This window comes from Lissotriton helveticus, chromosome 3_1, assembly GCF_964261635.1.
Source record: "Lissotriton helveticus chromosome 3_1, aLisHel1.1, whole genome shotgun sequence".
Taxonomy (NCBI): domain Eukaryota; kingdom Metazoa; phylum Chordata; class Amphibia; order Caudata; family Salamandridae; genus Lissotriton; species Lissotriton helveticus.
Window position 1 is genome coordinate 1294395025 of NC_136061.1, and position 60948 is coordinate 1294455972.

General features: G+C 42.9%; 1 protein-coding gene across 1 annotated transcript; it reads left to right on the forward strand.

Annotated features, from left to right (window-relative positions):
- Positions 1 to 11667: 11667 nt before the first annotated feature.
- On the forward strand, positions 11668 to 60443 carry LOC144824242 (uncharacterized). The gene is made up of 5 exons (XM_078683384.1): positions 11668 to 11764; positions 15443 to 15471; positions 17035 to 17189; positions 41963 to 42072; positions 60313 to 60443. Exons 1-5 carry the CDS (start codon positions 11695 to 11697, stop codon positions 60441 to 60443), a joined length of 495 nt encoding a protein of 164 aa, XP_078539510.1. The 5' UTR covers positions 11668 to 11694.
- Positions 60444 to 60948: the final 505 nt, after the last annotated feature.

The window sequence follows — 60948 nt, forward strand, 5'->3', positions numbered from 1 at the left end:
CTGGAATATAAATGCAATAGCTAGATCCGATCAATTTACAGACACCTCCTCTGTCTGCGAGGATCACATCTAACGCAATTCGATTTTGTAACGTCATAAGACGATCAGCCTGAAGCTCTGCTGTAATGTTACCTATCGCACCTGCAGTAACATTAATAGTGGTCTCAACCACACAAACCAATTTCCTGATGTTTCTGCTGTTGATCATTGGGCCCCAAAAGGGGAGGAATCCTTTTAGGAAATCCCCTCCCTCTTGTGCTGCCGTGTCCTTGGCAACGAATATGCCTCAGCTATATCTAATTCTGTGGTGGTCTGACGGAGCCAAATATGTAGGGGGAAGAAGGAAGACTATATAACAGGTTCCAGAAAAGTTGGAAGGGAGCCAGGTGTAAGCTCTATCTTTACAAACAAAATAAGTTCCTTGCGACGGAACCAATGGAGGGAAATCAGGGGATGAGAAAATGTAGTTGTGTAAACAACCCTGTTTATTGTCAGTTTTCTTATTGTTGACTTGGAGACAGAGATTACCTTAATGGGGTACAGTCCATACTGGAGAAGACTCACCCTTCTTAGTTTTGTCACCAAGACTAGAAACATAGTGGGTTACATTCCATCCTTCATAAGCTCTCTTCTCATCTAACGGAAGTTTTCCCTTTTCTACAATCTTAGCCATCACCACTATACCTTTGATCAAAGAGCTGTGACTGAAATCCAATCCAGTCCCGGAAGTCTTTACAGGATTTCTAAGTCTGTTGTGGTATGCGGCCGAAAACATAGTCAGGTAGGCCTAAGCTGAACCTTCATGTGAAAAAGGGAGAACCAAATACGGCATCCCCTTTTGTGTATTGTGTGGCATAAGACCGCACACCCAACAGTCAGTCATATTAATGGCCAACTGGTGTTGGTGTAACAACTGGATAAACGTATTATTCATATATTCAGCTCTCCTTATCTGTTCATGAGGGGGTAGAGTATGCATTTTATGTGAAAAGACAGAGACGAGAGGGCAAAGAAGTTGTAAAGTTAGCAACATTTCTCGGATGTAGAACATGGACAATCCAAACTATGCAGGCAAATAAAATACACAAAAACATGAAAATACACAAAGTCACGCCAAATCGACTACGCAATGATTTACAATATTTCAATATCATTTCCTGCTTCCTATTTTCCCTACCTATGGTTCTTGTACCATCCATCTTTATCTAAAAAAAAATGTCGCTGACGGCAGTCTTCCTCGATCACTCAGCTATATACTTCTGTATATCCTGTGGCGCTAGCCGCTTACTAAAAGAACAGAAAATCAGGTTACAGTCTGAGTCTCCTACCGTGACCCTGCGACAGAGACGGATGGCACTTCTAATACTAAATATTACACAAAGCAACCCAAAAAAAAATGTCTTTAAGTAGCTTTAAGTTCTTCTGGTCAACTCTCGACCTCAGGTTATAGCATGTTTTGCTCGGCACGGTCTGGTCTTGAAATAGGGTTTTTGGATTCGTAGTGTCTATTCGAAGGTGCGCAGGCACAGCGGCTTGAAGAATATCGTCATCTGCTTTCTCAGACTGAGTTCCATAAATTTGGGCATCACTGAAAGGCACAAAACAAGGAACCGCTGCAGTATCCGATTCTCTTACACCACTGCGAATCCACTGGTCAAAGGGTAATGGCAATGGCACTTTTTTGCAGTGCACGCCATGCACCCAGTTTTGCTTGCCGACCACTTTCACAGCCGTGCGGGTGACAACCAAAACTTGCGTAGGCGTAGACCAACGAGGCTCCAGATTCTTGGTCCGTTGAAAATTTTTGATGCAGACCCAGTCACCGGGCACAATGGTGTGACCTGGGCCCGTGGAGGCCTCTGGCAAAGCACTTTGTACCTGTTGACAAATAATACTTAATTTAGTAGTGAAATCATGCAAATAGTCATTTAACAAAGGATATGGTATGTCAGAATATCTCTTGGGGCGAGGGACACCCCAAACATTAGCTGGGCGTCCAAATACCACTTCATATGGGCTAAGTCCCATACGAGAGTGTCAAGTAGTTCTGGTTGACAAAAGAGCTAGGGGCAAGGCATCTGGCCAAGCAAACCCCGTACTGGCTTGAATCTTAGCTAGTTTAAGTTTGAGTGTACCATTATAACACTCAACCAAACCTGCTGACTGTGGATGGTTTGCCGCATGGAATTTTTGTCTGATCCCAAGACCAGAACATACTTTCTGCATAATTTGACCCACGAATTCACTTCCATTGTCACTCCAGACAATTCGCGGCAAACCAAATCTGGGGAAGAACTCTTTAAGTAACACTTTAGCAGTTGACAGAGCAGTGTTATCTTTCAAGGGGTAGGCCTCTATCCAACGGGAAAAGGCACATACCACCACCAGAACAAACTTTAGGTTGTTGCATCGATCCATATGAATGTAATCGATCTGCAACACTTCAAAAGAATACGACGGGGGAGAAAAATGACTTGCCGGAGTTGGGGTACCCTTTCCTGGGTTATGCATTAGACAAACAATACAATGCTTAACCACGTTTTCTACACATTTTGGAATTCCTTCATTCTGCCACACAGGAGCCAAGAGTTTACAAATGCCTTTCGCACTAATGTGGGCTGGACCATAAGCCATAGTTACAACCGGCAATACATAAGCGTCCGGTAATAACCATCGCTGATGTTCCGACAATTCCGTCCAACAACCCGCGAGTCTAACATTCCCGTACTTTCTTTCCACGTTCTTAATTCTTTCTCAGTCGCTTCTCCCTGAATCGTTATCACACTCTCAATCGTATCTTCACACATTCCAATTTCCCTAACCCAGTTTGCAGGACCTGCCACATACATTCGACTAGCTGTGTTTCTAGCTGTAGTTTTTGCTACTTTGTCTGCAAACGCATTTCCACGACCCACATCATCTGACTTTCCTATGTGCGCTGCACTTTATGATTGCTATCTGTGCAGGTAAGGTAAGTGACTCGAGAAGATCAATCACTAACTGGCCATGCTGGATCTTTGTCCCGTGAGAGGTAAAGAATCCTCTCTCCCTCCATAACCTACCAAAGCTATGTGCGACGCCAAAAGCATACTGGCTATCTGTGTACACACTCACTCTCTTTCCTTTTGACAACACACACGCTCTAGTCAAGGCTATCAATTCAGCTGCTTTGGCTGAATTATGTCCGATACGTGCCGTCTCAACAATTGTACATAAGGTGGTAACAGCATAGGCAGAAGAAGTCTCCCCATTTGGAAGCTTGAAACAAGAGCTGTCTACCCATAGGATCCCATCCGGGTCCTTGAGCGGAGTGTCCTTCAAATCAATTCTACCCTTCGTTTCTTCTTCCGTTCAAAGAAAACAATCATGTTTCTCCTGAACATCTTTCTCATCTGGCAGTGGCAACAGTGTAGCTGGATTTAACGTGTTACATCTTTTGATGTGCACATGACTCGCCAGAAGTGTCAGCTCGTATCCAGACAAACGAGCACTCGTAAGATGCTGTGTTCTGGTTCTATTCAACAAAGTATCCACTGCATGCGGAACCATAACAATGAGTGTGTTATCCAATACTTATCCAGCAGATTGTCTGATAGAAATCGCTGCAGCTGCTGTGGCTCTGAGACAACTGGGCAAAGCTTTAGCTACTGGATCTAATGTAGCGGAGAAATAGGCACATGGTCTCTGCTTATCTCCAAATAACTGTGTCAAAACTGACAATGCGCAACCCTCTCTCTCGTGAACGTACAGTGTAAAAGACTTGCTATAATCTTGGGTACCCAACACCGGAGCAGAACACAAAGCAGCACGTAGGTCAACAAAGCTTTTCTGACATTCATCCGTCCAAGGGAGCGGATGTGGCGTATCTTTCAACGTTAGGTCCAACAGTGGTTTAGCCAAAAGTGAAAAATTGGGAATCCATTGTCTACACTAGGAAGTGATACCCAAAAAGGCACGCACTTCTCTCTGCGTGGTGGGTACAGACATCTGCAAAATAGCGTGAATACGTTCTGGGGTCAATCGCCTTCCCTCCTTCGACAAGAGATGACCTAGATAGGTAACCTCTTGGCGGGCATATTGCAACTTAGAGGGAGACACCTTCTGATGTAGAGCAGACAAATGGTGCAACAACGCAACAGTCACTATCTTAAACACATCATCCGTATCAGCAGCCACCAACAAATCATCCAGATACTGAATAAGTGTAGCGCCAGGAGGCAAAGAAAAGGCATCAAGTTGTGACTTAAGAGCTTTGCTATAGATAGAGGGACTTTCACAATAGCCTTGAGGAGCTCTCTTAAATCTAAAACTTCGGCCACCAAGAGAGAAACCAAAGATATTTCTACTTTCTTCAGCAATAGGAATACTAAAGAAAGCATTCTTGAGGTCTATAACTGAAAACCAAGCTGCCGAAGCAGGAATCATCGTCAACAAAGCTGTAATGTCCGGAACAACAGGAAACGGTGGCACCACAATTTTATTGACCTCTCTAAGGTCAATAACAAATCGGTAAACAGGAGGTTGTGAAGGATCAGTTCTCTAAAGGATCGGAAGAACGGGACTGCTACAAACATTGCCTCTTGTTTCTTCAACCACGCCTTTCTGAATGAAATCATCGACAATAGCCAAAAGTGCTCTCTCTCCATCAGTAGAGGTACGATACTGGGGAATGCGTGGCATTCTCACATTCTCTTTAACTGTGACAACATATGGTGGAATCGCAAGACAACCCACGTCATTTGGGCCCGTAGCCCAAAGACTTTCAGGAAGAGAAAGGAATTCAGGTGGAAACTTGTCCCGAGACAGATACAAGGAAGATGTCATTTTCTTTCCCAACGTAAGATGCACACCCGAAGGGGAACAATACAATGTTGCATGTAATCTTTTCAACAAATACAGACCCAGCAAGTTCTCGCCGCAACCAGTTGTCAGAATAAGCGGAGCATTCAAGTCATAGGGACCAATCGAAACAGGCAAGGGACAAGAAACCGGATTACAAACTGGGGCGCCAGAAAATCCTACAGAAGTATTTATTAAGCCAGACAAAGGTGCCCCAGGGAGTTTAGTATGCATAATAGAACTTCTCATCGCACCAGTATCCAAAAGAAACGGTTCTGAAACACCCATAGTATTGATCGTGACATATGGCCCATTTTGATCTACTGGAATCGACACAACTCCCTCACTTCGTCCATGGCTGTCCTATTCGATCTGAAAATCGTCAGCCCTTTCTTCACAATAATCGTCATTATAATACTGTGTGGACTGAACTCTCTGTTGATCAAAATAATTCGTAGTAGATGGAGGAGTAGGACGCTGCTCCTGAGAGGACACACCTCATCCTCTACCTCTTGATCCTGACTTTGAATTACCACGACCTCGTGGAGCAGACATCCCATTATTACGCTGTAATAGAACAGGACAATTATTCTTAAAATGTCCCTCTTCTCTACAATACTCGCATTGATTAGGACCCAACGGAAGATGCGGCGTGAAGTACTCAGGTTTCTGAAACACTTTCTGAAACTGTGGGGGTTGAGAAAACTGAGGCTGCGCAGATCGCGGAGGATAAGCTTGCTGTAAAAGAACCTTCGTTTTCAAATCTTTATTTTTCTTCTCTTGTTTCTCATTCTCCTCCTTATCTCTATTCTCATAATACTGTGCAGTAGCCAGTATTTTGTATTTTGGTAGGGGAAGAGACAGCCCATGCACTTTCAGAACTCTTTAGTTCATTCGACCATCCAGGAAGCAAGTTGTATACAAACTTGTCCACAAATAACCACTGGCCACCCTCTACACTCAAATCCTGACCACTGTGATCAATAAACGTCTCTTCAAAACGGGTGAAGAAATCCAAAACGCTTTCGTCTTTCTTTTGCTTGCATGCGGCCAGCTTATCCCAATTAACTCGCACTGCGGGCATCATAATTTTCATCAATTCGATTATTCTGCCTGGTAGGGCCGTAATCAGATCATCGGGTTTCGCACCACCCACTTGACCTGCATCAGCGGCTCTAATAGCAGCCCAATCCCCACCTAATTCAGCATTATGATTTTCCCTACGAATCCGTGCCCACAAGGCTTGTGGAACAACATTCCCAAACAACATATCGATATCGGCCAAATTCATAATACAAGCGTCAACTGTTTGAGACAATTCCTTATAATATCCAGCCGGATTTTAACGAGGGTCCATAAGAGTTTGTTTAAGCGCCAATACTTCAGACCTTTTCCAGGGTTCGTGGACCCATATACGCTGGAAATGAGCAGGGACAGGAGGCGGACCAACTACTGCGTCCCTCCATACGGGAGGAACTTCACGCATCGGATAATTCTTAATGCCTTTGTTTTTGGCAGGATCAGTCTCGGAAAAGGACAAGGACAAAAACATTGTTCGAAACGCAATGAGTTTATTTACTGCGTCTTCAACTCGTGGCCCTACAATAAAACCTTTATCGAAGTCGGCTTGTAACTTCAATAGCTCTGAAGGAACTGTATCTAACTCCATATCTTCCCAACCTTTAATAAGAGTCTGACACATGACATTAAAAACATATCTCTGCGTGGGCTCTACCCATTGGTGAAAAGAACTCATAATATCTTCTGTACTATAGTCTAGTCCTCTCTCAATCCATTTACGAGCGAGGGAACCCAAAACTACCTTCTCGTCCGTAAGAGGAAGCTGACAACGGGATTGTTGCCTAGAGAAAGCTGGAGACAGATTCAAAGACCCGAGAAGAGGAGAAAAGTAATTCGAGACAGCCTCAGCTAGTCTCCTGTGTGATGTAGGGGAATCCCTCGAGAGAATGGGAGGCAATACAGATGCAGAAGGTAACGGAGACTGAAATGTAGCTGACTGAGGAACGAGAGTGGGAATTTGTAGAGGTGGGGGCTGAATTGTAGGCTGCAAAGACGGAGCAAAAACAGGCAGGGAAGCATTAATGGGCTGAGCCGGTTGCTGAATAATCGGCAATTGAGCAACCAGTGGTTGAGCGATAGGAGGGGGTAACAAAGGTGCATTAGGATTTTGGGCTTTGGGCGGAGGTGAATTCAATAAAGAAGACATTAGGGAATCTTCTTCTAATTCCTTACTTTTATCTGAAGAGGAAGTAGGCAACATCGGATAGCATCTATCTATCGCCATGCGATGTTGTCTCTCTAATATCTCATTTGCACCATCTGCTTCATTATTTTTAAACTGTTGAGCAGCCTCTATAATTGACATATTTTGTGCTTTCTTATCTTTTTTCGCTTGCTTAATTTCTTTCTGTTTGGCTTCCTTACGCCAGAGGCGAAAAGAGTCAAACATTGCCGGCCGGGCTTTTCTTCTAAACAGAATTGTTTCCAAATTATCTAGTATGGCGGAATCAAAACTACCATTTTGGGGCCAACTCAAAACTCCACTATTTTTCGTGTATCGGACCCATGTCTCGTTAAAGGTAATGGGACCAATACCATGTTTAGAATAGAGCTCATAAGTGGGAGTTCCAACTGGAGGAATCAGACATGAATCTTCCAACTGGGAATCCCTTGTACAACCTAAACAACAAATTGTTTTGAATTTACTCAGCCCAGGCATCGTTACTTCTCTAGACTGTTTACAAACAACAAGGGGTATAAATCACTGAAACAGTACAAACGTACTTACCCCTTGGCTTTGGGTATTGCAATACCTGAATAAAACCCAAAAACAAAACAAAGGATTGTGGGAGCGACCCACCAAATACTTAACTAAGAATCGTCCTACACCAGCGAAGGTCCGTCTACCATCTCGCTTTACCAAACATCATCGGAAGGCTCCACGGCAGGGCGACAGTCAGGGCAGTAGTCTTCAGTAGCCGCCGGAAAGGAGTAGCCACGCTGTCAAAGACCTTCGGTCCACTTACGACATACAGGGGTCGATCACGTGGTGCGCGTCCTCCAGAATTTTCTTGCGGGGCTTCTCACGACCCTCGGGCTTAACCGCTACCTCTGAAGTCGCCCCACATTGGGCGCCAGTTGGAGAACCGAGCCTTAAGGCCCGGCGGCGCAGGGTACGCCTAAGATCCCCGGGATTCACCTGCCTTGCCAAATACAGAGACACGGACTCTTCGTCTGGCGTAGAAGATGGTATTTATTAGCTGCAGCTAGTACAGTGGTCTTAGAAGTCGTCAGTATAACGAGGTTCAAAAGAGACTGACACTTAACGCCGTGGCGCACAGGTTTATATACGGTACAATACAATGCAAAATACAATTACACAAGAGCATGAGACATAGAAAAACGTTATAGACAATGCTTTAAGTCTAAAAGCAACTCAAGTTTCCCGGTATGTTTGTTATTCGACCCCTCGAGTAAATTACAAGTGAATCCACACAATTCGATTTACAAGTAGAGAAAACACAGCTGCATGTTGCAGAAGGACAATAGTGAAACAGGAGAATACATGAGACATGTAGCGAAGGACAGCAGATAAGATAGCCTGGAGGAAAGAATGGTGTGAGCCAACAAATAGTCCGGACGGGGATTAATCAGCTCAGACAGGAATTAGTGTACTCGGCCAGGCCCTGACACTCGTTAGTAAACATAAGCAAAGAAGCCACCCGACACGTGAATGCAGAAATGACAAAAACATCGCGCTCGTCGCGCTGTCTGACTGAGGGCAACACAAAATGGCGACGATTTACAAAATGGAGGCTGAGCACGAACCAAGTCGTAATTTACAGAACCTCGGAGCCAAGCCCTCCATCTGCACCAAGGTAGGAGTAGGGTCCCCTTGATCCTGTAAACAGCCAAACAATTTCTCAAAATCCTTGAGAAGGACCTGCGAAGCATAGGCCAAATAAGTACTAGCCCGCACCCCAAAATGAGAAGCAGCATAAGAATGCTTGAGAGCAGGTTCCACCTTCCGCTCATCTCGGTCCACTAGGGAAACCTCCTCCGAAGACAAAGAGGAAGAAGAAGCCATGGAGGACAAAAGAGCATTGACTATAGGAGCCGGAGGGTACTGGGTGTCAAAGTCCGCCAGGCGATACCGCTTTCCCAGAAAGCGAGAAATTCCGTGCTTGTCCACTTCAAGCCATTCCTTAGCCAGAATATCCCTTAGGACAGCATGAAAGGGCAAGTCATCCACCACAGAGTAACTATACTGGGAAAAAAACCTTCATCAGATAAGAACTTAGGGTCCAAACCCAGTACCTCCTGAATATGGACCAACATGTCCGAAAAAACCTTGTCTGAACATATTTTCCCTTAGGGGAATTGTCCATGTCATTATCATCCTCCTTAGACTTTTTAGCCGCCAAAGTTTGAGCAGCGCAGTCTGGACAGCAAAATTGATTAAATCCTGCAAATCAGCTCTAAAAATCTGCAAAAGGTCATCCTCCTGCAACTCCTGGACATTATTCTGCTTGAATAAGGATTGTGCAGGCACTGGAGAGGAAGCCCCATCACTCATGGCTACAAGCACGAAGAGCAAACCACACAGGAAGCCCAACACACAACAGGAAGTGCCCGGCTACTCCCATAATTACTGCCCCCAATCAACCAAGTCCTTTGAAACATGAGAATTGTACAGCTCAAAGGACAGCGTGCAGTCTACCCCTCCCCCCCTCCCATCCCCAGTTACAGAACAAAACACCATGGCAGCAGGAGCTGGACACTGCTGGAAGACCCCAGCGCCATAACAACCCGAGACCAGAACACAAGGGAAAACTCCACGTCCCCAGCGCGTTCTGGCCAAAGAGCAGGAGTGCAGCTGAACGGAACCCCGGTGTGGCCACATGCAGAAAATGCAGCAAAGTAAACATTTTACACAAAAAAGTAAGTAAAAACTCACAGCACCGCTTACACAGTCCGCACTACTCAGAACCGGCAACAGAAGACACAGAGCACATCAGCGTTCCGACCGCCGCCGGACAGCAAAAGAAAACCAGGCATGTCGGTGGGTGGGAGGGCCTTATGTGACCCTTGACTTAAAGTTTAAAGCATTTTGATTGGATGTTGGAGGCAGAACTGCCTCACTTTTAGGACTGGGACGAGGAGGACCCATGAGGTTGAATGAATGTATGAATGATATTTATTGTTGGTTATTGAAAACCATTACATAAAACCAGAAATACAAAAGTCATCACATTACAAAAGTTAAAATCAAGGAAATTTCAAAAATCAAGTTATATAGTTACTCCAAGAATGCAGAGAGGCCAGGAAAAAGGTTCATGGGCCGGCAAAAGACTCTGTGATCCGACCAGTAGAAGTCATCAGCATTGCCCGTGCTTGGAAGATGAACTTCCCAAAGGCGGCCATGTGCATTACCCTGGACAGGGTGTAAAGGTGAAAAATCCCATCCTTTGCAGAGCGTAACCCAGAATGTCTAAGTAGTGGCCTAAGATAAAGACTGCGGGGCAACCGCAGGGCAGGGCACCACAAGAGAAGATGTGCCAATGACTCCCGTTTATAGCTGCAGAGCCTGCATTCCTGTGCTCCTGGGCTGGCCTTACCACACGGGTATAGATCTTTAAGGGGCAATGGGTGTAATCTGTAAGCCAAGATCTTATGAAGGGCTGCACTTCCCACTGCCTGCGTGAGATGCTGTTTAGGGGTGTTCAGGGTGTGCGGGAAGCACAGGGTCTCATGCAGGTCTTTTCTTCTCCTCAGGGACTCTAGATCCAGTTCCCGTGACCGCACACGCACTTGTTTTTTAATCGCGTTTTTTATGGCAGAGTATGTGACATATTCAGGATTCCAGGAGTCCATGGCAAGGTTGAGATGGGCCTTAGCCACTTCGAGGGTGGCCGACCAAGGATTCCCTAGCTCTCTGAAAATGTTTTTCAGGACTGCTTTCAGTGTGTTCTCTTGTGCCGCCGTTGTTAGAAAATAATATTTGCTTAAGGCGGCCAGCTCTTCCAGGTTTTGCTGGTTGAGTGAGAACTCCAGGCGAACAAGGGTGTTTCTGGTGCAGCTTGGGAGGTGGAAAAGTCTCTTATATGCCCTGCAATTAATTTTTTCTAATTCATGGCTCAGTTTACCCGGGAATGCCTGGAGGGCGTAGTTGAGTGCCGGCATGAGCTTGGCTTTAAGCACTCTGTTAATGGCCGTAGTAGACGGACTCTATAGGGAGGCTTGCAGCTTGCAGATGGCGTAGGTGATGGATTTACCTTTGGCCTGGATTGACTTAAGATGGGCACTAGGGAGCCCCGACTCCTGAGGACCCATGAGGGGTAATGCAGACATAGTCAGTGGCATCTAAGGTGTTTGTTATACGGAAATTAGGCCTGTACGGTAAATTCCGTTCTGCTCGTGGAATTTGCTGAATTTGGGTAATTTTGCGTTCCGTGGAGAACGCGGAATTGCCAAAAATTCCTTGATCCGCGGCTTCGCTGAATTTATTGCTTGTTTGCGCTTTCATAATGCGTGTTCATAAGATTTCCCCCCCCCAAGCACACACACAGTTTTCGCAAACAGGAAAAAAAGCATTGTGAAGGGGCGAAACAAGCAATTCCACGTGTTCGCTGAACTCTGCGTGTTCGCAGAGATTTTTTACCGTTTCACGGAGCTTTGCGTAGCGCGACTACGCAAATTCCGCCCACCCCTAATGGAAATGAGAGAAAATCTACAAGAAGCAGGTCACTGGAGTGAAAAATCAAGACTTGACTGATGCTAGACAATGCCATTTTGTATTCTCACTTGCAGACACCCCTCTGAGAAGAAGGCGCCATGGGAAGAGCCGGTAAAATCGTCATTCTTGCTGGCCTGCTCTGCTGTTGTTGGGTGTACTCCACAGAAGGTAAGAGATTAACCAATAACCCAGATTTACTGCCCTTTGCCTAGTCTTAGTAGCCCTTTACATTGTATTGCCCAAGGTTTTTAGACACCCACTTCATCTTACTGGTGCTGATAACTCGTCCTCTTTACACTTCAGTGCCGTTAATAATGCCTCGACGCACTCCACCTGGGTTCAGGTATTCATCTTCACTTTACTCTGCACAAAACAGTTGCCATGCTGCTTGACGCAGTAGCCCTTCCTCACTCCAGTGTTCAGTAACCATTCCTCAATCCCATGCCTGCTTACAACTGTTCCTCAAGTGCAGGCCATGAATGCCTTCCAAAAGTCCTTCCTTTCTAGACTGTAATACTCTATCCTGATTTTCCTCTTCGAAATACTTACCTCGCTGCTTCTTCCAGGGCAGGTGCTTATAGTTGTTCATCCCTGCACGTGCCCGAAAACCCTGCTCACTTTTGTGTGATTGCACAAACCCTCTTTACTGCACGGTGTCGATGGGGCTCTGAGACACCCACTTACTGCGCTCTCCTTGGTCCTGATACACCTCTGCGCTGCATTTAGCTACTATTGCCCGTAACCGGATGTATGTTAGTACAACGCGATCATTTTGATTGCGGTATTTTACAACGCGGTTTTCACAACGCAAGTCGTTACAACGACTTGCGTTGGAGGGCGCTGGATTGTGGATTATTTTAATTTTCTATTCCAACTCCAGCCCACGTAACAGTAGGGAAGGTGTTGGAATAGAAAATTAAACTATTCCTTAAGCAAGAGCGCCATCCAGTACAAGTCGTAGTAATGACTTGCGTTGTGATGGCTGCGTCGTAAAGGCCCCGTGGTGTAAACACTGCGTTGTAAAGGATGTTTCCCCCGTAATCATCCCCCACTGAACTCTTTCAGAAAACGAGCAAACTCTGCCCCACTGCACTCTGCCTGCGTCATTGTTATGTCATCACTGCACCGTCAAGCTCTAGTAAAGCTTGTGCGCAGCACTGGGCATGGGGCCTTGGTAAACCTCCCTCACTGTACTCAGGTTCACACTTCGTGTGCAAGGCTCGGTACCAAGATCCTTACCTCATTGCACTCTCCCTGGTGCTGATAACCTTTGCGTGCTTGCACTGCCTTGATTCTCATAACCCTTCTCCACTGCACTCTCCGTGCTTCCAGTAACGCATGTTACATGAAGTTAGTCACCTTTTCTCACAGCTCCTGAGAGATGATCACTACTCCTCACTGCATTACCTGACTCCAGTAGACTCTCCGCCCTGCTTTCTGCCTGAGTCCTGTGACCTCCCCTGAGTCCTCGTAAGTGTCCCTCACTGCACTTTTTATGTGCCTCATTGAACACAGGTGCTCCGTAACGCAATGCTTAGGAGCTCTTCTGGGGTCTGGAACCCGGTTCTCTCTGCAACCCCCTTGGTCCAGTACCTTTCCCGTGTTCACTCCCCCATTGGTCCAGTGCCCTTCTTCTGTGCCGTTTTCCATAGGCCCAGTGCCCTTACCACTACACTCTCAGTGTTTCCAGTACTCTGCCATTCTACACTGTCTGAGCCGAGTGCCTTCCTCACTGCGCTCTCCATGGTTTCAGTATCCTCTTAACCTCCGTGCTCTCCGGTGAACCCTCTCGGCCTAGTAGTAATGTATTTCCACTCTCCAAGGCTCCAGTACCCATTTTCTGGGTACTGTCCATGGTCCCATTAGCTCTTGCACTCTGCAGGGTCTCAGGGAGTAGATACATTCTAGTGCCTATCACCCTCTGGCACTTAACTGTAAATTGGGTGATTCAGCGGTAAAATATGTATTCAGGGCATTATAAATGTGTAAGAAATGTAATGAAATTGTAAATATGTGAAATCTTGTGTGATCGTGAAATGCACGAGTAAATCTGCAAATTGATGTATTGTGCACCATTGTTACCCTTCTTCAATGTTTATGTTATATCAATTCAGCAGCACTCTCATTTGACTCAGTAATCTTGTCACTCTGCACTTCCCTCATTTTAGCCACTTATCCTCATTGCACTCACTATGGGAACAGTAGCTTTCCCCTCTCCACTCCCCATAGGTAGAGTTAGTGTTTCATTTATAAAAAAAGAAATATATATATATTGATAAGTGCAGAGGCCCAAAGTTTTGTTTTGTCCGGAAGCCCGCAGCCGCCCCTTCTTGTCGTGTGCTCTGTACCAAGGTTTCCTAGTCTTGATTCCACCTCATGCCTCTTTCAACCACCCATAAACACTCTCTGCCCCTTCATCTCAGTCTTCCAGGTTCACTTCACATCCCTGCTTGCTCCCTTTGTCATTGTTTTCCGTCTTTCTCTTCCTCCTTTTTTGCCCCTCCTATCATTTACCTCTCGCTCCGATCAAAGTTTGTCAAGGAAAAATAGGTTCCAGTCCCCACAAATGAGTGTTGGTGGGCCCCCACTTGCAACTACCAGCTCAAATTAAGCACTGACACAGCAACCCCAAATGTCTGAACTTTGCAAAGCCCAAGTACCCTCCATCTCTGCACGTTCGATAAACCTCATAACCATTCATCTCCGCACCCTATAGGTCCAGTAATATTTAATCTCTGCGCTCTCTCTAGGCCCGGTACATATAATCTATGTGTCTCCCTACATCCTAGAACCCTTACTTTCTGTCTATTCTTCGGTCCACTGATTGTTAATCCCTACTCTTTCTGGGCCCAGAAACTTTTAATTGTTGACCCCTCCCTAGGCACTGTAACCATTAATTTCGTTCTCTCCCTCCACACAGTAACCATTAATCTCTTTGCCCTCCATGGGGTCAAAGGCCTTTCCTGAGCTCCTATAACCCTCAATCACTGTTCTGTCATTGTCTTGGTCATCGACTCTGGTACACTAACTCTTCCCCATTTGTGATCTTTCTGACTTATTACAACCACTCCTCTTCAATGCCCAAAACTCAATCAATGACCTCCATCTGTGCCCTGATCTAATGAAGTTTGTCTCAGATGCCCTGCTTTCACCCCCTGAGATTGTATCACTCTTTTAAAGAGTGGTATGAGCCACACAGAGAGAAACTGGACTGTAAGAGTATACACGTTTTGTGTGACTTCCATATATGTTATTTCAAGTTTTGTTAAGTTATTGGCATGTGTAGTGCTCTTTCTATCATTAATGCAGCACTATGCACATTGTCTTAATCTGGACACTTTTTCAGACAGGTCTTCGATTTCATTATTGCTCACCATATATGGTTAGTGGGCTTTGGGTTCGCCCCTTTCAAACATTGGGTTCCTTCAACCGGACCTTTTTTTAGCTTCTGGGTTGTAATTTTGTCAACCATATCTTTGGTCAGCCCAGTAGAGTATTTACCTTTTACCTAATACTATTGTCTGACTGGGTGTCTCCTTCTGCCTCCACTCCAAGTGTTTGCATTCAACTGCATGAGGGATTACTTTACAACTATGGCCCTCTCTATACACTCCCTCCGACGTGTATCCCTCTTGTGCTAACACCGCATGCTTTAGCACATTAAATCTAGACTTGTTTGGTTTGCCAATGTTGTATTTCTTAGCGTTCGGCTGTGTTGCCAAAGAGAGAGTTTGTTGAATCCTTAGTGAATGTGAAAGTCATATGTTGTCACTCTTGGTAAACGCCTTGTAGGGCCTTATGTGTTTCACTGCTACCTAATGACAAACTCTTGTTCTCACCCTGCAGGTCAGAAGGCAGAAAATACCAAAGCGAAGGTACTGCAAGTTTATTGTTATCGTTTGTTATTTACTTTCATTTCTAAAGGACTACCAGGGTACAGCCTTTCTAACGTCCCTTGCAGGAAGGCACAATATTTGTTTTGATCTCACTGACCGTGCGTCAGCTTTTTGTGTGTATTCTGGGAGCGCGCCATTTAAAACGGTGAGATTATCAGTGAGAGCTCCAAGAGTTGATGACTCTCCTCGTGCATTGATTGTCACTGTAACTAGGACCAGAGAGTCACAAAGCCAAATGTGGAGCTTTTCGAACCAATGACTGTTATTCCTACGCTTGCCTGACCGACCAATCCAGTAAAAGGAATTATTCAGACATTTATCATAAGTTAATTCCTTCAGGTCATAATAAGTAAAGCTCCCAAAAAATTAAGAAAACAGAAAAGCACCGCCTCAAAAGACACGTATGACTCTTCAGTCTAAAGAAATTAAATACACATAAAAAATGTTTAGGCAATTGCAGAGGAAGAATAAAACAAAGTGTTAAAACAGACTTTAAACAATAACAGGCAAATTAAGTATTTTCCTAAAACGTCATCAAAACTTCCCCAGAAAGAACAGTGCCTTAACAGATATGGAAATTAAAAGAGATACATTTAATTTTACATTTTCAAATATCTATATATATAAAAACGAAAATATGTCTGTCTCTCTGTCTGTTTGTCCTTTATGCATTACTACACCATTCATCCGATCGCCATGAAACTTTGGAAAGTTGTTGAGTACACTCCCGCAAAGGTTTCTGGCATAATTCTTTTTTAAATATCGGCCCCCCAGGGCCCTCATAATCTTTTGAATACTGATGTACGCACCAGACGGAAAAACAACAAATCGCGTATCCACAAGCACTCAAATAAATAAATAAAATGAAAACATCATTTATCCGATCGCTATGAAACTTTGGGAAATTGTTGAGTACACTCCTGCGAAGGTTTCTGGCATATTTATTTTTTAAATATCGGCCCCCCAGGGCCCTCATAATCTTTGAATACTGATGTACGCACCAGACGGTAAAACAGAAAATCGTGTATCCACAAGGACTCGAATAAATAAATAGAATTAAAACAACACTTTGAAATGTTTTCCATATTAAAATGAATAAGCTTCAATAAAAATGATACAATGTAAATTGAATGTTATCATAACGAGTTTCCTTGAATTTCCTTTCTTCGGAGATCGCAGCGACGCGCGACGGGTAAGCTAGTATTACAATAAAACGAAGCCTTATACTGTAACTGAAACGTAATCTTGAGCATTACGCGTTTCTTTTTCAATGATTTATTTTTTAATTGGATTGAACCTGGAAACGTCAAACCTGTATTGCAGTTTTCTTCTATATTCTAACAAAATGTTTGCACTCAGCCCCCCTGTGTATCAAGTGAGTAAGATAGGGCGTCATGAAACTCACTATGGGAAGGGAGCACCTTAAGCCCCTCCCTGACACCGCGGCGTGCATATAAGTGAAAAATGAAATCTCGCACATGGCTTCTTCTCTTCTCTATGCTTCTCACAGAGGCCGTGTCATTTTTTCCCCTGTCACTCCAGGATGCCTGCAATGTCTGGGAAGGAATTCTGCGGCAGGAACTCGCTAATAACTCTGCGACCATCGCGGCCTTCTACCGACCAGATCTCCACACGGTTTCAGAGAAATGTATAGCCACTTTCAGCCAGTTGTCCAACCTCACTCAGTCGAGAAATCTGTAAGTATACCTGGGAGTGTGCACTGCGAGTGAGGTGGGAGGTACCACCCACAGGCAGAGGTATGAGCATATACAAATGTGAAAGGAGGAGCTATTAAAACTAACCCTGGGCATAGGACTACGCTACTCTCGCGTAGTTTGTGAAGTTTGCGCAACTACACGCTACGCGAATTGCATGTAGCACAGTGCAAAAACACATAGCGTAGCGGGCATTTTTTGCTTGCTCGCGGGCCTCAACATCAAGTTGGAGACCGCGAGCGAGCCAAATGACGTCCCGGCAAGACTTTTTCCTCGTTCGCGATCAGCAACATCAAGTTGCCAATCGCGAGCGTGGAAAATAAACCTCCCGGCGAGATTCTCAACGCGATGAGGTCAGGTTTCTCATTGCGAGTGTTCGCGTATGCTCGCGACCGCTCGCAATGAGAAACTACCAGTCTGCGTTGAGAAAACTGCTGCTCGAGTACAAATCTACTCAAGCAGCAGAAAACAACCGCTTGCACTGTGCAAGATGCCGTTTGCAATGGTTGCACAGTGCGGACAAGCATCCGGCACTGTGCAATCAGTGCAAACAGCATTTTCCCTACCGCACGACGCAGTTCACGTAGCTACGCGTAGCTTGCGTAGTGCGAAGTGCACTTTGCGTAGCTACGTGTAGCGCGACTACACAAACTACGCCCAGGGTTAATTAAAACGGAATATCTAATGTAAGGACTAAAGAAAGCTCTTTGTATGCCTTTAAGGAAATTATTATTGTGCCTTAAGAGAGAGAAGGCTACACCGTGGAAGATGTGTAAGACAGCGACAACAATTAATAGGAGTGATGTGGATATACTACAGTTGCATTGGAGGCCTACTCCAAAGTGGATAAGTACCCCACAGTGGTATGCTGCGCACATACTCTTAGGAGATGCGAAAACAAACAAGCGGACAGCACCCCGAAGAGACTTCTTGGCTCACAAACAGCCCAGAGGCTCAATTGTCCCACATATCTGGACTGTTCCACTGTAGTTACCAGTTCATGTTCTAAACGCATTTTAACAAACTATATAATTTTACACATGTTACCAAATCAAATGGGAGAGAACAGAGGCAGACAGCCTCCTAAATAACATTGCTTAAACAAAGAATATCCTGCAAAAGCGAGAAGCTTAAGAATGGGAGCCTCTCTATGCTGGTTATTCACTTAATGCACTTTCTTGCTATCCATGTTGGAACAATTGTCATTTTCAGCCACAAATCAGTTATATGGACAAAGCGCCCTCACCCTGCAATAGTTGGCATGCTTCCTCACAGGATCGCCTCCTTGTCCGTATGGGATTGTTCAAACACAAACAGGAACCCCCCCAGTAGAGAAACCATTAGGCCTCCAACTATGATGTATGGTAAAATGAGGCTACACTGTTTTTACGTGTCTTGATGTTTCTGTTGGATTGGGACAGAGAGAGAAAACTAACCTGTAACTTGCGCCTAGAACAGTGTTTTCAATACTAGCTGGGACAAATGATTTGAGAATTGAATGCAATGATTCAACCCTGCTATGGGGTCAACATGTTATAGCCTACAATCAAATTCTCTTAACATGAGCTCAGAGCCTTCTTCAGGACCAAACCCTTATGCCAACATTAACTCTTAACTTAACAGAGGAATAACTGGTTGATATTGAGGCAATATCTACTACTCAACAAACCCTTATCTAGACACTCCTAGTTCTGGAAAGGAAAACCAGAACTAGCAATAAACACCGGCAGTGATCCTACCCTGAATCAAAGAGAAACCATGCAACACGGAAATAGAATGAATGAAAGACACCTAGAGACTGTTGGCTTAAATGCCCAGAATATAAAATATCCGCCTGATCTCACCAAAAATGCAGCTAAGAAGTTCAAACACGACACACTGAGGAAAAACCCGGACACACTTTTCTCAGATCTATATTTCAATGTAGTTAAAGGTACGACAATGAACGACCTCATATTCTACACAAATAAAACAGCGAAATGGCGCAATGCCTTCACAAAGCTGCTGGCCATTAAAGCTACGAAAAACATCCCACATGGCACAAAGATGATGACTTCACCATCAACAAGATGCAGAGCCGAACTAAGCATCTCCATATACAAATCCGGAATTGTGCTGGTACAAGCAGCAAATCGAGAACTAGAGAAATTTGACAGGATATTCCAAACGATAAAAGATTCACTAGAAGACCCAAGATACCAATTCCACCTGACCCCACCACTGAACACTCATGACATCCACAATAACAGTACCAGAGGCACCTGTAGAACTAAGGGCCACCAACACGCTCAAAGCCCTAACCCGGAAGATATACCTGAAATAGTAATGTCAGTACCAGAGAACACGACAGATAGGACAGAGAGATCTACCTATCAAGCAAATAATGAACAAGACCAGCTTCAAAGTGAAGAGCCGCCCTTGTCTCCAAACGTTGAGACTTCCAACGTAGTGCTTACACCGGCCACGAATATAATACCCTATGATAACCAGGAATTGGATGAGGCAGAAGATACCAATCGTCCTATACCTCTCTCTAGTACAATACTAGCGTTGAACGGATCCTCTTCCACAAACGCGCTCTCAACAACACGTAACATAGCCAGCACAGATGACATCTCCAATAGAATGAGAACCGTCAATCAAACAAAGGATTCAAAGAAAAGGGCTGCGGAACTTAGAACAGATCCAAAACGAAGACGAACAAGATACAAAGGCAGGATAAACAGATCAGACATACCTAAGAAATCTATCCAGAACAAGAGAGATATTAAGGAACTTCAGAAACAAATGAGCAAGCTGACACAAGTCACTATTAATACCTTACAGGTGATTGAAAAAATAGGGACAATGACGGAGAGCATTCACTCAAAGGTCGAGCATATTCAGAACCTCGGACTCTCCTCACAAAGAATCAGTAATGAGACTAACATGCTTGCAAAAAATAGAGACAACCGTCCAGACAGGACAAAATCTTTATCAAAGGAGGAAACTCTGGCATTAATCCGAACATATGAACCACTGAACCACATGGAAGAGGAAAGAATTGAAACAGTTCCACTCGACAACAACAGAACATCGAGAAAGAAGGATAGAGCATCTAACCCTCACAATTTACAACACATACAGCTAACAACAACTGAATCCGAAAATATGAACCTTAGTAACAAAGAAAATCCACTGACATGTCTTCTACTCAATTGTCGGTCGGCAACCAAACATGCATCGGACTTAGCGGACCTCATCATTAACAAGGACATTGCTCTGGCAGTCCTCACAGAAACATGGCTTACGGAATCTTCATCCCCAACCTTGGACCTCTTAGTACCACCTCAATATAACATCTTGAGACTGGATAGACCTAAAAAGGTAGGGGGAGGTATAGCTTGCATTTACCGATCTGATATTGAGGTCAAACAAATTCAAGCAGACCCTCTAGAAGCAAGCGAATACCTGGGTCTTAATATAAAATATACTAATAATCAAAGATGCAACATGCATACGTTTTACCACCCACCAGGGGACAATGCAAAGTTCACAGAGGAGTTAATGGAGATCATAACGGCCAACTCTAACAGCGAAACCAAAAACATATTCCTAGGCGATTTCAACTTACACTGGGAGGACGACAATGATAAACTGGTCAACACGCTTAAAGATTTCCTCGTCGAGCTAAACCTCTCCCAAATGTGCACACAACCCACACACTCGAAAGGAGCGACATTAGACTGGATTATCTCTAGGAACAAAGATACAACTATCCTCTCCATAACCCCATGCGACTGGTCTGACCATCATGCTATAATATTCGGAATACCCATAGTGGAAAAAGGCAGGACCAGACAACCCTTCCAGTCCAAAAAATGGATGCGGGACACAAAAAAAGCAAATATGGAGCTATTGGTTGAAAGCTGTGAAAGAGACCTAAAGCCACCGAACAACATGAAAAATGTCAATGAGCTGACCGATCATTACATAACTGCGGTGGAAAATATCGTCAATCACACCATGCCATTAAAACTGAAAAGAGTCACGGAGAAGACAAAAAATCCATGGTTTAATGAGTCACTAAATGAAGAAAGGCGCAAATTGAGGATGGCCGAAAGAAAATGGAGACAACACCCTTCATCCCCTGAGCTGAAAGCCCTCAGAATTATCAGAAGCCAATATAACAAAAAGATCATCAACTCTAAAAAGGAGTTCATAAGATCTGAACTAGACAATGCCAAAAACAGACCTCGAAAACTCTTTGAAATACTAAAGCAACAAACGAACAAATTAGCCAAAACCGGTCAAGAAAACATAAAAACATCCCTAAACTGCGATGACTTTTCTACATTTTTCACAGAGAAGGCCAAATCGCTAGAAGCAGAGCTCAAAAACGCCGTGGCGAACCTTCCCATCGAACGACTGCATGCGAGCGATACCGTCTGTTCAACGGAGTGTACTAATGCAAAAAACAAGGCAAGCTGGGATACATTCGAACTGTACGACCAGCACATGATCGCCAAGACGCTTTCAGAAATCAAACCAAACAATCACTATCAAGACCCACTTCCGGCAAAGTGCTTAAGAGAAATCAACCACGTTTTAGTTCCAATATGGACCGAAATAATAAATGCCTCTCTATCACAAGGGATCCTCCCTGACTGCCTAAAAACAGGTCAAGTCGCACCCATAATCAAAAAACCCTCAGCGGACACCTCAGATCCAAACAACTTTCGCCCAGTGACCAATATCCCTGTACTAGCCAAGTTAATTGAGAAATGCGTCCAGAACCAACTCAGCCAACACATCACCAAGTTCTCCTTGCTTGACGAATGCCAGTCAGGATTCAGAACAGGACATAGCACGGAAACAGCGATTCTCCATATTGTCGATGATGCGATACAGGCACTTGACCAAAATCAAGCATGCCTACTGATTCTCCTTGACCTGTCGTCGGCGTTTGACACGGTAAACCACGAAGCACTACTGACCAGGCTGCAGGACAGGATGGGATTGTCGGGAATTGTACTGAACTGGTTCAACTCCTTCTTACAAAACAGAACACAGCGATTCCGGGTCAACTAATCTATCTCATCTCCATGCCCTATCTCAATAGGAGTCCCTCAAGGATCGACATTATCCCCAGATCTGTTTAACCTATATGTCGAACCACTTACAGAAATTCTCCAAAAATCACAGATATCATATCACATGTATGCGGATGACACGCAGATATACATAAAGATCGCATCCCTAAAAGACATTGAACTAATGAACGAGACATTAAAAAGGACACTACAATGGCTAACTAATAATCATCTGAAACTAAATGCTCACAAAACAGAGTTCCTACTAATCTCACCACCAAGGAGCCAGGCGGAAATAAAGGAATGGACGAAACTCGTGACTGCGCTCAACTGCACCCCAACCCTAGTCAATTCAGCTAAATCGCTTGGAATCACTCTAGACGAGAATCTGGACATGAACGCCCACATTAACTCAATGGCTAAAAATGCCCGCTTCCACCTGAACTATTTAAGAAAACTGAAACCATTCATCTCAGAGCCAGATCTCAAACTGGCAATCCAATCCTTGGTTAGCTCAAGGATTGAATATGGCTGCACCACCTTAGCTGGCCTACCAAAAACATCCACAGCCCCACTAAAAGCCTGCCTCAACGCCGCGGCAAGACTTATCACCGGATCTAGGAAATATGATCATATATCCCCTCACTTGAAAGCTTTAAACTGGCTACCTTACGAAGCCAGAATCCAAATGAAGATAGCTTGTATCACACATAAAGCGCTCCACTACAACACCCCTGGATACCTAGCCAAGAAAATTCAGCTGTCTGGAGGTAACCGACCAACTAGAAGCGCTGAGGAGTTGCTATTACGACCAGCCATTTTCATAAAGAAAAAAACCTATGACAGAGCATTCTCAGGAGCTGCCCCCAGAATCTGGAACTCACTCCCTCCAACCATTCGGAAGATCAAAAATGTGGCAACATTCAAGCAGGAAGTGAAGAACCTTCTGATGAACAAATACAATAAATAGAGAAGAACATTGATCACTGCCCTGATCTCTTGCTGCTTTACTTCAGAACATTTATGACATCAGGAAGGCGAAAAACAATCAATACTATAAAGATTTGTTAATTCTAGGTTATGAAACGGTCCAAAACTTACCTCCAACGTTATCTTTAAATGACCTTATAACCGCATCCCTCAGGGACTTATAACTATCTACCTCACCTATGTGTATATACTTTACTTTTGATACAATTGGAGCTGCAACTCATTTTTATCAACACTAGCACATGTGTCAAGAATGATTGCATTTCATCTACCTCATATCTGTGATTCTTTTTACTGTCAATATATATGTTATGTTTTTCACCTACTCTATGTTAAGCGCTCTGATACCCACGGGTCTTGTTCGCGCTATACAAAACTCTATAATAAATAAATAAATAAATAAACTCTGTTAACACTCTTTAACAATGCAGGTATCCCTGAGGCAAGTGTGCAAAGGTGAGAAGTGTTGTTCTGGGACTATGGCAGCCACATCTGCGTGAATAAGCAGGGATCTTGTCCTCGTTAGCGGATTCCAGCTCAGCATCCTTCTCCTCTTCCCAGGTACCATATATACCCACTAAGAAAAGGGCACTATAGGTTGTGATACAACAGATCACTCTTTAGCTGAGCATTCCTGGTTCAGTATACAATACTTTCTTATGACTTTGTTCATTTATTACTGTCTTCAGCACTTTCTATCTTCAAACATTGAGCTCCAACACACTGGTAGCAATAGGTAGTTAATAGAGGTAATACTGGAATAGGGAATTTAGTTCTAAAGAAAGCCCAGGACCTAAGTAAGGGCATGTGGTTCTGGGCTGAAACAAGTCAACATCATAGCAGGGCCGAATTATCAACTTGCATTCATCATGTTAATGCTAACAATGGGTATCGACAAAATATACGTGGACATCAGCTAAGAGATATTTTTAACAGATCCCCAACACACCTTTTTCCTCTGTCCTCAACCACAAGAAAACACCAGGACAATTAAAACAACATGACGTCATTTTGCCATCCATTGACAGTTAGGGACTTAGGAGCTCCCATACCGGGATGTGCCCGCTTGTGTTGGGACAGTCCTACATGAGTGAGGAGGGGGTAGTATGATGAAGCACGCCCACTATTGGCGGGTGAGGGCCCTTCATCCTTAAAACTGATAGCGCATGAAAATGGCAATAGTTCCATCTGATTTGGATCACAAGAGACAGCAAGATAGTGCATTAATTAAATTACCAGGATGGTTTTGCAGAGCACTCTTCCTTTAAGAAATATGAAATAATATTATCCACTTTCTACAGAGAAGAATCGTGTATGTTTATATAATTATAGGAAACAAAGGACGCATGTTTCACTGCATGAAACACCGCTTTTCAAAATAACACATATCTGCTACATCACGTTTCCTGATTATGACACAGTTCATTTATGCCCTCACATGTCTCTGAAGTCCATTTGCCTTCAGATATTACTCAAACCTCTCTGTATGGATAACTGCATTTACTTTGGTGCCGCCTTTTAATTCCTAAGAAGCCCATGAAGCCGCTCTATTTAAGTTCTAACGTCATTGGTTCTCCCCTTCAGCTTGTCACAGGAAGGGGGTCTTCAATATATATTTAAAGAAAATTGAGATTATGGACCTTACTGTGAACTCAATTGGTTATCTAGTTGGCTCACTGCCTGTTTGTTTTTACTTGGCCTAATGTACTAGGAGGGTATCTGGTTCTACCTTGGCATGGACTCATGGGGCACAGCAACTTTCTTCCAGGTAATCACCTAACCTCTAGCTTCTCATACTGAAGTGCTGAGTCATCCAAGGAGGCAATCCGGTGAGTAAAAGTTAATCAGTTGGTTGAGATACTGGTATGCAGCGGGAGCGCCCGGCTGTGGGATTTTGGGAAATCGGAAATGAACCACTTTTCCTCACCAGATTGCCTCCTTGGATTACTCAGCACTTCAATTGGCAATGATTGGGAGTTTAATTCACGCATCCGGCACCCACCAGCCCTTTTTAAAATTTTCAGAGGGCATTTCCGAAGCACCTCCGCTCTATGCCTCATTCCTCCTCACTCAATTCAGCAGCTGACGGACCTCTGCTGTTTCCCACATCCATTTTGGTGAAAATCAGGAGACTCCTACTCGCTGTGTGATGTCACCATAGCTCCGCCCCTCCAGCGTCATCACGCTGGTGGCCATCTTTGATTGGGCTACACTTCACGCCTTCAATTCAAGATGTCATCAGAATTGCAGCCATTTTGGATCTGGATTGGAGTTCAACACTCCATGACGATTTTGAACAGCTGATCCAAACGCAGGTATGATCCAGCCTGTTTACTTGCACGGTGACTGGCAGATCTTTTAAACCTCATTATTCACAAAGTTACTTAACTTATTGAGCCTTCATACACGGTGATAGGCTCACCTTGTTCATCTATTATTACTTACCACTGTTTACTCACCGTGGAGCTTTCATATTCATTGATAGGCTCACCTTTATTGCTATATACTACATAAAACCTATTAGTAAAATTGCTAAATGACTAAAACATTTACACCAATTTAAGAGTATAAACTCATTTTACTTGCTTTTTATTGTTATTTATTGCTTACTTACTAAAAGTCATGGCTACTTCGCAGCAATTTGCCCAACCTACTCCTTTTTTGCAACACCCTGATAAACCCAGTATTCCTTGGTGTCAATGGGTTAAAGCTTTTGAAAACCATATTGTTGCCATAGATGCTGTAAAATGTTCTCATGATCGCAAGGTTGCAATTCTTTATGGCTGTTTAAGACTTGCAGCACAGCATGTGTTAGAAAACTTACCTAAGTTTCCCACTCCTCCTGGTGAAGCTGGGGATGCAAATCATTGGAATCCCTACAAAGAAGCTTTGTCTCACTTGGCAAGACATTATGACCAGGAATCAAACATTATGCTTGAAAGACATAATTTCCACAGAAGAAAACAACACGAGGATGAAACAGTGGATGAATACGTTGCTGCATTACGAGTCCTTGCATCAACCTGCGAGTTTGAGGCAGATCCTGAGATTTATATCTGTGATCAATTTGTTTTCTCTTGTTATTCAAGAAAAATACAAGCACCTTCTCAGCTGCAGAAAACCATCTTTACAAGACACTATTGATATCGCAAAGAGCATTGAGAGGTCGATTATTACCTCCAAAATTCGTCAACAAGATCAATCCATCAACTCTTCCAAGTCAATTTCATATGATCCTGGAAATTCAGTTAATGCTGTTAACGTGAACAAATCATTTAAACAGCCTTTTAAAAAAGGATACACAATTTGCTACAAATGTGGTTCCAGATCACATCTTGGCAACTATCCTATGTGTCCCGCCTCAGGAAAAAGATGTGTTTTATGCAAAATAATTGGCAATTTTCAAGCTCTTTGTAGATCTGCCAAGAGACGCACCAGAGGGATGTATGACGTTACAACGCATACTTTTACCGCGCATACCTTTACAACGCGGTTTTTAGCACGCATACCATTACAACACATAGCGCTTAGAGGTGCAGGATAGTGGTAAGTATAATTTTCTATTCCAACTCCAGTCCCCGTGGACACTAGGGAAGGTGTTGGATAGAAAATTAAACTTATTCCCTACCCTAGAGCGCCCCCCAGCGCAATGCGTTGTAATGGTATGCGTGGTAATGCCTGCGTTGTAATGGTAGTGCGTTGTAAAAATGTTGTTGTAAACGTTACATACCCACCAGAGTCAATACTGTGGAATTTACAGAATCTCTCAAATTGTACAGTTCAATTTCATGACATGATTGTTTCAATTGAATGTATATCGGTTTTCAATCCCCACTATGTCAAATGTCTATTTGGTGTTGCATTATTTGGAAAAAATTAGATTCTAATTATGGCAGATTCTGGTTCACCTAGAACTATCTTATCCGATGTCATGTTTCTCGAGAAATGGCAAGGTTCCATTGGGTTAACCAAAACAGACATCAATCCAAAAGCATTTGGGGAATTTGACATAGAAATGATGGGAATGATGGGTTACTTCAATTTAAGGTTAGAATTTCTAGGAAGGTCAATATTTAGTAAAGTTTATGTCACAGTTAAAGGACGCAATATAGTTGTCTGGCAGGATCTTGCTAGAATGGGTTTGCACCTTATTCCTGGTTCTGATAATCCCATGGTGCTTGGTGATCTTTCCCAAGGTAATTTCCCAGCTGGTTGGTCAGAAAACAAAGAAAGCACATTCGATTGTATCAATATCACTGATCATTCAAACGATGTTAAAAAGATTTTGGACCTGTTTCCCAATTTGTTCTCCAAAAAGTTAGGCACTGTCAAAGGATTTCAATATCAAATAAAACTTAAGCCTCATGCCCAACCTTTTGTACATAAGGTTCACCCTTTACCCCTTAGTGCCAGGGATGAGCTTAAGTCAGTACTTAAGAAATTATGTGATGAAGGGGTTCATTCCACCATGTGACTCTTCAGAATGGGTTTCTCCCATCGTTATTGTCTCGAAAAAATCTGGTGAGGTCAGACTATGTGCGGACTTACGCACCTTAAATAAGAACATTTTAATTGATTGTCATCCCGTCCCCAAAATACATGAACTTCTGGCCAGCTTAGGGGGTGCCAAATAATTTTCCACAATAGACCTTCGCTCAGCTTATCACCAGATTCAGTTGACAAGAGTCACAAGACTTCACCACTTTCGTCACACCTTTAGTGGTCTACAAATATCTCAGACTTCCTTTTGGCCTGGTCTCTGCAGCAAGTGTTTTTGGTCAATCTTTTTCAAGACATGCCAGGGGTCCAGACCTATCAAGGTGACATTCAAGTTTTTGCCAATGATTTGGAAACACATTTGAAAAATCATGCTTGTGTTTTAAGCAAATTGAATGATGCAGAAATGACCATCAGATCTGACAAATGTAAATTTGGCACACAACAGTTGGATTACCTAGGTCATACTCCGTCATCTCAAGGAATCAAACCAAAGTTATCACTTATCAAGTCCATCAGTCATGCTGTTTCTCCAAAATATTGGCAGAGTACAATGCCCACTTTGTCAAAGGATATGCTCAAATTGTTGAGCCTTTGTGTGCTTTATTGCGCAAATGATCAAAGTTTCTTTGGTCTGATGAAATGTCATCTTCATTTGATCAAACCAAAAAACTCATTCTTGATGCAACCGCACTTCATGCTTTTCAAGATGATTCTAAAAGTTTCAGTATGGTGGATGCTAGCCTTCCAGAGTCGGGTGCAGTTCTTTGTCAGTAGGTTGCAGGAAATAAATACACTACAGCGTTTTCATCAAGATTGCTTAAGTCTTCTGAGACTCATTGCAGTACAATTGAACGCAAAGTGCACGCTTGCGTTTGGGCGATTGAGAAACTTAGAAATTACATTTGGAGGCGTGAAATTGAACTATTCACCGATCACAAGCCCCTTACACATTTACTCATTGAAGATGGACTTGAGAGGGCATCAGCCAGATTGGTTAGACTACTTTCAAAATTGCAAGAATTTCATTTTTCCATTAAGCATATTTCTGGTGGAAAGAATTTCAGGGCTGATTGCCTTTCACACATGGCATTTCATGATGTTTCAGAGAGTACTGAAGATACAGTGTGTGTTGTTGCGGCACTTGATGCTGTCAGAGAATTACTGAACAAGTATGGTAGGAGGCTTATAGCAAGGGTGATATTCTTAAACTTGCAATGGAATATATTGTAAAAGGTTGGCCTGAATGCAGGAAACTTTCCAATGAGTTAAAAGCTTTTTGTCTGGTTGCCTCTGAACTTTCCTTGGTCAATGGCATGGTTATGAGACATGATTCTTTTGTCCCCCCATCAATTTTAAGGGAAGATATATTTACATGTACTCATCATGCTCATTTAGGCATTTCCAAAACAACACAACTCATTAAATTGTATTATTGGTGGCCATCCCAAAAATTCACAGGTGAAGTTTCATATGGATTCATGTTCGGAAAACCTCTTGTCAGAGAAGAAATGAAAACTCATGAACACACCCTTGCATCCTGTTCCATTTCCGAACAAACCCTGGGACAAGGTTGGAGTAGATTTTTCGGGTCCTTATGATCTTTTGTCTCATGATTTAAAGTTTTTTATTTTGTTAATTGAATATCATTCCAAATGGATCTATCATATGTTTTGTGATTCACCCACCTCCATTAATGCCACCAATTTTTTGAGAAAAGTGTTCTCCATTAAAGATTCACCTTCCGTTATGGTCACTGACAATGGCACACATTTTATTTCTCAGAAATGTTCTGCATTTTTAGCAGAGAAGGATGTCAATCATTTCAAGGTGGCCTTATATTTACCATCATCTAATGGTTTGGTTGAAAGGGCAAACAGAGTAGTTAAGGATGCCATTCAAGCAGCCCTTTCCTCCGGAAAAGATGTCCAAGAATTCCATGAGGACAAACTATGGTCACATAACATTTCACTACTGTGCACCACTGGTCTTCCGCCTTTTTCTCTTTTAAGAGGTAGAAATGTTCATAGTACTTTATGTCCTAATTGGTTGCAAGATATACATCTCAATGATACACTTGTTGATAAAAACCCTGCATCTCGGGTTTTAAAAAAACAAAGTTACATGAAATCTGTGCATGATCAACAAAATGTTTTTAACAATACTGATTTGCAACTCAATGATTAGGTTCTCATTAAAAAACCAAAAAGGGTGACAAAGGGATTGGCTAAATTTTCCTCTCCTGTACAAGTTACAGATGTCAGAACAGGTTCAGCACTACTAGGGTTTAGGGGATGGTGGAACAAGAGATCACTGGTGCAACTTTCTGACTCGCAAGTCACTTCTTTACTTAAGTTATCTAAACAGGAGGTGGAGCAATGCGACTGGACAAACTGGTTGCGTGATCCTTCTTCTGTTATTTCTTCATCTCTATCTCAAGAGAATTCTTTCAAGTCTACCGGTGAGCAGAGTTGTAGTACACATACTGCTTTGCATAATACTGCTACTTGTAATATGACTAGGGTTGCATCTTCTTCATCTGTGGATTTGAGTACTCGTCAAAGAAGATTGTCTATCAAATTTAATGACTTTGTATTGGCTTAAGAAAATAATTTTCCTTCTCACTATTATGTTATTTCATTTTAGTTATAATTTGTATTTCTTCTCAAGTTCTTCTATATTTTTCATTATAGTTGTTTTTCAATTATTTTGTGGAAAGAGAGAAGTTGTAATATGATGCATTTATTATCGAGTGCTCTCGTGATTCGGCGCAAGAGTGACTCGTGCTTAATGTTTTCATTTGAAGTCTGTTCCACAGTCTGGTGCTGGACGATGTGTGCCAGGATTCTGCCAACGTTCATCAGTTGGTTGAGATCCTTGTACGCAGCGGGAGCGCCCGGCTGTTGAACGGACTTCAAATGAAAACATTACGCACGAGTCACTCTCACGCTGAAAGCACAAGAGCGCTCGATAATACATTGCATCATATTACACATCGGGGTCCGGTCTAACGAGGAAACGATAGGTACCAAGCGGGTGCCTAGCTTCCGGGGCGTTGTGCCAAATAGCTATCACCCCCCTCCCGTGACCCATGAAGTGCCGTAACTGTGCACTTTTAATAAACTCGGTTCCAATCCCTATGGAATCCAGTACATAATTTTTGTATTTTTAACATGACAGTCCTTTGGTTGGGTGGGCCTTAGCGCGTCCATACCACCGAGGCTTTACACACATCACTGTAAATATATTCACACTCACCTGGTCCTGACGAATGCCTGATAGACCCTCTCACATAGGCTGAAACATGTTGACCGTTTTTTCACTTGAGGCAACACAGGACCTTTAATTTGTGTCCGTTATCCTTCACATTTTTTATCTGTCCATTTGGCGAAACTAATAACGATTTTTCGATCAAATTGGCCATTTTAAATTCTTCACTGCACAATCACAAAACCAGCTCCGCAGTAACACTGGCGTTGCAGCACACCGGGATGGCATTAGGCCATTCCTGGTGGGGCCCAATGATGAAGCATGTCACCGACTAGGTCGGTGAGTGAGGGCCTTCTAAAAAAAACTACTGTTTTTTTCTTTTCAAACAACAGAGTGTAATGGCTTCTTGTTGCTTACATTGGTAGTCATCCCTTGAACTAGTGTTTGACACTCCTTTGTTGTTCTTTAATAAAATTCATATTACACATACTCATAAGCGTGTCTTGGTAAGTTACACACGTTTTCTGGAATGAATGTCTATGATTCTGTTACACCGCATGGTCACCATAAGGAACAGGTTACTGCCTATGATCACCCCAGTCAAGATTTGTTGCAAAAAAGAAAAAATGGAGATGCAGAAACTTGAATAGACTTGTATCGGTGTGGGATCTGGAATTAAAAGGATGTATTTAGGTGACTTTTAGATGCAGTTACCCTCATGGGGATGTTTAGGTATATTGTAAAGGTATTACGTATCTTGAAAGAGCTTCCCTTCAAGAAAGTTGTTTTACTGAATCTTTTCAGCACAAACTATTTACATAAACGTATATTGATTTTGGGAACTTTTTCAGGAGTCCCAGGGTAGCTGGAGGTTAATATTGTGTCAATCAGAGTCCTTTACTTCTGGTGTCCTGAGGATTAACTCCACTAGTTTTGTATTTATTATTAGTTTATTAGTTAATTAAAAGCATTAAAAATAATCACCCTGTTAAAAAGTACATAAAAAATAAAATAGATAAAGAGCGGGTATGTCATACAACTAGTACAACCTCGACTCTTCACACTACATACCCTTTGCTTTCTTCAACTTTCCTTCCTAAAGATTTTAGTCGAGATACCAAACACTAATCTATGCTAGATAAAAAGTGACTAAACAGGAGTCGATCATTACCCTGATGTCTAAAAAAGCTAGCTTTCCACACAGATAGCTGAAATGTCCATTAAGTAAATTAATATATGTAGTTAAAATGCCTATAAGCGGGACTGAGGCAAGTATAAATACGGTGACAGATGTATTATGAGACCCACTATTAAAAGCAATTATGCAAGAACTCTCATCATTAACAATACAGAAATAGATAAAATAGTTATCTGAGTCTGACGGGATAGGGAACTACTAGTTTCAGTCACTAGAAGCCCGTCCTTCACAGTTTCTGTGTGTGCTAGGTTAACATCAGAGGTTTCCGAGTTATTACAATTTAGAATTACATTTCAGGGACCCCTTCCAGATTACACATCGAGTACCCTATCAGCTGATTATTTTCTTAAAACAGATCAATAACTGAGTCAATCTAATGTTGAGCATGGTGTTGTTTGGGTCCATGGACTCCACCAGAGCATGCCTGCAGGACCTAATTCCTGTTTAAGGAACTCCCGCCTTAATAGAAATCTTCGTTGAACCATCAAAGCAGGACAAACACAGAATATGTGAAGCAGAGATCCAGGCTCCTGGTTGTATAGACGGCAGGAACCGTCTTCACTTTGACCGGACATCCTCCATTTTGGCATGAGGTCTAGCGTGGGTATTTCTCCAAATCTTAGGGCCAAAAACAACAGTTTGATCTTCCGGTGGTAAGGTGCAGCTAGCAGGGCTGATTCTCTTAGAGTGGAATATGATTCCAACACCAGCCACCGTGGCGACGTTTTGACAGAGTTTCTTTGTCTGCCATACAACTTTTCAGTTTAGTAGATTTATTTACAAGCTTCTTAAAGATTTGCCCAGAGATATTGGAATTCCAAAGGTCACCCAGATCAAGCATCGTAATACTGTTTTCTAAAACAGTCTTATAATCACCGTTGCCCCTCTGCAAGTTAATTTCGATGTAGACTAGATTTGCCAGAGTGTTTTCCACTGCAGCTCGCAGGTTGTATTGATCCCACATTTAAGCAGAGAGCTCACCCTTTAGATCTTGACCCTCAGGGTAGTAAAGTCAAGTTGTCCAAGGCTTACTCAGGGAGGTGGTGGGGGGTTAGAGAGTCTCTATACTCAACAAACTAACCAGCACCAGTCAGTAATTCAATGTCCAGTTAATTATTGTACTTTGGAAAATAAGAAATATTTTACTCAAAACACACATTACGCAATACAGCACATATGATCTCAGCTCTAGCAAATTATACTGTCTAGTATCACTATAGGTCAGTGATTATGAGGGAGGCAGCCTTTGAAGATCTCGGAGGACAATCTCCTTGGGTATTTATTTCCTATAGTCCTTGATACATTTCTTGAGAGGTCCCTCTTAGGGTTCTGGTAGCTAGAGAGTTTCTAGGGGGTATACACTGTCTTGTATAGGTCAGTGGGTTTCAAGATTCCTTCCTTGTTGGTAGTAGACTCTTACCTTGTAAGGCTTTCTGGGGTTGCGCAATACCTTATCATTGTCTCACTTAGTTCTTTGCTGATGCATACCTCTCATGGAATCATCGGTGGGTCCATGCAGCTCAATGTGGTGTGCCTTGCCTAGCCCATGGAGTTACAAACAACAAGGGAACCCAAAATTCACCTGGGGCATTGGTTACATTTATGTACAAAAATACTGCTCCCACGTGAAATCATATCACCATACATTCAGAAGTAGCAAATTGTTACTTGAAGTCATATATCAAATCATAAGAAAAGACATCAAAGAAAGTGCAGTGGGTGGGTGAGAAACTTGCTCTGTGCACCTATGAATGTGATGCACACAAGTGAAAATCAGTGATCAAAAGATGCGTATCGTAAAAAAAGAACAACCCAGCCCATTTCTATATGCCTTCTTAAAAAGGGGTCCAAAGTAATAGTTAGTGCTTCGATCCCCTAGAAAGATAGGTGGGGCCTTCATCAGGACTCTCAGGATAAACAGCTCTTAGTCAAGAAGAACAAGAAAGGGGCAAAGAGCAAAAGCCTCTGAGAAAATTTAGAACGTGGCAGCCATCTATGAATAAGAACGTGCCTTGAATCAGGATGTACAGAAGTAGTATCCAAAAGTGTTAGACTTGGCATCTTTTGGCATGGTCTCCCCGGACCTTTTTGGCTGCCGATCTCATGTTTGGACCTTGTTTTGCTGGCTTAGGACTTTGAGTACATTTGCCATTCAGTGCCAAAGCTCTGTGCTTGTGCTTGTCATATACATACTGGTAATTGGTGTATACATGATTTGCTGATTTGAGTTAGTGGTACTGGGGAGCCGTGCAATTCACATCTGATGTCTGAGCTCTACCTCAAACCCTCTTAAGTACAACTTAAATGTAATAAATAAAAAACAGATACCAGTGTGGCTATGGTCACCTGTACCATAAAGACTCTATGCACATTTCCTCTACACATTAGTAGATCTAATGCTGATAGAGCTATCAAACTTTAAATAGACTCCTCAGTCAACAATCTTGAAGATCTAGGTGTGCTGGCAATTGCTGAATTCACTAGGATAACAAAGTTTATTATCACGTCTGCTCTCCGCTCGACTGGATTCTCCCTGAAGGATCAATCTGGAAAGCTGATCAACTAACGGTCCCCCTTCCTGACTTTCTGCAATCTGTCACTGTAAACGGCTACAGTTTTAGTAGTTTGGAAAAAACCTTAGTTGTCACATTGTTGAAGAAAGTTACAACTGGTCCCTCTGCCCTTGGTAATTCCAGACCCATTTCCCTTCTGCCATATCCAGGAATAATTCTGTAACAATTTGTCAGCTGGAAATGATTAGAACACCTGGAGGAGAACTCCTTATTGGTTGAGGCACAATGCGAGTTTCGTCCATTACATGGGACAGAGGTGGCTCTGACTACAGTGCTGGATGACCTCCGAATGGCAGTGGGTATCGCATAGCATTGGTGTTGCTTGACCTGTCCCCTGCTTTAAATATGGTGAACCACAATATCATCCTCTCCAGGATGGCAGGTGGGAGTGAAAGGACTGGCCTTAATGTGGTATAAATCATACCTTGAGGGTAGACAAGACGCACTACATCTGCATCCTTATTGTTCAGCTTTTAAGTCAAGTAAGCAAGGAGGTAGCCTCAGGGATCTGCCCTTAGCCACACATTGTTCAATGTCTACAATTAGACCTTTAGCTTTTTTGATAAGATCGCATTGCTTGCGCTTCGTCAATTAAGCACATGATATGCAATTGAGTATCACCTTTGATCAAACTACGCCTATGACCACAACCCCTTCCACAATTTTATGAGGGACATATTGCATTGGCTGGGGAGGGCAATTCTCTTTAATTCAATAGTGCAAAAACTGAAATCATGCCAGATAGGGAAACCCAGACAAGTCCTTCACAAGGGCTTTTGGCTCTCAGATGGTAGCCGAGCCCTAGTAGTGGCAACATTCGTCTGGAATCTGGGAGTGAAAATGGACTGTGATCTCTCTCTAACGTCCTATGTCAATACGTTTTCTACTTCTTGCTTCTCATTGATGAGACCCTTATGCAAAGACCTACCACTTCTGTCTAGTCATTGGCACCCATTAAAGTGTGGAGCGTCATTTTGAGTAGGTTTAATTATGGAAACCCCTGTTTAAAGGTGCCCCCTTAACCTGATTCAGTGGCTAATCTGGAATCAATCTGCTCATGCAAAGATAGTCTTGGCTTTGTCAAAATGTGCCTCTACTACAGCGGCATTACATTCCCTTCACCCATCTACTTGCTCCCAGTACCTAAACATATTTTATTCAATTCCTTATGCACTTCTTAAAGCATGTATCAAAGGGTCGTGCTCACTTTTGCCATGCAGGAAATGTTTCAAACCTTAACATATACATCTATATAAGAAATTGAGTTATGGGTTGATAAGTGCAAAGCCCCACTCAGGTAACAACCACAATCCAGGTCAGGGTGAACCACAAAAGTCAGTAAATTAACCTGTGTATAACTATCCAGTAGCTTGGCACAAAAGCAGTCAGGCTTAACTTTGAGGGAATGTGTAATGCTTGTATGCAGCACACAAACAGTAATAAAGTGAAAACACAACACAAGAAAAATTCCAAGCCAATTTTAGAAAAACAGAGTACATTTGAATAAATAGCATGAATCTGGAATGATAAAAATCCAGTGAGTAGGACTGGAGGTAATCAATTTCAAAGTTTTAAAGAAAATAGAGCCTAAAAGCACAAAATGCCACTCGCTTTCATCTGGTAACTCTCGGCTGGGAAAAAGTCACAAATTCAGCTGACCAGGATGGAGCGCGAGTGGGATAGAGGGAACAGGTTGTCACGCGTACATTAAATACATACAAATCCGAGATTTCCTTATTGGAAAACTAAAGCTTAAAAAGATCTCAGATTCAGATTTTTGGAATTGTATGTATGGAGGAGGCGGGAAGAACAAAGCTACGATCAGCGTAGGGTATAAATGTTTCAGTCAATATAAGATAGATGACTGCCCTAAATTGGCTCAGAAATGGACCTTAAAATTTACAACCGGTATTTCACCAAACATTATTTTCACATTTTTAAATAATATTGATACTTTAGTTCATTCATCTAGTTTAAAACTCCAAGCTTATAAGACTATTTGCCAGCTTTATTACACCCCGCAACAATTTTGTAAATGGTCTTCTAATAATGTTCACAATGATCGTATGAAATGCCCAAAATGTCAACTACAGGCTGCTGATTTAGAACATATGATTGTTTCATGTCCGGTTTTGTTTTCATTTTGGGATAGCTTAGAAAACATTCTGAAACAGAAACTATTAATTGACACATCATTACGACCTGAAATGATTCTTCTGGGTATTCAACCTACTATTTCCCCATTTTGAGATGTTGTTTTTATTTTGTTATCATGCGCAAGATTGGTTATTGCAAGGGCATGGATTTCGGACCAACCACCTCATGTGAACAAATGGTGGTTTCTGGTGAAGGAGATATATGATATGGAATTATCTTTAGCTAGGAAAAGGGGTGATAAAGCACTTAAGAAAATAGACAGACTATGGGGATGTCTTTTCACTTGTTCAAATATTAATTGATTTAATTAAGGGTCTTGTCTACCTTGATATTTTATTATTTGTCTCTTAGCTAATATATGAATTTGCTCTGATTACTTGATGTCTTTTTTTTCTCTTTTCTTTTTATGTATTACTCTCTGTAATTATTACAAAGAAGTTCAAGACACAGTATGTACTGATCAAATGCATTCTTGTTTATACTTCTCCTTTTGTTTTTCTTTTTTATTAACTATCAGCTGCTTGTGTTATCAATAAAAAAAGGTTTAAAAAAAAAAGAGGGAAAGGTTGTCCAGCTGAAGTTATCTTCTCAAGTCCGGCACAAAGAGTTCTCTTCACGTTAGAGGAAGTCGCAGAGCAGGTCGAGTGTCACAGACAGTTGTAGCAGTAGCGCGACGGTCCAGTCATTGTTGGAGCTTCGTGTTGACAGTCATAGTGGGCTGTGTTTGCTTAAGCACGAAGTAGGCCTTTTATTCATATTGGCACAAAGAGCCAGTTATATCTGAGCTTAGCATTGGCACTTGTCTTGGGCAGCAGAGTTTCGGCATAAACATTCTCTCTCATGCCACAAGGTGCCCAAACTTCAAGATTTTCCCTTTTTATTATTGAAGAAGCTTTCACTGATGCCAGCCAATGGTCCAGGACCTAGGGGCATCTCTTGAGGACCAGAACTCACTCTACCAGAGGCAAGCAGCAGGGTACCCTTCTCAGACATCAAGGCAGTCCTTAAAGCAGCAGTGCAGTCTATTGGTAGCAGAGCAGTACTTGTTGTGAATAGTCCATAGGTCCAGGAGGGTTCTGATGAATGGCTCTGTAGGTCCAATGTTTACACCTGGTGCCAGCCTTTGTGTGGGGGACTCCCTGTGCTACCCCCAAAACTGGTTCGGCAAAGTTCTTTCCCTTCCTCTGGAGAAGTCTCCAAACTGTCTGGGGAGATAAAAGGCAAGGTAAGGGGCGATTGTATTGTCATCAATTTTCGTCGCACAGGCAATGTTAGATCTATCTTGAACATTAGAGAGACTAATTGCCCCTTACCTACAAATATTTATGTATTATCTCTTGGTGTCTTTTATAGACCCCCGTTTACACAACGCCCATTCATTAGCTCACCCTTCCAGCTGACAAACAGGTTCTCTGCCATTTCCGATCTAGATACCCTTGATTGACCCTTGCCCCAATCTCAACCAACTGACCCCGCTTTTTTTGTTCCCACGGAGATTGTTATAACTAATATTGACAATGGGGTGGAAAGTGTCATTTTGGATGATCGTTCTGACCCATCCTTATTACGGGTGCTGAGCTGGATTGTGGCCGCTTTGGCCTCTAAATTAAATATTGAAGAATGGGTTAACTTGATCAATCAATTTGACATTCTTATGCTCCAGGAGACCTGGGCAATTAAATAGTTATACCTTGAAGGATATGAGTGTTTCAATATTGTATCTCCTCATCCTAAGTTTGGCAGACCTTCAGGTGGTTTATCGATTTGGGTCAGTATTATTTCAGGCGGTAGAGTGAAATCAATCCCCACAAATAATGCTAACTTTCAAGTACTGATCTACACACGGGGCATCTCTATTTGTTTTATTAATTTTTATAATAATGATTTTTTAGCTTCACCTAATGTTAATTTTGTTAATCTTTTTTACTTTATTTTGGGCATGAATAACTTGCTGGAAAAATATAATCCGGTAGGGATATGTCTGGGTGGAGACTTTAACGCTAAAATAGCAGGGGGAAACACTGAGAATCCCACCAAACATACCTCAGTTAATCCTTGCAAAAGAGGATACAAATTAATATCCCATTTATTAAATAGTAGTTTTTCAAATGTCATGGATATCGCAGCTGTAAATAACGAGGATAACCCAATACCTACTTATAGAGGTTCCGGACGAGCGTCCACTATAGATTATGTATTTATATCTACTCAGTTGGAAGATCATTTACTTTCAGCAGAGGTCAGGGCATCAACTTTTGGGGACCACAATCCTATCGTAGTTTCTTTTAGGGCAGCCCCTAGACCCAAAATTAGAAAGGAGCCAGGATCTGGTAATCTAGTCATCTCTACTGACAACTCAAGAGTTAAATGGAAGGGTATGGACTCCACGAAGGTGTTTCAACAGATGGTAAAAACGTATCCATCACTCTGTGAGACTTGTCTGACATTCGCAGATTTTAACACAGTGGCAGTATCTGCTTTCACCTTATTATGTGCAGGCATCAAATAATTAATTTCTAGACCCATAGCTACACCTAAATCTGACCCTAGGTGGTTTGATAGTATCTGTTCTAGGGCGAACAGGGAACTTAGAGCTACCCTGTTAGTTTTCCCCAGAGACCCTGACCTTATCAGATTGCTAAGGCATACTTATAAAACCGCAGTAAAGTGTAGTCGGGACGTGGTTTTGAAAGAGCATTGGAGTAACCTGGCCTGCGCTGCCAAGCTTAACAATACAAACGGTTTCTGGTCAGCCGCTAGATCACTAGGAGCGTTTGGCACTGTCTCTACCCCGTTAAGCTGTAACATAACAAGCGAAGCGTGGGTAGCTAATTTTTCAAAAATATATGCCTCATCGTCTCAGTATGACGACATCCTTGAAAATCATAATCTTGTCCAAATCCCAATATCTCTGACAGAAGTTGAGGATGCAATAGACCAGAGCCTGGGGAATAAAGCCCCAGGCCTGGATGGGCTTCCAATAGACCTTATAAAATCTAGGCCAGAGTTTTTGGCCCCTTTGTTATGTAATGTTTTTAATAATTTAACAACAACAAAGATCCCAAACACCTGGTCCACATCGGTAATAGTCCCCATTTTCAAAAAGGGAGATAGATCTAAACCAAGTTGTTATAGACCTATCTCCCTGATAGATACCACTCTTAAGATATTGGGGAGAGTTTTATTTAACAAGATTAGAACCTGGGCTGAGGATGCAAACTTATTAAATAAATGCCAGTTGGGTTTCCGAAGTCATCTTGGAACGGTGAAACAGTGTCTGAATCTCAACTTAATCATAGGGAAATATACCATCGCCAGACACAGTCCCCTCTACCTGGCATTTATGGACCTCACATCCGCTTTCGATTTTGTTAATCGATCCAGGCTCTGGCAATGCCTTCTAGATTATGGGCGGGACAAAGATATGGTGTATTTCTTAGCATACTTGCACAGGGACCTCAGGGCTCGGGTGAGAATAAGCAAGGAGGGGGCAGTTTCAGGGGACATAGTAGTAGGTAGAGGCGTTAGACAAGGGTGCGTCCTTGCCCCGCTTTTATTTATTTTATATATTAATGAGTTACATAACGTCTTGTCCAACCAAACAACAGATGTCCCAACAATCAATGGTAACAAACTGCCCTCCCTACTCTACACGGATGACGTTTTTTTTTAACGAGGTGCCCACCCAACGCCCTACGAATTTTAGTCAGGGGTTTTGGAGATTTTATGAATAGTTTGAACCTTTGTACAGATTTTAGGAAATCCTTTATAATGTGTTGTGGCCCTAAGAAATGTTCCATTAATAACATTACTTTGGGCACAGATTCTTTTTTTTTTTTTTTTTTAAATATCTTTTTATTTTTCACAGACTGTGCACATTGTACAATATACATTCAAACATTCAAACATTTCATATCCATTGTAGGTTACATAATAATAAAGAAAAATAAATCATCACATTATTATATCCAGAGAAAATCGCTTATATCTCTCACTATGAACCCAGGCTCTCTTTCCACCTGGTTATAGGCTCCCAGATTCTGAGACCTCTCATCCTACCTCTTGCACCTTTCCGAGCATATATAGGTTTTTCCAAGTTATAGGTCGCTAGTAAATTAGCCAGCCAGTTTTGCATAGCAGGTGGATTTCTATCGAGCCACGCTCTGGCTATTGTCAATCTGTACACTGCGGTAGCCACAAAAATAAATTCTTTCTGCGTACCTCCCGGATCTGAGCCTAACCCCAATAATAATATTGACGGAGTTAAAGTTATTTGGATGCTCAGTGTTCTATTCACGAAGCGCTCTATATTACAAATCAAAGTGTGCAATTGGGGGCAGGTAGCAAATATGTGTACGATATCTGCCTCTAAGAAATTACATCTAGGGCAGGTAATACCATTAGTACCGATTCTTTGTTATGTACCCGCACTTTCCCATATCTAGGCTTACAATTTTCAGATAATGGGTCCTGGACATCTGGAGGAGATTCTACAAAATAGGGCCTGATTCAACAATAGACATACCTATACACACACAGATATGAATAGGGTGAAAGATTTGACTCAAAACATACAGGTCTCGGTGGTTCAGTAGCATATCAAGGGGCAATAGTAACTTTTTCCCCATTATATGGACTCTTGTGTGGTCATAATTTTTCATCTAGTGAGTAGGCACTATATTTTACTGCCTACTTACTAGGGCGTCAATGGACAAACAATTGGATATAATGTTCTCTCTACTTTTATGTCCTTATCAAGGATTATATTGGAGGGTTGGCATTAGCTTGTGACTGATAGTGATATTGGACAGTCTTCATTAACAGTGATGGGGTAATTTCATAGTAATACGTAGTATCTTTGTTTTGAACTACTATAAACACTTTAGAAGGTCTGTGAGGTTGAAGCAGAGTGCACTGTCCTCTCCATGCCATCTGGTCTAGACTCATCAGGGGGAATGACTCACAAGCTTCGCCCCAAATATTGTATTTTCACTTTAGAGAAGGTGATTTGTATTTCACTCTTGCTTGACCAAGAATAAGAATGTCTTTTCTGCGCAGGGTGAAATTGATCGTCCCCTACTATGACAAAATGAACCCAGGATCCAGGGTTGCCATTTTCAAATGGATTGAAACGATCCACACTGTGAAGTCCTCGGCAGACAGCAAGGGTAAGAAGAGTCCGGATATCTATATAGAAGATGAGTGACGGAGTAAGCATGTAAGCTATTGACCCTCCACAAAGGTGCACTTTGCTACAATGAGATGTGATCTTCCCGAGCTTTCAAACACTGATCCAAAAGCTTCAATGCACTTCTGATACTGAGATGAATGTAAAATTAGAATGTACAGAAAGAGAAAGACCATGGGGCAATGGGGGCATTATCTGGACTTAAGGCATCAGTATTAAGGGAAGAGATTCATACATTTAGAGTATGGTTGATAGTTAGATCCTAATATACTGGTCTTGCCACCCCCAATTAGATTCAACCAATGCCTTTAGACAAACCTGGATCCTAATCCCCAAATAAACCACTTCCTCCACTACCCGTTGGTCAACAAATGCATGTACGTTAGTACATAAGATTTGCGTCTTTGTAGAGTTCAGTTTGCAACCAGATACCGCCCCGTGCTGTACCGCCAATTGCTCTATTTCAGGCATAGCCATTGCTGGATTTGGTGTTACTACTGCTATGTCATCAGCATAGGCAAGGACACGAAATGGATCTTGCTGCAATCTGACTGACGTTATCCTGGGACTATCTTCCAACATTTAAAAAAAAAGGATCAATATAAAGGGAAAACAATAAAGGGGAGCAAGGACACCCTTGTCTTGTGTCACACGTGATTAAAAATGGTTAGGACTCAAGGGCCATTATACAAATCCTAGCAACTGGCTTGCGGTAAAGTGTTTGTACTGCAGAAAGAAAATGCTGTTTGAACCCCCGTCGCCGCATCACCGCCCACAGAAACCCCCAAGAAACTCGATCAAAAGCCTTCTCAGCATCTAATAAAATAAGGCTAAACAGTTCCCCTCCACAGTTCGCATAATCCAAAAGTGTTATCACTCTGTTGACGTGATTTGTTGTTCCCCGCTTAGGTATAAAACCATGTTGTCGAATTGATACCAGTGGTGTTTATACCTCCGCAAGTCTAGTCGCGGGGATTTTTAAATATATTTTGCCATCCACATTCAAAAGAGATATGGGGCGATATGAGGCCGGGATCTCCGGAGGCTTATCTTTTTTTGCAAAGACAACGATGTTAGCCTCATCCCAAGTTGCCAGGGATGAGCCCGCCTGAGCCTCTCTACATATTTCTAACAAATCTTCCTGCATGACACCAAAAAAAGTTTTATACACCTCCAGCGGAATTTTATCCGGCCCTGCAGCCTTCCCGTTTGCTAATTCATTTATGGCCTTTTCTAATTCACCCCTAGTTATGGGTGCTTCTAGCTTCTCCGCCTCCAACTCATCTAAATTCTGCTCACAAAAACGCTGTGACAGGGGCTCAAACATTTGCTGATCATATTCTACTCCAGAATATAACACTTCATAAAAGTCTTTTCAAACCTCTAGTATCCCCGCCTCAGTTTCTACCCGATTCTCCCTCGAATCACAAACTGTACTAATTTTCTGAGCTGCTTCCTTAACTCATCTTTTGTGCCAGACAATAACCACTTGCCTCTCCATATTCATAGTTCAAATGTTGATTCACTAAATGCTTTTTAGCTGCCTCTTGACTCCAATACAGATTTACTTTGGCCTTGCACCTAGCAACTTCTGTTACAAAATATCCGATATTTACACCATCATGTATAGCCCCCATAAGCTTTTCGTCTGCATGCCTCAGTGCGTGATACAATTCCTGCAAAATACTCCTAAGTTGCTTTTGCGTATACAGGCCATAGCTAATAACTTCACCCCTAAAAGCCGCTTTAAAAGCGTCCCACACATATCCTACAGCTGCACTCCCACGGTTGATCCGAAATAAATCTTCAATCCATTTATTCATATGAATAATGAACTTTTCATCTAATAATAATTTCCTATCAAATGAAAAGCAACGTGGCTTATAGGCTATTTGAACGCTAGCCAGAGTCAATACAAGGGGGCCATCGTCTGAAGTAACCCTTGGATACACTTGTATTTTGGCATCCTTCAAAAGATGAGCCGGAGCAAAAAAATTATCCAGCCTCACAAGTTTTTGATGCGGGCATGAGTAAAAAGTGTACCCTGGGTTTTCTCCCCTTAAAATAGCCCAGACAACGAACAGGCCATGCGCTTCAACAAGCAATTGAAGAGCCTTGTATACTTTTGGCTTTCTGCCAATGTACCTATAATTTGAATTGCCAAAAGAGTTAGGTGCAAGATGGATATTAAAATCACCGCAAATTATAAGTGGTGTTGGCCATAGCCCCAGCTCAACATTAAGTAGCTCTAAAACCGCTGTCTCATCAAAATTTGATCCATAGATAGAACATATTGTAAAGTTTGATGTTCCAAAAATACACTCAGCTATTGCCCATCTTCCATATTTATCAGCTAATGTCCTACCAGAGCTGACCATCTGTTTTTTTGCCGAAATTACTACCCCCCTTGATGTAACTTATTGTACAGTACATATCAAAACTTATATACCCCAGCTCTGCTAACACTTTTCTCTTGGCCCATGCTATATGAGCCTCCTGACGACACATTAAGTCACACTGAAGCATCTGCAGCTCACTTGCCACACGCTGCCTTTTATTAAGATGGTTTAGGCCCTTAACATTCACAGAGCCAAGTCTGATACCTTTATCCGTCATCTATGCTCCATACATTTTGTCCCTGTGCCACATTCACCTGTTGCTTAATCAAAAAAATTTACTCATGACTTATTTTTCTTTTTCTCCCCAGACCCCTCCCACCCCTCCCCCCACATACTCCACCCCAGCCCCCACCCAAAATGAGGCGTAAGGACCATGTCCTCAGTAATGGGGAGTGTTTGTGAGCTGCCCCCCCCGTAACCCTCACCGTGGCCCACCCGTCACAAAAACACTTCATCTCTAGTGCCCACATGTTTTTCCTCCTTTTTTTCTTCATATTGCCAGCTAATTATCTAAATTAATTACAGCACCTTACACCTAGCACTTCATATTCCCAAAGAAAAGAAAAACCTGACAGATACTATACTGTATATACTACATCATGAATGCTATACGCCACTACATTTCGTACATATCATAATATTGCACACATATTAACAACATGCTGTAAAATAAGATACCCCCCAGAGAAAAGAACAACTGGCCTATTAACTAGTCACAAGAGATGCTCTAACTTGTTCTGTGCTGTCGCTTACTCGTTTGTTATTGTCTTCAAATATTCTTGTGCGGCTATCTCTAATGTAAAGTATTAAGTATTTCCTTTAAAGATAACTTTTAACTTAGCGGGATTTAGTAAAAAGGCCTGCCCTCCTTTATCCTAAAAAGCTGTTATTAGTTGCCGTAATCTCCACCTTTGCTGTACTGTAGCAGGGCAAAAATCAGGGCGCACAAACAATTCTCAGCCCTTTCCTGAGCGACGCTTATCTGACCTTGCAAGTTGTTCAAACAAATTAGAATTGCGCGAGGCTGTACCTTTCCAGCAGACCCACCCACTCTTGTACGTATAACAAAGGGGAATCTATGTGCCCGAATAACCTCCGCCTCCCAATTCCAGTCTTTTAAATCAGGGAAGGCCTTTTTTAAACATTTCCACCAGAAATTGTCTCACATCTTCACCCTCCAGCTTTTCGGGCACATCCAAAATACGGAGATTATTACGTCTTAATCTATTTTCCATATCTGTAATCTTCCAATCAATGTCCACTCTAGTCTTTTGTAGCTCTGTGATGGTCGACTGTTTGCCCAATTAATCTTCTACCCTGGAAATACGTTCTTCTGCATCCACGACCCTTGTAGTTATTTCAGCACAAGATTTTACAATGAGACGGACCGTGTTTTGTAATTTACACACAGCCCCCTGTGTGCGTAAGCCTTCTGCCTTTGTCTCTTCCCTGTGGGCCATTATAATTTCATAAATTGTGTTTAGCGTTATCTCACCAGCGGCCTCATCAGGGTTATCAACAGCAGATTTTGACTGGGCAGAGTATATACCAGGTGTACTGTCCAAGATAGGCTAGACCAGAGGTATCCTCATATCATGTTCCCCATGTTCTTGTATTTTCTTCACAGTCGCTTGGTTTGCAGATTGCTCCAGAGAGGAATCATCCTCACCTAAGTGTGAGTCTATCTCATCCCCCCGGCCCCCTGGCTACACTCAGGCTGTCATTGCCATTCTCATCGTTATCATTCTCTGAAACATTTCCCAAAACAGTCGAGTGGTCCGACATGGAGTAAAATTTTCCACCAGACCCAGCAGAATCTGCATCGCTCATCTTTCCTGTACACTGGGGCCTTTGTTGCCCATATCCAGCCCTTCTAAGACAACAGTATACACATTGTCTGCAATTGATGACCCCTCCATATTACTTGATATAGTACTAGCAGCAGCAGAGTCCTCCATAGCAACTTCGCTTGATACCATCAACGAACCAGGGGCTCTCTTACCCTCCAAACCATTAAGTGTCTCTGCTTGATTCAGGAATGGACTTACTTGATTAACTTGGGCTAGGACCCCCACCTTGCCACTAGGTGCCACCTTTTTATGGAAGATAGCAGGCACTACACGGTCTTTTTTGGAGATATCTTGTTGCCCATTTCTTGGTGATCGGAGAGATCCATTCTCTAGTCCCGCAGCGCCACGGTCGCTACCTCCAGCTATATCCGCCAAACCCACTGCCACAGGCTGTACCACCGATCCCCGCATATTCACTCCCTCACAGCGAGCCGGTGTCCCTTTGGCACCATCTTTTAGATTTGGGGTGGTCTTAGGAGTACCCGCCCCACTGGTCAAGTCCACCGGGGGGACAGAGGTCGAGGATGAACTATTTGCCGCAGCACCGCGGGTTTTAGCACCTCTACCTTTAGGAGCCATTTCCCAGATCCATCCCTGATTCCAATCAAGTCAGTATCGAGGTTTGAAATCCAAAAAAAGCCTGAAAATCGGCCCAAGGATCAGCCGGGAATCGGCCCTCCACTCAGCTCCACACACTTTCCGCTCTGCTCCACTCCACACTTTTCCGGTTCTCACTCTGTGGCTCCGCCTCCAAGTCTCTGCTGAGCCAGCGAAGCCGCCGAAGATGCTGTTTTCCACCGACGCTGTGGAGCCTCTCCGCTCAAGACTCTCACCAAAACTTATTCCGCACAGAAAGCACCTCAAATGTCAGCCACCATGAATCATGACACGGCAACAGCCAGCAACAGCTCCTGGACGGGCGAAATCAGCCACAGGTGAGAGGTTACAACGGGGCAGTCCACAGCCTTCTCACACAGCCACTGCAGCGGCCGCCATCTTGCCTCGTGGACTTTTCTTGTTTATCTATGAGAAATGAAGATTCTTTTTTTAAAACGCATATCTCCTCGATGAATGAGGTGAGAGTTACCCCTGCATAGCATCAAATTAATCTCTTTTTTTTGTTTAATTTGTTATTTTATCTGTGTTAGAGGGATCTTGACATCTTACAGGATTAAGTCAACTCATCACTTTCTATAATTAACAATAGATAAACCAGAGAATCAAGAAAAAACACACACAAAAAAAGACACCTGTACCAAAGAGAGAGACGAAAATAGGTATTCGCAATGCTAATAGCAATACCCTACTCAAGCCTTTGTACTATGGATAACTTACATCCATTGATGTTTGGACTAGATCTTAACCAATTTCATAAATCGCATGGGCCCATGTGCCTTGGCTATTGCCATTTCACACTCATACGTTTGTCGGAATAATGACCAAAATTCAGCAACTCTAGGTGGTCTTACCTCCACCCATGCCCTCACAATGCATAAACGCGCACTAAGTGTGATGATTGATGTCAGAGATTTAAGACTGTGATTGTCCCCACTCTGTACACCAATTAATATCGCTTTGTTATTTAAGCTAAAGTTCAGCCCCATCTGTGTGGATAGCAGTCGGAATATACTATCCCAAAATTCTTTAAGGGTTGGACATTCAATTAACATATGTACCATGTCTGCGGCATAGAGATTACATTTTGGGCAATGTACATGTGGTGAATTCGTAGAGGGGGCCCATTTGGAAATACGTTCCGGTGTATAATAATGCATATATATATCGTTTTAAATTGTTGCAGTTTGAGGTTCACAGAAACTATTGCTTGATCGAGTGTTTCCTGTGCCTTTTGTAATTCTAATCCTGTTATTGTAGTTGCTAATCGCAGGCTCCATTTTGTGCGCTATCATCTTCGCCATGCGACATAAGCTCCCGATAAAATGTACCTATGCCACATCTTGAAGATTGATAGAGTAATGTATAAACTCCGGAAATCTCCTGGTAGTTATTAAATTCGTATTTGTGAATAAGATAGTCCCTGACCTGAAGATATTTAAAAAGGGATTTTTGAGGTAGACCAAATGTTTCCTGTAATGCAGCAAAAGATCGTACACCCTGACTATCATATGAATGGCACAGCTTTTGTAGCCCTTTATCTCCCCAGACTCGCTCCACATTGTCATGAAAGATATTCGGGAGAATTGGATCACCCCACAATAGAATAATTGCGTGAATAGTTGGCAAAGAAAACTTAATACATATTTCACGCCAGACTTGAACCACATCTCGAATCACCTTAAATCTTACCATTTTGAAATAATTAGGATCTGTAAGCTTATGCATTGCATATCTGATATCTTGTCCTAATGCTAATTGATAACCAGCTGTCCACTCCCTCAAGTTATCCCCATTCAATAAGCCCTGAATTCGGCCAAATAATGCAGCCCAAAAATAAAGTTTAAAATCCTGCAGTTTGAGTCCACCCTGCTCATATGGCAATTTCAAATACCTAATGGCCCGTCTGGCTAGCCTGTAACCCCATAAAAAAATCCCTACAGCTCCTTCAAGTCGCCCAAAAAAACACATCTGGTACCCACAATGGTATGGAGCAAAAAATATTAAGAAACTTGGGTAGAATATTAATTTTTATGATATAATATCTACCCCATATACTCAGAGGAAGTCGTGCCATTGCTACTTGGCACTGATTAACTTTAGTAGTGGCTCGTAATTGAGGGTGACTATACTTTTCACTCTGCTGCTAAAGCGAACCTCCAAGTAGGTGGCAGTATCAGTAACTCCCATAACTGCCGTAGATGGAGTAGGTATTTCATAGATCAGGATTGTTTGCATTTTCCGTAGATTTAACTTGTATCCGGATTACACCCCAAATGCTTCTGCCTCCTTAGAGCTACAGTTCGTCGCAGTACATGGGTTGGTGGCATATAGAGCAATATCATCTACATATAAAGTTATTATAAACTCGACCCCATGCAGCATTAATGGCTGTATGTCCTTGTTCAGTAGCAAATCTTTAATATATGGTTCAATATAGAGAGCAAACAATAACGGTGATAACGGACATCCCTGTTGCGTCCCCCCTAAATATGGGAAATAAAGAGGCGACTTTACCAGCTCAGCCAATTTTGGCCCTTGGCTCGGTATATAACTTCTGCATTAGGGCTATATACTTTTCACCAATGCTGAACGCTCCCATGGTCACCCAGAGTGCCTCCCAGGTGACTCTATCGAAGGCCTTCCATGTGTCTAGCATTATCATTCCTATTCGTTCTTGTATTTTACCAGCAACATCAAAGGCAGAGATGGCAGTATTGAAATGCACCATCGTGTCTCTTCCAGGCACAAACCCATTTTGTTGTTTAGAGACAACTCATGCATAAAAGTGGCCAGACACATTTTTGAAAATATCTTTGCATCTGCGTTTATCAAGGAAATTGGACGGTAGGACCCTCTGTCTTCCGGTGATTTACCCTTCTTAAGAAAAAACTGCTATATTCATCACTCCCCGTGATGCTGGAGCTTCCCCGCCACTGTATATGTAGTTTGTCAGTTCTAGGGATTCAGGGGCTAGAATATCTATGAATACTTCATACAGGTTCAGGGGGATACTATCATCCCCAGTAGCTTTCCCTGATGCTGTTACTCACTGCTGCCTCCACTTCGCCTATCTCCACCTTTGCAGCTAGTACGTAAGAGTGTATGCAATTTAACCGGGGATCTGTCTCTCGGCCAAATAGCTGGCTATAACCTGATCTTCAATAATACCTGGTTTGCTATAGATCCTTTGATAGAAAGTGGCAAATTGATCAGCGATGAGCTGCAGACACTTATGTACGACTCCATTGTCTCCTGTGATGCATTGAATGACATTCCGCGCCTTTTTATCTGCTATCTGATGGGCAAAAACGCATCCTATTTTCTCGTCATACTCATACTGGTAGACTCTATTCTTATGATATTTAGCCGCAACTTTCTCAGTGAACCCACGATTAGCCATTTGATGCCGCTCTCTTAATACTGCGCACTCCTGATTTTCCCTAGCACTGGTGCTACATTTGGCTGCCTAGTGCCAACCCAGGCATGCTTACACCATAGTGCAAGGGTACCTGCATTGAAGGAATTGTTGTTTATGTGCAGTAAAGTGTGCCTTCCTGCACATAAACAATCACTTTTGGTGATTTGTAACTCCTATGTGTGCTGCATTGTGCAGCACACATAGAAGTTGCAAATCATCATTTGTTTAGATTGTTTATGTGCAGGAGGGACACCATCCTGCACTTAAACAAGTCAAGTCAAGTCAAAAACCACTTTATTCGATTTTGTTAAAAATCATAAAAGCATACTACAACAGTTAAAAGTCAATCCAAGTGCATATTTAAAAATTTCATACAATACAATGCAATCTAAAAACAATAAAAAGATCAGATTAAAAAGAACTCATCATGTGCAAAAAAGCAAGATATACCACGTTCATCACAGTCCACACTATTAAGCTTGTAATTTCCTCTTCCTAATCCGCACAGCAGCAACAAGGAAGTTTGCCACACTGAACATTACCAAGGGCGAATCAAGCATTTGTAAAAATAGAAGAGCTGGTTTTGCTTGCATAAAAGCTTTCCCCTTCAACAAAGGTAACAGGTACTTCTGCCTAGGAACATGATAAAAAGGGCAGAACAACATAAGGTGCATATTGTCTTGAGTGGAAAAATTGTCGCAATTGCATACGGGTGCATCCTCAGGCTCGAACCAACCCTGTCTATCACAGAGTACCAAGTAAATCTGGTTAAATCTAAACTTAACAAGAAGCCACCTGTGAAACGGAATGTTAACTACGGCAAGATACGGTTGGATGGCTATACAGGTGATTGTCATATAATGTGCTCTAACCCTGGGTTTTGTTAACTGAGGTTGTTCTCTCTCCAAGGACTTAAGCTTGTAAAAGTTTTCCTTAACCCAGGTTAGGTCTGCTTTTTTTAGGTCAAGCGGGGAGGAGAAAATCTCCGGGCGTCCAAGTTCTGCAGAGCACTTATAAATATATGCCAACCAAGCAATATCTTTATATTTATCAAGTTTTAAACAATCCATCAGAATTTTGTGGTTGAGACCTAAGTTGTTATTAATCCACACCCTTATCCACAAAAGAATGGGTGCCAAAGAGAGGGTATCAGTAATGTATCCTACTCCAAGCTCCTGATGGACAGAAAAAGTGGCTGTTGATGAGGGGAGTCCTAATATAGAACAGAAAAACTTATTAACCTCAATTTGAATGGTTTCAGTTTTTACATATCCCCACAATCCTGCTCCGTACCTAGCTATAGCCAATGATTTTGCCCAATACAAAGCTAGTAGTGCACCACTTGGTTTCCCCCCGAGTCTCCTTGAGAAGCTCAAAATAGCGTTAACAGAGCTCCTCACTGCTTTGGTCTTTGCTGTTATCTGGGGTATCCAGCTGCCCTTAGTGTCAAAAATTACACCGAGGTAAGTGAAAGCTTTAACGTTTGTGATCACTTCCCCCTTACAGTAAAAGGATTTGATATTATTTTTAGCTGCCCCAAAAACCATGACATGAGATTTAGCATTATTAACCACAAGGTCAAGAGAAGACATAAAGTCACTGAATGCATTAAGAAGTCTCTGGAGGCCCAGATGTGTCCTCGCTATTAAGGCGGCATCATCCGCGTACAGGAGCACTGGAATATGAGTGTCTCCTGCACGCGGTGTGTCCGCAGACGCAGCCAGAAGATTTTTTTCCAGAGAGTTTATGTATAGAGTGAACAGCATAGGGGCAAGGATGCATCCTTGCCGCACACCCCTGCCTGATTTAAACCATGCTGTGCGATGTCCATCTTGGTCCATTCTAATGGAAGCCTTTAAGTCCTTGTGGAGTTCAGCCAAAAAGTGGATCAAAGGAGGATCCAAACCCATTTTTAATAACATGCCCCACAGCTTGGCTCTGTTCACTAAATCGAATGCTGTGGATAGTGTTGTAGTCTTACTCTACTGGATGCATTCCCTCTATGGTGTCTCTCTGCTTTACCTGCTCAGCCTGCTATGATGTCATGTAGAATGTTAGGGTGGTTTTGTATGTGACAAGATCAGTTGGTGAGATGGGCTGAGCAGAGAGGACCTTGCTCCTGGTGGAGCAAATACCTAGGCATATACTTAGGTGTTCACATAGGCTGGCGACGGCGAGGAGAACCTACGCGATCAACATTGATTGGATTTGAACATATGGAACTAGAGAATCACAGGAAAATGAAGCTGAAACTCCCAGAAATAAAGAAACATAAGAAAAGAAGTAACGCGCAAAGTAGAAGCAAACTGGCTCTCCACATGCCCCACCAGTGACCAAAGACCGGTCGGCCCAACGTGGATGTGCCAGTGATCTTCAAAGCAGACAGGGTAAGCGCAACATCGTTTTATTTGGGAAATATTAATTGCAGCAAATGTTCAACCTTTTGGAATGTACACGCAGCTACTGATCGTTTAGAGGAAGAGTTAAACTGATGTTTACTGACTTAAAAAAAAAAACACGCAGCAAATTAAAACGGCGCATGAAGTGATTAATTCTAAGTATACAGCAGCGCCGTATGACATGAGGCGCTGTGGAAGCGTAGCACTGTGTAAGCTGAAGCACTGTGGGAGAGCAGCGCTGTGTGAGCAGAAGCGCTGTGGGAGCGTAGCGCTGTGTGAGCTGAAGCGCTGTGGGAGCGTAGCGCTGTGTGAGCTGACTTCATATGCCTCCACAAAGATTTGGGTTTCTTGACTTTCATTGCCGGTAGAGAGATTTTACACCTTGCAAACGTATACGCGTCAGTGATTGTGGCGTCCTGGCATTGGAATAGACTTCGTATCGTAATATAGGACCAGCGTTTCTTTCAAGTCCACCAACTCACCTTCTCTCGAGTCGGTGACGGTTGGTCAGCGGAGCTTCTCCTCTTTCCCCTGTTAGAATCCATCTGATGACGTCTTTGCGGTTCATCAGAGTGTTGGTGATGGGGATTCATGGGTAAAAAACGAGACCCAATTCCTATAGAAAGCGACGCTCAACGACGCTATGGCGGCCATTTTGGGACGTTGGGATGAATTCCTTTTGTCATCCTCAGTTCACGACGTTTCACATCCAAGCTTGACAAGCAGATACATCGCAAGCGCATCTCATTTACGTGAAGACTAACTCTATTATAGTTGTGGCAAACTTGTTTTACATGCGCAAATCCAGATTTACAAGCGCTAATGAGGATTTCATGATGAATCTACACTTCCCGTGTTGATGATGCTGCTTGTGGCGCAAATCTCTACCTACGCTGGATTTTACCTGCAACATTTGAATTTTAGATAAATGAATAGTGAATTAGACTTCCATGGATTTGATCTTCTGTTTTGCTGACTGGACTTTCGGGTGAGGTATCGCTCATCTTCATTGGACTGGACTTTCGGGTGAGGTATCGCTCATCTTAGACTACGGTGACCACGTTTATTGTTTTAGTTTATTATGTTCTATTTACCATGTAATTTTAATATCTGGATGGGTCATGTTGCAGTTATATGTTTGTTATGACGTTGGTAGTAGTGTTGTTGTTTTCGTGGAGGAAGTCGCGAATCTTCCCGCATTCACAACATTCCTTTTTGTTGACAGCTCAATGGAACATGAGACATTCTTAATTTGCTAGTCAATTGTAGTTTGTTTTTGTTTCCTAGAGTTGTGGATGTTAGGTGTTTGTGCTGTATTTTTGACTTTGGTGGAGTGTCCCTCATCCAGTTGAACATGTGTGTCACAAAATTTTAAAGTTTTCCTTATTTTAGCATGTCGTGGATCTTTTGTATCCACATTTGGTTTTCCTAGGGTTCAGTTTTCCCTATCTGATGTTTGCCATGGGCATGGCGATTTTTGTTTCCTTTGGGTGTTGCAATCCCCAAAATTTAGAATAACTTGGGATTGTTTCTTTTCCCTTATTTTGTTGTCCTTCGGGTGAAGGAGTGCCCAAGGTGGGTTACCTTTGGGCTGATATAGCTCGGAGTATGTTTGTTTGAGTTGTTGTTTTTTCATTTATAGTTGGCATGGCATATTTGATTTGTTTTAGAATGAACCGTGTCACGTTTGCCGTGAGTTTTAGTACCCAAAATTTAACAGTTTTTGTTTTACTGTTACCTTTCTATGGGTGTTGGACCTGTCATGTGGCGTTTTTTTTACAACATGTGGTGTGTTACCTTTTAGAAACGCCATTGTTTTTAGTTTTTTGATTATATCTTTTGTCTAGCATTCCTTGTTTTTCCTTATCTTATCTGAGAATAGGGTGTTCTAATTATTTTAGTAGTGCATCCTCCTTTCTGACTTGTGCATTTTGCCATCTCAATGCATTGTTGAGTAAGGGGGAAGGATGAGTGTATGTGCGTTATCAAAGGAGAAGGATGAGTTGTATGGTATATTTAATTTCATGCATTTTTCCTCTCTTTTGTTGTTCCGCTACACTATTTTGTTCCACTATATTATTACCTTACGTTTAACTGTTATTCCTTCTTTTGCTTCACATGTGTCCTACAGTTTCACATTCTCTCTCTCTTTGATTTCCATTATTATAATGGGGGAGATGTGTTGTAGTCTTACTCTACTGGATGCATTCCCTCTATGGTGTCTCTCTGCTTTACCTGCTCAGCCTGCTATGATGTCATGTAGAATGTTAGGGTGGTTTTGTATGTGACAAGATCAGTTGGTGAGATGGGCTGAGCAGAGAGGACCTTGCTCCTGGTGGGGCAAATACCTAGGCATATACTTAGGTGTTCACATAGGCTATTACTGAAATATTAACTGGACTTACCATCTTCCTGTACTAATGAATTAATATACTTAATGGACTACTAGACCCTGACTACGCATCATCTTTGATTACAATAGATAGATCCATGTAAGCAACAAAAATGGTCCCCTGCTTTGCCTTTGTGTATTTGGAAATTATCATGTGCAAGTTTAGGCATTGGTCCTCTGTCCCTCTGCCTGACCGGAAACCATACTGGGCATTGGACAAAATATCATTCTCTAATGTCCATATGTTGATTTTCGCCAACAGTACTTTACCCAGGATCTTCATGGAAGAATCCAACAAAGATATGGGGCGATAGCATTTGGGGTCGCTTCTTAGTCCTTTTTAAAAAATTGGGACAATGATTGAACATGCCCAGGTGCTAGGGAATCCCCCTACAAGTACATGATTAAAAACATTCGTTAATATGGTTGCCCACATCTCTGGGTTTGATTTATATAAGTCCAGAGGGACCCCATCGGGTCCCGGGGCTTTGTTCTTAGCGGACCCAGTTATCGCAACCTTAACTTCATTTTCAGTAAAATCTAAAATGGGTTGCATGTCAGAATAACCTGGTATACAAAATGTTTCATAAACTTGATTGCTCCCATAGATAACTGAGAAATGGTTAAGCCACTCTGATTCTGATATATTTGCCTCAAGATCTATGTTACGTGTTTGGGCAAATATGGGATTATTTATTATGGCCCAGAATTTGGAGCTGTGTTTAAGGGTGGTCGAGTCCATCAGAGCGTACCAGGCTTCTTCTTTTACGGCTTTTTTACGTGACTTTACCGCCTCAGCATATTTTTTCCTTAACTGCGCTATCACTAACTTATTTCTAGGGGAATGTTTAAGCGCTGCTATCAATGCAGAATGAGCTTTTGAACAAGAGTGGTCGAACCAACCGGAGACTGGGGCAGGTCCCCTTTTTGGACTAAGTGTAAGTTCTTCTTCCACCCTCGAGCAGATAGCCTCAAAGGCGACAATAGTCTCTTTATCCCCCCTTGCAGGGTCCCTACAGATCTGAAATTCCACCATCATATCTTGTTCAATGAGGTTTAAAAAGTCCTCTGGACAGACTTTGGACCATTTTAATCGCCTCCCTTGGTCTTTGCTCTTTACGTGCTTCACGGAAGTGGCCAACAAAACCCCCTTGAGCAGTCCAAGCGACCCATCCAGGATTAAGCACACAGGATTGTGGTCACTGAATCCACTTTCAATGGCGTTATAAAAGTGAACATAATGAAGAAGCCCTGGGGACAAAAAAATGTAATCAATGATAGATTCACTACCCCTTGCATTATAAGTGACCACACGATCATTTGGGTCAGAGAAGCCTGGTTCATACAGATCATTTGCTGATAACAAATGTTCCATTGCTGATCCCTTCAAATTATGCTCAAAGTGTGGAGGAGTCGTAAGATCAGGCCCATTAAAATCTTTGATCTGGCAATGTGAATCGCACAAGTGAACGTTAAAATCACCCATTAAAATAATTTGCACAAAAGTGGTTTGTTTTGACATGTAATCAGTTACAAATGAACTTAAGCTATCTAAAACAAAGTTTTGGGGTCCGCCCTGCAAAGAGTTATAACAGTTAATAAGAACTGTCTTATTTTTGTCTGAGTGGCGGATCTCTAAGAGCTGAAAATAATGTGAGGAGCTAGGAATTTCCCTCACACTCCCAGCTATTTTGAGAGACACCAGAAACATCAGGCCGCCTATGTCCCTTCCCACAGGGGTGCACTGTGCTTTGACAAAAAATGAAGAGTAACCATCCAGCCAAAATGAGTTTTCCCTTGCCCATGTTTCCTGCATGGCTACTATGTCGTGTTCTTTCAGCTTACCCAACCAAATCGGGTCATCCTGTTTGGCACGTAAGCCAGCAATGTTCCAGGACAAGATCCTAGCTTTTCTATTATCTCGCTCTGTTTTCACCTCCCCTTCATTGGATGCAACATTACAGGGAGTGGGGATGTTAACAGTGTTACAGGGGGTGAGGATGTTAGTGAAGTCATCCAGGGCATTAGCTGGCAGATTTATTTGCTCGGGCTCTAGTCAATCCATATTGTCATGATTAGCGAGAGCCGCGAATCTGTTTGAGAGTGGCAAGTTATCTGGGTGTACGTGCCTTGCAGAAGTAACTACACCGCCGCCCCTGGCTTTCTTTGTCACCCATTCATTCCCTTGAGGAGGGAAATTTTGTTTGGCCAGTAACCCATGGTTGGTATTTAGCTGTAACCTACCATGCCCGCCTCCGGCTGTCATGAGTGCAGGTGGATAGAAAAAGCCCAGCGGCATAGCGCGCACACCCTTGCCTAATGAATCCAAAGGGGAAGCATCCCAGAAGAGGCGGCTTATGACATCACGAGATTTAAAATTAACTATAACACAGTCGCCTGCCACACACTTCTTAGTTTTGCCCACCCAATTGACCCTTCTACACATCAGAATATTAGCTGTGATGTTACCTTCACCCGTGCAATTTGCATTGCACCATTTTTCCGTATGGTTACGCAGCGTTTCATGATGTTCTACCTCCCCCACATCTAATTTGGGTACATTAACCAGAACGGCTACAAAAGGTGTTGCATCAGGGGGTAGGTGCACTGGAGGTACCCTGCCCATCCGGTCTCCCGGAAGATCTAATGGCTTTTCCAGTAAAATACGGTTAGGCATTGTTGGCGGCATAGGCGTATATCTTCCATTTACAACCTTCCCTTTAGCAGACACAGAATTTTCTGTAGGCATATTTAATACTGGGTTAGATGGAGGGTCAATTTCTATAGGTGCTGGAACCTGGGGGACATGGGGACATTTCAAATTTAGTAATGGGGGTGCAGGGGCTTGACTAATCAGAAAATCATTAATGCGTTCACATTTTTTCAACAAGTTATTAACACAATCCTTCAGAGTCTCAGTTATATCTGTTGCAATCTGAATTAAGGCCGATTCTAGCCTATCAGAGAAAAGTTTTTCCAGAAGTTGCGTGAGACCCTCCTCGGTGATGTAAGAAGCCCGCTGGCCCCCAGATTGAGTGTTGGCCGCATTTTCTTTGTCACCCATGACCTCAGTTAAAGGCGGTATAACAGTAATAGGAAGTACTGGAGAAGGCAATACTGTGGGAGTCTGCGCCAAATTTGTCCGGCATGATTCAATTATGACCCTCTGCTCCAGTGGAACACAGCTAATGGGCGAGGAAATTGTAGAACTAGTGCTTCCGGATGTAGTTTCAAGGCCCAGTGCACGTTCAGAAACAGCTATCTTGGTGGATAATTCGTCCACTTTTGATGTCAAGTATGTAATTATGCTGGTCGTATATTTAGGGACCTTGGCTTTAACTTCTCCCATCACCGGAGTAACTAATTTACGCTTACCCATGCTGTCAGGGATGTAGCCCGTCCCGTCCCTGGTCGTCCTTGGACGGCCTTAGACGGCCCACCCTCTGCCCGGGCTCCGCCCGGCGACGCCCGCGCGCGTCCGCGAGGCGGAGGTAGCCGTCTCCTTTTGTGCGCCTCCTGGCGCTGTCCACAGGAAGTGGGCGGTGCAGTGGCCCGGGCAAGCTGGGAGTTGTGGTCCGCTCCTCTCCGCGACCACAACGTCAGGGACCCAGCGGCGCGGTGGAAATGCAGCTCGGCGTCTGGTCGGCGTCTGGTCACTGGGGCAGCGTGACCCCTCCTGCAGCCGGTCAAAAAACCAGGTGAGACCCCCGCTCAGCTCCGGGAGCCGTCTCCTTTTGTGCGCCTCCTGGCGCTGTCCACAGGAAGTGGGCGGTGCAGTGGCCCGGGCAAGCTGGGAGTTGTGGTCCGCTCCTCTCCGCGACCACAACGTCAGGGACCCAGCCGCGCGGTGGAAATGCAGCTCGGCGTCTGGTCGGCGTCTGGTCACTGGGGCAGCGTGACCCCTCCTGCAGCTGGTCAAAAAACCAGGTGAGACCCCCGCTCAGCTCCAGGAGCCGTCTCCTTTTGTGCGCCTCCTGGCGCTGTCCACAGGAAGTGGGCGGTGCAGTGGCCCGGGCAAGCTGGGAGTTGTGGTCCACTCCTCTCCGCGACCACAACGTCAGGGACCCAGCGGCGCGGTGGAAATGCAGCTCGGCGTCTGGTCGGCATCTGGTCACTGGGGCAGCGTGACCCCTCCTGCAGCCGGTCAAAAAACCAGGTGAGACCCCCGCTCAGCTCCGGGAGCCGTCTCCTTTTGTGCGCCTCCTGGCGCTGTCCACAGGAAGTGGGCGATGCAGTGGCCCGGGCAAGCTGGGAGTTGTGGTCCGCTCCTCTCCGCGACCACAACGTCAGGGACCCAGCGGCGCGGTGGAAATGCAGCTCGGCGTCTGGTCGGCGTCTGGTCACTGGGGCAGCGTGACCCCTCCTGCAGCCGGTCAAAAAACCAGGTGAGACCCCCCACTTAAACAAACATTCATGGCGATTTGATGTTTCATGTAAACTGCATAATGCAGCACATATAAAAACTTTTTTGTGTCCTTCCTGTGGCCCCCTTTGTGTGAAGGATTATTCCAGGAACATCTGAATCACATCAGAGTTTAATGTTCACATGTCAGGATATCTCATGAGCTTAAACAAGACAAGTCGGTCACCATGTTCATTACATTTTTGTTCTTACTCTAGAGAATCAGTTTCGCGTCAGGATGAAAAATATCTGAAAGGGAGACCTGAATACATTTTTTAAGGCTTTGAGTTGACCTTCCTGGGTCGCGCAGAGCAAAGTTAAAGCATTCCTGACCAACTGTGCAGGCAAGCAGTGGCAACTTAGCCTCAGACCAACAGGAAATGTGTCACACTGCCCAAAAAATGTTGTCTTTCTTCAATCAACTGTGATGTTTCCTGGTTTCCTAGAAAGTTGAAAACTGTGATTTTAAGTGGCAATTGCTATCCTCTTTGACCCCAACAGTAGGTCTAATAGGATATCAACTTCAACTTATTATAATTGATTTTCAGATTACTCTGCGTGGAAAAGAGAAGTACTTAGCCTTCAGTTTTGAAAGCCGTCCAGCTGGGAACCAGCAAAGTAATAAATAATATCAGGCCATGTCTGCATTTAGGTAGCTGCAAAGGTGATCCGAGGTCTTATATATTTTCTTATATCGTATCTGTTCTTACTTTTACAATATCTATGTTTTGATTGTACACAGGGAAAGATGCCAAGGCTTCCTGGATCACATCTGATGCCCTAACCTTTCTGGACCGCTTCATGCTTGAGGCTCCGATATCCACTTTGTCGACTGTAGCAAGTATGGACAAGAGCTCAGTGAGTATCATTTAAATACATATACGTGTAGATCAGATGGGAGGACAAGATGTCACCATGCCACTAGAAAACCTTATTTCCAACGTGGAATTTTCTTTTAGAAATACTTGTTTTTCTAATAACTATATTATCACATTCCACCAATTGGATTAAATGTTCAAATTAAATATGGTGTTGCAGTGATAGTATATTTAAGCAGGTAAACAAATAAAACCTTCTGCTAGAAGATCAGTAGAGTATGAGCAGAAAAAAGAAGGCTTATGAGAATGTCGGAACCAGAACGCTAAGTAGGGAACATAAAAATTAAAAGCTGGAGGGAGTCAAGCATCGTTAGACGCAGAACAGGGGGTTAAGACCTTGGAAGGAGTTTTTCCAATGCAGGCTATGAAAAAACACAATATAGCAAAGTTTAGGATAGAATAAAAAATGTATACAAAGGTGATGAATAGGTGAGAGTAGAGCAGTAGTAAAGGAAACATGAGATTTGTGTTGTATGCCCGAGGGGGATCATTAAGAATCC

What these genes read in the sequence shown, in the direction of transcription:
- LOC144824242 (XM_078683384.1), top strand. Translation starts at nt 11,695, where the DNA reads ATGGGAAGAGCCGGTAAAATCGTCATTCTTGCTGGCCTGCTCTGCTGT. An exon ending in TTGGGTGTACTCCACAGAAG is followed by an intron (nt 11,765 to 15,442) that starts GTAAGAGATTAA and finishes CTCACCCTGCAG; the next exon opens with GTCAGAAGGCAGAAAATACC. An exon ending in CAGAAAATACCAAAGCGAAG is followed by an intron (nt 15,472 to 17,034) that starts GTACTGCAAGTT and finishes CTGTCACTCCAG; the next exon opens with GATGCCTGCAATGTCTGGGA.